This window comes from Camellia sinensis, chromosome 6 (assembly GCF_055761805.1).
Source record: "Camellia sinensis isolate YWXY chromosome 6, ASM5576180v1, whole genome shotgun sequence".
Taxonomy (NCBI): domain Eukaryota; kingdom Viridiplantae; phylum Streptophyta; class Magnoliopsida; order Ericales; family Theaceae; genus Camellia; species Camellia sinensis.
Window position 1 is genome coordinate 92,898,134 of NC_138966.1, and position 72,089 is coordinate 92,970,222.

Below are 72,089 nucleotides of genomic sequence, written 5' to 3' on the forward strand. Positions count from 1 at the left end.
ACACTATTTACATAGCCTGTACATCAGTTTATTCGTTAGTATCAGGTTAGGGGCATTGCCAGGTCAATAAGAACTAATGTTACATCAAACAAGCACTCTGACAATTCTCAGTCTCAATCCTTAAATTCTAGGGCCACCATTTTGTTACTGGTAACATGCTTGCCAGCAGGTCAGGTTAATTCGGATCCCCATTCAAAAAGAGGGGTGAGGAGGGAAAATGGCAGTGAAGTTGGTTGGTCAGCTATCTATGTGTCAAAATCAAAACGCTTTGCAGAGATTGTTAGCCTTCATGTTAGATGAACACTGCTCACGTATAGGGCTCGTTGGAACGCAAATCCTGCTCCTCTTTGGTTCAGAAATCCTCACATTTGAAATCGCTACCGCAAGTGCATCAACCAAACCACAGTCATCGTGCTCTTCTGTCTTGCAATCGAAACTTCCGGGCAATGACGCTGGACTTGCACCCTTGCTGATAGAACCATAGAGTGTCCTACTTTCATTGTTGTCCAGTCTGGTTGTGGCTAATAGCTGGGAAGGTGGTGCTGAGTGAGATTTTGATTTTGATTTGATAGATAGTGTCCTTAATGTGCGCTCAGTGTAGAACAAGATCCATGGATGGCCTGAAAGAACGTGAATTGAGTGAGAAAGATCTAGTAAATTTACAAACAAATTCAAGATTTAGCTACTCAGAATTTGTAACAGCTCATGATCAGCATATTATTAAAAAATGGTATGCTAAAAAAGCTAACTGGTGAATGGCATAGGCGGAGCTATGGCTTCAAGAAATTTGATTTTTTTTTTTAAAAGCAATTGTAGAATTTTATCCATTTTTTTTTTTTTAAACAATAAATTGTATCCAAATTTTGGGGTTTTACAAATTGAACCTAGTGGAAATAGAGAGGAAAATTTGTTCTTCCTATTCAACTTCATTATAAATACATTCTAAAATTTATCTATAGTGTTCAAAATTATTCATAACACGATTCTCAATGCATATTAGAATATAAATTATGGAGTATATTTTTATAAAAGCGTGAAGTGATAACAACTGCAAAAGTTATTGTCATTGATTCCCATTGCTTCTTTCAGTAGAAATGTAGATCTTTGCTTGATTATGAAGCAATAGTAACATGGGATAAAAGCAGATTGTGTACCTTATTCTCCGTTCAGTTCTTGGGAATTTGTGTGACGAAATTGTTTCCAAGAAAAATGTAGTAAAGTGGAGTAAAGAAAAAGAGAACTTCTTTTCCCATGTTCATTTGTCAGGAAAAGGAAAGTGTATTGTTGAGTTTCTTGCATTTTTTGCAAAACATGTTTTGAGAAAAACATATCCTAGAGGGAAAATTAAAAATATGAGTCCCACAACTTTCTCACTAAATGAACATGGAAAAACTAAAAAGGGAAAGTTGATTTTCCTATACTTTCTTTTCCTAATACTGAATGGAGTCTTAGAAACCGAAGTCAAGAATTAAAAAAACCCTTGAGAAATTTGACCAGCATAGAAAGCTTACTTAGCACTTCCTCCGCTGTTATCCTTGTTGCAACATCCCTTGTAAGAATGCGTTCAATCAGATTCCGTGCAGGTTTAGATACAGACTCCCATATCCCACTGTGGAAATCTAGCTTCACATTCTTGATTGCCTCAAAAACCGCTTCTAATGAGTCTCCTTGAAAGGGAAGAACACCAGTCAAGAGAGCATATAGCAGGATACCGGCACTCCAAATATCGACTTTCTCTGAATAATTGCCTAACAGAACTTCTGGGGCAACATAAGCGGGGCTCCCAGCTAAACCAGTCAATCTCTGACCTACAATGAAGTAATTGCATTGTTTCATAAGCAAGAATGAAAAGCAATAACAAAAGGCAAGCTATAAAGATAAGAAAATAAAATCCAAGTCCATTAGAGTGGATTTATCATAATTCCAACAAAAACAGGCGATTTCTGTCCTTTAAATGCAAAACATCAGTTGTTCAAAATGTCTTACAGTTTTAACAATCACATAGTATCGAGTATAAACAAAGACTAGAAAACTCAAAAGGAGACTTACAATGTGGGTGTTTGGGAAGTAGTTTTTATGCAGGTTTTTTTAGTTGTAGGATATTATTGGATAAAATTTTTTTGGTATTTGGGAAGATAGTTGGGTTTTTTTGTAGTTGGATGTGATATTTGTGAGAGAAAAAATGAAATGATTATGGGGTTGGATGTGATATTTTGTTTGGGTTTGTTTTTTTTGATTTTGCAAAAAGTTTGTCTTTTAGTGTAAAAAATAAAAAAAAACCCATCCCACAAACTTCCCAAACACCACCAATATTGCAAAATATGACAATGATAAACAGAGCACATTAAATAAAGCCCATACAGGAACAAATTTTTTTTTTCTTATATAAAAGGTAAACCCAACCATGACACATACAATAAATTGTTAAATAAATTATAGCCTATACACATACACAGCATAACAAATAATCAAACAAAACTGACAATTCAGAATAACGTTCAAATTTTAATATTTCACACAATAGTTGCACCACAAAGACATCAAACTTTTAAATGCAAAATTCCATTAATCACAAACACTCAATTTTACAACATTAGGCATAAGAAAAGACCCTTGCAGTTTCCAGAAAAGGGGGAGGGGGGTCACTCTTTAATTAGCAGTTAGCGTCACAATGTCCCTTTAAAAAAAACTTAGGTTTGTGCATTCTGCAGCTTGGACATGTTTTTGACTCACCAAAAGACAATGATGGCTGCCACAGCGATGAAAAGGCAGCCAGGCTATCCTCTGTGGCTAACACTTTCTGGCTTTTAAAGCTTAGCAAAATTTAGTTTCCTAGTGAAACTATTCTGGTTTACACGGCTTTGAATTTTGGAAGCCTCATGCAAGCAGGACCAACTAATTTCAATTCTGTCATTATTAAATCCTTTCTGTGCAGAAGGTGAAGGTTTAGGAATAGTGATGGTGGCTGATGCGTGGTTCTGACTTCTGAGGCTTCTGTGGAGGCATAGCAGAATCTGGAGTCATCTTTTGCAGATTACTTTAGCTTAACTGTAACTTTGTAATGCTGAAATCCTCCAAATAACAGAATCTAGAGTTATCTTATGCATTTTCCCAATGGTGAAGAAGTTATGAAACAAAAGAAGTTAGGAAATTTGAAGCACTTCATGGTGGTCAAAAAGGTTCCAAGTATTCCGGAAGAGTGAAACAAAGGATTAGGAAAAAGGGATGAATAGTTTTATTTGTCCCTAAAAATCACTAACAACGTATTTGTGCCAGTGTTATGTGTAAGCAAACAACACAGTCATGTGTAAGCAAACAAGAAAGTCCTTTTTCTGCTTCCAGCCTTCCATCTTAATTACCAATATTAACCTAACAACCTCTAATTGAACTAGAAGACCACAGAAAAAATTATTAAGTTAGGGAATGGACAGAAAAACTATGCTAACAATGGGTACAGTATTCATAGAGTCTGGAAAACAGGTAACAAACTTGTTGAATGGTTGTTTTTCCAGGTAACCTACGATATGATTGATCCATTTGAGCATTAACCAAGTAGAGGTTCAGCAATGTACATAACTCCATTAAGCAACCATTCAACAATTCTAAATAAGAGTAGCAAAGTTAATCAGGCCATTGGACGTCTAGGTCTCAATTATTTGTACAAGCAGGTAACTTACTTTCGCACCTTTTCAAAGCATAACATAATGGTATGTAATTGCAGACACAGAAAGGCAATAATACAGCTATAGGACCATAATGAAATTCAATTGAAGATCTTGTGACCTTGCTATTCTCACTTTGGTTGGTAAGAAGAGGTCAGCATATACCTAGGAGCTGTAGCCAAACCTAGACCAAACATCACAACTACACACTCACCATTGTTAAAACATGAAACCCTTGGACCATATACAAGGTTTTCTACACCACAATTTCGACTGGTAGCTTATTATCCACAAATAAACTTCCAATTACAGGCTCCAACAACTGCTAACACATTTTCCTAATTGGAATTTCTAAAAAATCACCTTGATGCAGTACGTAGCTAAAATTAAAACACGATAGCATGACAATAACCCCCTAAAAATATCAAACTAACTGTATACAAAATGAGTAAAGAAACCAAACCAAACATTAAGTCCCATCAAAATGAGTAAAGAAACAAAAAAACGCCATGTTCACCTCCACTATTGGTGCTGAAAACCGCAGCAGTTTTGAGATTACAAGGACAAGAAAAATAACACAACATTATAGAAGGGCGGTGTCAGATGTTTACCATTTGCAACCCTCATGGCTAAACCAAAATCTGCAAGCTTTATCTTCCCTGAAGTTGTGAGAAGAATATTCTCAGGCTTTATATCCCTGTGTACAACTCCCATCTCATGACAATACTTAATCACCAGCATTAATTCCTTGAATATATTAGCAGCCTGATGTTCAGAATATTGAACCTCCTTGATCATCTGATCAATCAACCGTCCGCCCGAACACAACTCCATCACAAGATGAAAACATTCTGAATCCTCATACACTGCCTCCAATGTTACAACACCCGGATGGCCAGACAAATGCTGCATAATCTCCACCTCACGGTGAACTGTCTCCTCCCCCTTACACAGAGTCTTACAAGCGAATTCCACTCCGGTAGCCCTACTCTGACACAGCCAAACTGACCCAAACTTCCCTTTTCCAATTGTAGCACCTACAATATAATCATCCTCAATCTTATTCTTCCTGCCCGTTTGAGTGGCCACATCAATACACCCAATCTTCCTCTTCAAGCCCCTTCCTGGTAAAACCAATGATGAGGTTCCACAAGGTGGAGCTGTGGCAGCAATACCCACAAGCCTATTTGTACATGACCCAACATGCTCATTACCCACCACATCTTCCTTGCACCTCTTCCTCAATCTTGCATAATCTTCCAAAGAATAATGGGACTTTAAATTCGATAACTGTGATCGCGAATCACTGGTTGATTCTAAAATTCCCTGGTCTTGATTTGGGTATAAAATATCACTCCCTTTCCTCTTCTTCCTCATAATCACATCACACTCCAAACAACTGATCAAATCTATCCAAACCCAACCCAAAAACCCAAATTCAAAGAAAATCAAAAGGTTCACCCCATTCAATCCTGTACTCCAATTTTAAATGTATCCTATCCTACTATCACCTGAAATCAAGCGAAAAGATTCATTCACATCCACTATACAATTAGTCTATATATCAAGAATTGGACAAATAAATAGCATATCATCAATGTTCAAAAAGATGAAGCCATCGAACAAATATGAGAAGACTAGAGAGCAAAAGAAAGAACCTTTGTTGTGCAGATTGCGGAGACGATGAACCGAGAAGTCAAAATGTGAAAAATCCCAAAATCGAAGATTGACGAATCGCAGCAGGGGAGAGAGAGAGAGAGATGAAACCAGAAACCCTAGAAATCTCAGAAGGATAATTTGGGGAATTGATTTGTTGATCGAATTGAATAGTGTTTGTATGGTTTTGATCAAGAAAATATATATTTTTTTTAAATATATATTTATTTATTCAGAGTTTGTGTTTGATGTAGACAGGTTTGCGGTTTAGTGTGAAATGGTGGTTTGGTTTTTAACTTTAAGAAGAGAACCGACACGTCGTGTTAATTGCAAATTCGAAAAATCATACTTTTACATGACTTGGGATTCTACCCCGACCAAGACCATAAAAGTAGTTGAATTTGGTCCACTATTAAATTATTTAATAGAGCTATCTTAGAAATTTTAAATATATTATTAAAATTTTCACATGGTTGTAGAATCTATACATATGAATTTGTGTGAGTCTCGCTCATCTGAGAAATTTGATAAAATATTTAGAATACATATTATTTCTGTATTTAATATGTTTATTTTTTTTAATTTAATGAATTTTAAAATTAATTTATTTATATTTTAAATTAATTTATATTTGATATGCATTCGAGTACCATTAGCAGAAGTTAATTTTTCTTGACATTTTTCATAATATGTAGTAGGAAGTAAACCTTCTTGTATACAGTTTAAATCAGCACCAGTATCAATCAAAGCGATTAATTCTAACTCAAAATCGTTGACAATTATTTTAATTTTAGAATACCATTATTGAATGGAAAGATATTAATTTACCTGAACAATGGATTACTGTCAACGAAAATTACAAATATAATCAACAACAATCCTCTTTACAAGATATTCACGATATTCAACAATACAATGATGGTTCTGTCCATATAAAATTTAATAGAAGTCAATCCTCTAGGCATAGTACTTCTAGTATCCCTACTGAACTTACAACTGAAGATGAAATATTTAACACTCATTTATTTCGAAAAAATAGTCAAATCCATCTTGGTCAAACTACTCAAACTTCCCAAAATAAATTAAAAGGAATAGATAACTCTACCACTTCCCAGATTAGTAAACCTGTTTATACTACTCCCACACATTTACCCGAAGAAGATATTGCTTCAAATACTTCTCCAACTCAAACTGATTTCGAAGAATTTATACAACCAGTGAATCCCCAACTAATGACAATCAAAAAAGATTTTACTCCTGATTTAGATAAATTACTTATTGATTTTAGATCCAAAGAAAATAGCCCTAAACGGCATGCTTATCGTATGATTCTGCTCAACAATCCCGCATAACTCGAAAATGGTATGATTTTATGCTTCAATATGGTTTTGAATTATCTTTCTTTGATTATATGGATCAATATTACAAAAAGATTAACACAATCACAAAACATAAATGGAAAACTTCTCCTAATACTTCTGTTAGCTCTAATCATCCTCCGTTAGAAAATATAATTATCGATCACCAAGGTTCTGAAGTTCCAGCCTCTCCCTTTAAATTACCTGGTATTGATCCTGAAATTAAAAAAGTTATTGAACAAAATAATTATACTAATCAATGCCTCAAAACCATTGGCAAACAATTAGATAAATTAGAATCTAATTTAGATGGCCACTCGGCAAAAACTATTAAACCCTTAGATCAACCATTGCTTAATCTTCCTAGTCATCGTTCCAAACGAACTAGCTTAGTTACGAATGATCAATCTACTGTCCAAGCCATTGAACACTTATTTACTAAATTAACTCCCAATGATACTTCTACCTCCAAAGATAAAGCTGTTACTGTTTTAAATCAACAACCTATTAATAATACTGTTTTCGATCAAACTGAAACTGACACTACTGATAATGACATCAATGAATTAGCCCCACAATTTCAATCTTCCAAACTGCAAAAAATCCATTATCCCAAAGTTAATCCTCAAACTACCAAAAACTGGTATTCACGACCTACTCCACCTGATCTCCAATTCGAAGAAACCAATCTTAATAATCAATTTTCTGTTTTTGCCAAAAAATTATACGAATGGAATATTGATGATACCTCCAAAACTCAACTATATGAAATTTTTTAGTTAAATCAATCTCCATCTACTACTAGTTCCTCTTCCTCTGATCATTCCGATACTTCATCTGATTACCATTCACCTAGTGATGATTCTGATACCAATATTAATATAGGATGTAATGATGTTTGTTGTAAACCAGTTAAACAAATTACTGTTCTTACCAAAAACACTCAAGAAGAATCTGCTCTTATTGACCTGATTAGTAAATTAGATGATCCAAAATTAAAACAAAAATATACTGATAAGCTAAAATCCTTATTAATCCATTCCGATACCAAACCAAAGTTTGATAAACCTATAATCAGTCTATCCAAAACTTTAGAAAGATTTAAAAATAAACAAAAAGAAATTACATTACAAGATTTACAACAAGAAATCAATCAGATTAAACAAACAATCAAAGAGTTACAACAAAAAGATACAAAATTAGAAGACGGAATTGTTACTTTAAAACTTAATAAAAGTTTAGATAATTTCCATAATAATAGTCACGAATCTCCCAATGAATCTGAATCTGATTCTAATCCCACTAATCCTGATAATTTAATATTTGACAACCGATCACAATCTAACAATCCTGAAGAAAAAAGATTAAGCCTCATTAATAAACTTTACATTCAAAAATGGTATTCTAAAATTAAAATAATTGTTAACGATTTTGAATTAGAATTAATCGCTTTGATTGATACTGGTGCTGATTTAAACTGTATACAAGAAGGTTTACTTCCTACTACATATTATGAAAAATGTCAAGAAAAATTAACTTCTGCTAATGGTACTCGAATGCATATCAAATATAAATTACCTAAAGTCCATGTCTGCCAAGATAATGTATGTTTTAAAACCTCTTTTGTTTTAGTCACAAATATGACTGATAAAATTATTTTAGGTTCCCCATTTATATATTTATTATATCCATTTACTACGTCTCGTACGGGAATAACTACACATGTTTTAGGTCAACCTGTTACGTTTAAATTTTTATCTCCTCCTGAACTATTACAATTAAATCAATTAAAAGATTGTTCTATTTCTCATCAAATTAGCCGCCTGGCTAGGCATTTAAAATTTCTTAAAGAAGAAATAAATCATAAATGTATTGATCAACAATTAACTGATCCAGTTCTTATTTCTCAAATCAATGATTTCCAATTAAAACTTGAATCAACTGTTTGTTCTACTTTGCCTACTGCATTTTGGCATAGGAAAAAACATGTAGTTACATTACCTTATATTAAGAATTTTGATGAACGTCAAATTCCTACCAAATCTCGACCCATTCAAATGAATCATGAATTACTTGAAATGTGTAAAAAAGAAATTAATGAATTATTACAAAATCGCATAATTAGTCCCAGTAAATCACCTTGGTCTTGCTCTGCGTTTTATGTTAATAAAAATGCTGAATTAGAACGAGGTGTCCCTCGATTAGTCATCAATTACAAACCGTTAAATGATGTTTTAGAATGGATTAGATATCCTATTCTTAATAAAAAAGATTTAATTAAACGACTTGGTCAAGCTGTTATTTTCAGTAAATTCGATTTGAAAAGTGGTTTTTGGCAAATTCAAATTCATCCGAAAGATAGATATAAAACTGCATTTAATACACCCTTTGGCCAATATGAATGGAATGTCATGCCATTTGGATTAAAAAATGCTCCTAGTGAATTTCAACATATCATGAATGACATATTCAACCCATTTAGTCATTTTTCAATTGTCTACATTGATGACATATTAATTTTTTCAAAATCAATTAGTGAACATTGGAAACATTTAACTGCATTCTTTTACACAATTAAAAGTCATGGTCTGTTTCTGCTCCTAAAATTAAATTATTTCAAACTAAAGTTAGATTCTTAGGATATGATATTCATCATAATACTATTTTACCCATTAGTAGATCCATTGAGTTTGCACCCAAATTCCCTGATGAAATTCTAGATAAAACCCAATTACAAAGGTTCTTAGGCTCCCTCAATTACATTGCTGAATTTTACAAAGACCTTAGAAAGACTTGTCAACCTCTCTTTGATCGGTTAAAGGACAACCCTCCTCCTTGGACCTCTGTTCATACTTCTATTGTTTAACAAGTCAAACAATATGTTAAGTCTCTTCCTTGTCTTGGTATTCCCATTGAAAATTCCTTCAAAATCATTCAAACTGATGCTTCCGATATTGGTTATAGTGGTATTCTTCTTCAGCAAGTTACTCCTCAATCCTCTGAACAAATTGTTCGATATCATTCTGGTGTCTGGAATAAAACACAATTAAATTATAGTACTATTAAAAAAGAAATTTTATTTATTGTTTTATGTATTCAAAAATTTCAAGATGATATTTTAAATCAAAAATTTTTACTTCGAGTTGATTGCAAATCTGCTAAATATGTTCTTGAAAAAGATGTTCAAAATCTTGCTAGTAAACAAATTTTTGCGCGTTGGCAAGCTATTTTAAGTATTTTTGATTTTGATATTACTTACATACCTGGTTGTCAAAATTCCCTCCCTGATTTTCTTATCCGGGAATTTTTACAGGGGGGTCAGGGATGACTGCACCATTTACTTCTTACCACAAATCCCGCATTACCTATTTCAACACCCAAATTAAACAACTTGCCTACCGTATTCACCGCCTCAAATTATCCAGACCCACTACTAAAAGGGCCCAATTTATCATTTATCATCAGATTCAAGCCCGTCGCAATTTACTTGCTCACAACTACAACTGTTTACATCGCCATCAAGATTATTTAGATCTTCTTTCTAGTTGCTAACCATTGTTTCTTTCTCAACAGATGTCTCGCCCAAGGCCTCCTTCCAAGGCTTTGGTCCCATCCTCCAGTAAACCTAATCAACTTCTTGTTCCACCTCCTTTGGAGTCGCTCTCCCAATCACATCCTCTTGATATAGTTAACCGTTACCAAGCTCTTGGTAACCTTTATCGCCCTGATTACTCTTCTGCATTGGCTTCTGATCCTTTTGCTTCTAGTCAATCCGTTTCAGTCACTCTATTCCCAGCTAACCCAGTCCGGTCCTCCAAAACTGAATACACCAAATCACATATTACTAACTTATTCTATAAAGAACCCAGTCACCCAAAGAGCCAACTCATTAATGACATTGCTAAATCCTATTTTGGTCCTGGATGCCATTTCTCCCATTCACATCCAGAGAAAACACTTTCCTACTACAAAGATATTCTGCTCCACCATCAATCAATTTTGATTAAGCCAATCCAAGATCGCACCTATGCTTACAAGATTCTGTACCATTCCATTTACATTCACAACATTGTTTCCTTAGCTGAATGGGGTCCTCCTTACCAGCTTCGTGTTTTACCTGGTACTTCTATCCAGTATAATTACCATGATTACATTGATGCTTGGTTCAAGATTTTCTTGTACCAAAATGAGACTTTTAGTCATTTTTGGTTCATCTCATTTGATCAAAAATTCAAATCTGAAATTCCTACTTGGTTTCTGAGATGGTGAACTCACTATGGCGCCATTTCAGATATCCTCCCTGATGATCTCAGTTACATAATTCATTATTTTGCCTCTGTTTACCCATTCTCTACTCACCAACGGCAATTCCCATTATTACTTATATTTATTGCTAAATACAAAATTCCATGGATATTCAAATGGCACTATGGGATTGATGATAATATCATCATTTGCCAACACACAGTCAAATGGTGGGTCAAATTCAATGTACCCAGAATTCTTGAAATTGTTCAAGAAGAATTCCCACCAGATCAGCATGCTCCAACTCCTGCTCTTGCTAAAGCCCAGCAGAACCCAACTGCTGCAGTTACCCAAGGAAGCCAGCCCAGTCTTCCTACAGTCAACCTTGGAAGCCCCTCATCTAGTGGTTCCAAGCCCACATCCAAACTAGCTCAATCAACACAATCAAAGGCTAAGTCCAAAGCTTCTGCAGCTCCGGCCCAGCCCATAGACCAGTCCAGGTCCAAATCAAAATCCAAAGCTAAGAATAAGCCCATTTCTCCTCCTGCTCAGCCCAAGGCTAAATCGAAGGTCAAACCCAAGTTATCCAGAGACGAACTGCTCCAGTTAGCTCGCCAAATTACAGATCAAGCTGAAGCCCAATCTGCTTCCAGTTCAGCCCAATCAGAAGAAAGTTCAGCCAGTGCACACTCCTCTGAAGAATCAACTAATCAGTACTCAGGACCCGAGTTTCAAGATGCTCAGGATCCGTTTGCCTAATCAACATAGGATTCCATATAGATACAAATTAGCTTCAATCACTACTCTTTTGAGAAAAGCTGCCAATTTGTATTTATATTGATTCCATTATTCACATGTTCCACCGAAAGTGATGAATAGTAAAAGTTACTGTTCACTTTTACTATTCACCGTCACTATTCACCTAGTCAACTTTTGTTTAAAGCTGCTCAAGTATTCAATCAATCAACCGAAAGCAACCGACAGCATCTGCTTTACCCCATGCGCTGCCAGCTGCTTTCATCAGTCCATTATTGTTTTTCTTTTCTTCATTTTGTATATAATGTAATGAAGTTGTATTCATTCGGCAGACTTAGAAAATTCTGAACATTCTAAGAGCTCTGAGTGAAAACCAACACCCTTATCCTGTAACCAGTTCAGATCCTTACAGTTGCTACTACTATAATTGTAAGTTAAATTAATGTTTTAATTAAATTAATGTTTTAATTTAAGAGTTGTAATTTTAAAAGTGTTTTAATTTTAAGTAATATCAAAATCAAAAATACTTAAAATAGCTTGCCAATGAGCAAAAATTTGTTTGCTAGCAAGATTTTGAACATCTTTTTCAAGAACATATTTAACAGATTTGTAATCAACTCGAAGTAAAAATTTTTGATTTAAAATATCATCTTGAAATTTTTGAATACATAAAACAGTAGATAGTTAAGATTACTGAGTTGATCATGGATGCGAGAATATATATTTGTAGGTGTACCAATAAAATGTCGAACGATTGTATAAATTAATTGATTAATGCCATCAGGGTGGCAACATCCGAGAGTTTCATCAAAAATAGGTAGACCATTTTCATCAGTTTGATTAGCATAAATGATTGAGTCACGTTGTTCTTCAGTAAGGTATTTTTCCCACCAAGATTTGAGCATACCAGTAAAACCAGAGGTAAGTAAGGAAACAATTTTCACTTAGAGCTCTTAAACTAGAGGTAAGTAATGGTACTCGAAAAATTTTCACTCAGAGCTCTTAAACTATTTGAATATATATATATATATATTAAATTATTTGAATAGTTTAATAAATAAAGGAAGATGTACAAATTTTAGGAAACCACTTAGGAACCCAAAATTTGAATTTAAGAATTAAATTAAATTCCCACAATTACAAACTTTAGGAAACCACTTAGGAACCTAAAATTTGAATTTAGAATTTAAATTAAATTCCCACAATATTTTTATTTGAAAAAATTCAAATGAATTTTATCTAAAAAATTAATGTTAGACCCGAAAACGACGCCAACTTCCCATTCACTCATAAACGGTTTTGACGTTCCGTTTTCACCGTGTGGCTTGCCATGCGGCAAGGAACACTTCACCTCTTCGGACCCACTCCAAAAGACGTTTGGGACCCACTCAAAATTAGGCTAAAAAATATGCCTATATTAAACCATTTTTCCAACAATCTCCCACATGAATGGAATTTGACGGAGAGAAAATGCAACAACATGATCTAATTACAGAGAGTACAGAAATAGGAAATATTCTGCAAAGGATAGGTAGCTTTTGGCTTTGAACCTTCCCTTATGAGACACTATCGGATTTACTAGCTAACCAGTGAACATGATGTCTTGAACTGTTCAGCCGTTTGTGTAAACCAAGACAATAGAACTCACACAGTATATTCCCAGACACAGTTTAGTTCTCACTATTGTGTTCATTTTGGCCCTGAACAACCTGGTCTTTCATGAGTGTTCTAGAGGATTGTAGCCCTTCACAAATCTCACAGAACCGGCCCAGTTCACACTCACATAGGTGATGCTTATGAAGGGTATCCTGCCATACTCCACTAGGTTTACCTAAATATAAGAATCATGAAAATTTTACTTAACCTTAAATGCTGCAGTCATCACTATTTCATCATAGAAATGGGTAGGAGTTTAACTCCCCAGTGATCCTTCTGTGTCATTCACAACTCGGTTGTCCCTTTGAACCTAGATCTTAGGATCTCCAGTCAAGTAGGTTGGATTGCCGTTGTGGTAACTCTTATGTAATAGGCTTAAATCTCATTCCCTTCGATAAATTCTCAACTAACTCTCTTGTTAACCCTTTGGTTAGTGGATCCGCTATGTTGTCTTTAGACTTAACATATTCTATGGAAATAATTTCATTAGAGAGTTGTTGTCTTACGGTGTTATGTTGACGACGAATGTGTCGTGACTTATCGTTATACATATGACTCTATGCTCTACCTATAGCTGATTGACTATCACAATGTATGCATATAGCAGGCACCGGTTTTGGCCATATTGGAATATCTTCAACAAAGTGGCGAAGCCATTCTGCCTCTTCCCATGCTTTGTCTAAAGCTATGAATTTTGATTCCATAGTAGACCTAGCAATGCAAGTCTGTTTGGAAGATTTCCAAGATACAGCCGCCCCACCAAGAGTAAAGACATACCCACTGGTGGACTTTGAGTCTCTTGTATCCGATATCCAATTTGCATCACAGTATCCTTCAAGTACTGCTGGATATCTAGTATAATTCAGCCCAATATTACGAGTAAATCGGAGATACCTTAGAACCCTTATTACACAAGTGTGAATGTTAACGTCATGCATTCATCCAAAACACAACCAACATAAATGTCAGATTGGTACCTTAAAAAAGTAAAAATAAAACACAAATCAAGCACTAATGCATTATTATGTTTGCCAACGCAACGTAATCTTATTGCAACCCAATGTTTGCCAACACAACACAATCTTATTTCAAAAATGAATACAAGAATCCAATGTAAAATACAATGTTGAAATGAAAAAAGGTACATCCTATATCGGCTCCGTGCATGATTTTCGATTATGACTCCCCAACTTATCACATCTCCCGCACCTTATTTGCTTCAGTTTCTCACCCCTTGATGGGATCCTATTCTTCGTCGGCCTTCCGGGTGGTCTTTTCACGGTTGGCGGGTATATAGTGAAGTCCGTGGGATCAAAAGGCGGCTTCTCCACCGATGGTATAGGGAATATGGCTCCCGAATAGGCTGCACGATATGTCTCTACATGAAAGTAATGTTCTACACAATCATTGAGATTGTAGCGGCTCTTCTGAATGGCAATAACAGCATGGTCACATGGGAATCCGTTGATTTGCCATTTGAAGCAAGAAGATGTACGCCTCGCAACATCAACTATAACAGATGGTATCGAATGAACTTCAAACACATCCTCGTTGGCTTTGCTAACTTGCCAAGACTTGCTGTCATTGAACGAATCCATAAGCCTTGTTTCGAATGCCGGACAAATAATCTCATTCCATTTGTTTGCTTGGTCACGCCGTGCAGACATTTGCCGCATCAACTGAGTACGAATTGTGTCCACCATTTGAGTGATAGGAAGATTACGTGCTTCTTTAATCCAGTTATTAAATGACTCCGCCGCATTGGATGTCATCTCCCCATAACGCATGCCCCTGCACAATATATCACAAACATTGTACAATACGGAATTTAACAGGCCTGACCATTCACGTTGACAGATGTGAACGTTCACAATACTGACATTACTATACACTGATGTGAACATTCACATCAGGGTATAATAATGTGAATGTTCACATCTGCTACCAGGTTATAAGAATGTGAATGTTCACATTATATGCTTATTACGTTGTCAACTTAACTGATAGACAGATGTGAATGTTAACAACAACAACAAAATACGACACGTGTCAACATTCAAATCTGTAATACATTGCATGACTATTTGACAAATTAACAGATGTGAACATTCACATCAGTCATCATTAGCAGATGTGAACATTCGCATCATTTACATTGAACATGAAACACAATTCGAAGATTGTCACCATTCTAAACTGAAAATTCACATCACTACCATTCTAAACTTCACAAATGGAACACCTTAGGAAACTATTATTACCTGAAGTATGAATTTGCCCAGTGCTCAGGTGCCAAGTCCTTGAAAAAATTATGAGCTCGTTGTTTACCCTCCTCTTTTAATTTTGCAAGCTTTTAATGGAACCCTACCACAGTTAGCTCGTAGGCACAGTCACCCAAACTACTTACTAGGTGATCCCTGAATCCATTATCAATTCCTTTCATCCGGTCTCTTAAATTGCTCTTCAAGTGTTGTAAGCAATAACCGTGATGAGCCGATGGGAACACCTTTGGCATAGCTTCTAACAGACCAAGATTACGATCCGAAATAAAAGTAATATGGCGCTTCCCATCAACAACCTTCCCAAGTTCATGCAAGAACCACGACCAATTAGCCGTGGTCTCTGAATCAACAATTGCAAATGCAACAGGAAACAGACCTACAACACAACACCAATACACAACTGTTCACAATATTCCAAAGTGAATAGAAAAACAGTATAAACGAAACAGGTCATGTGAATGTTCATATCTACATTGCCCTATTTACCATTGCTATTTTTGGATTCAAGTTCGTAAACATCAACGATGTGAACATTCAGATTAACGACCATTAATAATTCATTGTTAATTGTTGAGTCACTGACAATGTTAACATTCATAGTACTGTTCATTAATAGATCAACTAACATTAGTATACACTGATGTGAACATTCACATCAGTCTGTAATAATGTGAATGTTCACATTTCTGTCATTAGCATACAAAGATGTGAACATTCGCATCAGTGCATACTAATGTCAATGTTCACATTACTTATAATTTAGCAATCACTTTTTTGTCCAGACTATGCTGCTCAGAGTGAATATTGACATGAATAGACAGCTAAAAAAAACTACTAACCATTGTTTCCGTCTTTCGCCGTTGCCGCAAGTAGCTGACCTTTGTACTTTCCTTTGAGGAATGTTCCATCCAGGAATAATAAAGGCCGACAAGTATTGAACCCAGAAATACATGCAGCAAATGACACAAAGAAGCGACAAAACTGTTGACTACTCGCATCATAGTCAATATTGACATAACTCCCCGGATTGTACCGCATCACGGCATCCGAATACCACCGCAACTGGTCAAACGATAACGAGTGATCTCCATGAATACCAGCCTTTGCTTTCTCCACACCCAACCATACGACATGGTAACTCACATCTAGCCCATAATCCCTCTTCAAAATAGTCACCACTTCACACGGCCGAGTCAACGGCTTGTCCCTCACAATTTCAGATATGGTACTCGACACCAAATCCGAACTAACTCGCGGATTCTTCGATGTTCGGACATCCGTACCACAAGTATGCACATCACTAAACCTCTTGATGTAGAAAAAATCATTTGCTCGTTGTGCTCTACAATGTATAGCCCACAAGCAGCCCCTCTCCTCCCGCATCGCACACACAGCAGTAACTCTTGTTGTCTCGTTCTTCACGTATGTGAACTTAAACCCACATTGGATGGCATACTTACATAAAACGTCACGAAATTCTTGTGCACCTCCAACAAACCGTTGTCCTACATGCGTAATACCATTTGCCTAAGGGGCTGACAACAACACCTTCTCTTTATGATGGCAAAATCTCCGTAGTGCATCAATTTCATCCTCAACCCCCACATGTAGCAATCCCAAACTACTTGACTGACCAATATCACCTTTCAACTCAACCACAACTTCTACATGTTGTACCCCCATTGATTCAGCAAGCAGTACCATGTTCTGAAATTCTTCCTCATTGTCCAAATCACACTTATTAATCCCAGGTAGTTTACAGAACAATGAAATAGAACCAGCAGACAATTCATCCCATTTCTCACACAAACACTCCACCAAACGAGAATAACACATTGCGCGAGCAACATTTATTACAGTTGTACTACAACCATATGTACACACCAATAGCATAAAGGTATCTATCTCCTGTAAAAACACAAAAACACAACAATGAACAGTAATGAAAATCGATATGAAAATTCACATTGTGCAAAAAATAGATGACTACGTGTACAGTTCAAGTGCTAAATCCATAATTCACAATATGAAGATGTGAACATTCACATTATTATTAACAAGATGTCAACATTAAGCAAACATCAAAGTAAAATGAGAACATCAACAATCTTCACATAATATAAACAAGATGTTAACATTTACATTGACACATACACTTTGACTTATATCACACACAGAGAGCCTCATTAAGCAAACATCAATTTAAAATGAGAACATCCACATTATTCATATATTCCACATTAACAAAATGTGAACATTCACATTGATATATATATATATACTGATAATCAAATCATCCACAGAGAGCCTCATTATGCATACATCAAAGTAAAATGAGAACTACACATTTAATCAAAATCGACATGAAAATTCACATTGTGCAAAAAATAGATGACTACGTGTACAGTTCAAGTGCTAAATCCGTAATTCACAATACGAAGATGTGAACATTCACATTGATATTAACAAGATGTTAACATTAAGCAAGCATCAAAGTAAAATGAGAACATTAACAATCTTCACATAATATTAACAATCTTCACAGAGCCTCATTAAGCAAACATCAATTTAAAATGAGAACATCCATATTCTTCACATATTCCACATTCACAAAATGTGAACATTCACATTGATATATATACTGATAATCAAATCATCCACAAAGAGCCTCATTATGCATGCATCCAAGTCAAATGAGAACTACACATTCTTCACATAATACGAATGAACTCCCCTCCACAGAACCACGTAAAATGCATATAATTGAAAAAACAGAGCATTTAATCCATATAAATCCAAAAACAGAGCATCTGATCCATTATATGAATGAAACCATAAACTGAACATGCATTCATAACCAAATTGATACTAACCTTGATCATGCAATCCTACAATCGTCCAGAAAGTTGAAAAAAACTGATTTGAACTAGTTATAGTCTGGAAAATGTAACAACCGAACACCCTCCTCTTCGTCGTCTTCACTCGCAAACCACAGAACTAGACTACAACAGCAAGGATGAAACCCTAGCACAACCAATCCTTGGAACGAGCATGCAAAACATAAACGTATCTCTCGGAATTGGATTGATGATGAAAAGCGTAAAATAGAAACTGCCAAACTGCATGAGCAAAGAAACAGGCACCTATTACGTATTAACACTGTACATATATATATATATATATATACAGGGGCAAAATAGTCCAAGAAATCATATTAAATTAGAAAAATGGATCTTATGGAATAAAAAGAAAAGTTTATGGGACTAATCAGGTTATAATATTCTTTAGTGGACCTAATGGGTTATAACAACTCTAGAATGGATTTATCAATAAAAATCCCATTAATATATTAATTAGTGTATTAATTGATGTTGTAATATAATTTAAGAGATTTTTGATATTTGTAATGTAATTAATGAACAGGAGTTAATAATAATATTATAACTAATCTTAATACACTAATTAGTCTAATTAGTGCATGTAACCACCGGTTTGAGATTAGGTCAAAGGATTGTTTTGTTTTGATTGGAAATATATATTTAATGAAATTATTTGGTTATAAATAATAAATTATTGTTTTGAAAGATAATTTTTTCAATTTGTACCCATCACCATCGGATTGCCCATTTGACGATCATCTAAAAATTGTTGCTGTCAAAAATTTCATTAGAGTGGCTAGCAGTGACTGGTGACTGGTGGTGGTAATAATATAGACAAATATATTAATTAAGTAGACAAGTCGATAACATATGAATAGATATGTAAAAGTAATGTGATATTTTAAATTTCCATTATTCTTGTGATCTCAAAATATTAGGACTTGAGATTATTATTCTAAAAATTTTAAAATTAAATTGAGGGGCTTATGACTCAAATGCACTAAAAAAGCAACAATTTCAAATACATGAATAAAATTTTTAAAAAAAAAAAAAAAACATAAATAAATTGTATTAGAATGTCGGGAGAAACTAGGTTGAAGTTGAGAAAATGTTTTGATACCATTTTAAATATACAAAATAAAATATTTTTAATATCTTATATTTATGAATTATATAAATAATTTAACAATAATCTAAAAGTAAAAATCAACTGAAATCAACCTCATCACCCATCTTTCAACTCCAAATAAGAAAATTAACGATTTAGCAATCTGAAGCAGTGAATTCGAGCGTTTGCTCATCGTTCCACTCCGATCCGATCCATTCTCATTCCTCATCAGTCAATCGGAGCTTCCATACCATACATTTCTCCTTTTCCTTTTTTGAACAAGATTGGAGCTTCCTTCCGTATATATACTAAAAACCGTCCATTTTCATATCCTAATAACAATCATCTCTCACCACAGTGAATGGCAAGACCTCCACAATCTCTCACAACCCTCTTCCTCCGCCACCAAAACCCTCGCTCCATCCAAAACCCTAACCCCCAAATCCGAAACCTTGGCCTCAGCAATGGTGGCGAAGAATTTTTTCAGACCCATCAACAACCGAAGACACAGAGCTTAACCCAGATCGCCAAAGAGGTTTCGAGGGTCATTTGGACTCGACCCAGATGGGAACAAACTCTACTCTCAGATTTTCCCTCAATCAATCACTTCGATCCCAACTTTTTTATTGAGCTTTGGAAGCAGCAAAACAATGTGCTTCTTTCTCTCCGTTTCTATCTTTGGCTAAGCTCTCAACGTAGCTTTGTACCGGATAAATTGGCGTGTGATGTGATTTTTGATGGTCTTGTGGAAGCTAAAGCTGCCAATGCTGCGAAATCGTTTTTGACTTCTATAGATTTTACTCCTCAACCTACTTCTTTAGAGGCTTATGTTAGATGTCTGTGTGAAAATGGGTCAATTGAGGAAGCACTGAAGGTGTTTGATGAATTGTAAAAGCTTGGTATTTGCCCATTGTTAGAAACGTGGAATTCAGCTTTGTTGGGTTCGGTTAGAGCTAGGCGAACCAATGTTGTTTGGAAGTTGTATGAAGAGATGATGGGTAGTGGTGTTGTAGGGGATGTGGATACAGTTGAGTATTTGATTCAAGCTTTTTGTATTGATAACAATGTTTTGAAAGGTTTTGGGCTTCTTAGGCAAGTTTTGGAAGATGGGTTTGTTCCCAGCAATGTTGTTTTTAATAAATTGATATCTGGATTTTGCAAGGATAGATACTATTCGAGAGTGTCTGCTCTCCTTCATGCTATGATTGCAAAGAACCGACGCCCTGATATCTTTACATATCAGGAAATTATCAGAGAGCTATGCAAGAGAAGAATGCGGCATGAAGGATTTCGGATTTTCAATGATTTAAAGGATAGAGGGTATGCTCTGGATAGGGTCATGTATACAATGATGATACATGGTCTTTGCAAAATGAAATGGATTGGGGAGGCTCGGAAGTTTTGGTTTGAGATGGTTCACAAAGGAATAGTTCCAAATGAATACGCGTACAATGCATTCATTTATGGGTTATGTAGGATTGGTAATCTCAAAGAGGCGAAGGAGTTGTACAATGAAATGTGTTGTAAAGGTTATAAAGAGACCACAGTGAGTTGCAACATTATGATCAGAGGGCTGTGTTTGCATGGAAGAACAGAGGAAGCTCATGTGTTGTTTCAAGAAATGGCTGAGAAAGGAATTGCTCGTGATATTATCACGTACAATTCTTTGATTCAGGGTTTCTGCAAGGAAGGGAAAATAGATGAAAGTATAAATCTTTTGGCTGAACTTTTAGAGAAGGGTATGCAACCTTCAGCTGCTACTTCTACTGCCCTCATAGAAAAACTTTGTGAGATGGGTGATGTGGATGAAGCAAAAAGTTGTGGGAGGATATGCAGAATAGGGGCGTGGAACCAGCAGTATGTACTCGTGATTTCATCATAACTGGATTGAGCAATAAAGGGTATGTAGCCGAGGGGATGGAATGGTTGGCTGCAATGTTGAGACGTAACCTCAAACCGCAAAAGCAAACTTTTGAGAGACTAATTCAATGTCTATCACAAGGAGATAAGCTGGATGAGGCTATACTTGTGTTGGATTATATGTTTAGCATAGGTTACACGCTCCGTGAATGTATTTGCCATTCTCTGGTTGATGAACTTTGTGAACAGAGTTCCGACCATGTTGAGACATGTCTAGGTGGTATTCTGCAGAAAGATACGGCAGCATTTGAGGTCTTCTAGGCACATTTTTATTTATTTTATTTTATTATCATCAATTTACAGGACTATGTTGTGGTTGTTATACATTTTTGTCAAAAAAATTTAGAGCTGTGGAAACAACTGGAGTAAATTCATGAACAAATCTACGTCAACTCATTCACCACTGGTTCAATTGCTTGTAATTAGTATAGACAGTCTTTAACTTTGGTTTATTCCAGCATGTAATTGTTTAACAATTTGAAGAAACAAAATGCTCAATCTAATGCACAAGAAGCCTTTGAATTAATTATATGGGTACATTAGCAAGTACAAAATGAATTAACCAGTAACTAACTAAAAACTGTAGAGGCTAAGACCCATTCTTCATTTTTAGTCAGTTCATCCTCCTTTCAGCTGTTGATGATTGAATCAGAAATTAATTTTTTCTCTCGTCTATCTTCTTTTGTAAATTTGCAAGAATCGATAAATATAGATTAAAAAATGTGAATTTCTAATCAGCATACAAATTAAAAATAATTTTACTTCCAACTAAAGTTTTCTCATTTTCGAAAGTTGAGCAAAACAAGGCGAAATATCTGGTTTCGAGTCTGCACTATGCAACTTTTCCTTCCCTATTCCCCTCCAACCAATTTACTAAAAAACACAAAAAAACTGTACACGGAAAAGGATTGGCATGCCCATGTGGTAAGTTGGTAAACACCATTTAACAGAAAAGACAGGTTTTTTAATCCATTCCTCCAAAGCCATTGCAATGAGGATCTTTAACCATACCATGGGAAAAAGACTTGCTCTTCCACTAAATATAAATAAAACTTTAAACTACACACACAAACCAGTGGAGAAAAAATACACACATTTACAGTTTCAATTTGTTTTAGCTAGTGCTCATCAAATCTCCATGAACTTTTATATGATCAGATACCAGATGTAGAAGAAAGGGAAAAACAAACATCTATGTCAGCACGATCGCTATCTAGTATGTTATTGCTGCCTTTGGTGACACTCGAGGAAACCGTGCCAACTCTTTTGAGATACTGAACCCTTTTTCGAAATCAACTTTTGTACTGTGCTGAATGAATATTGTTTCTAGCATTGGTGACTAGGCTAACAGAAGCTTGATGAAAAGTTCAGGCTCCAAACCAATGACATAGCTTATCTTCACAGATTGAAGTTTGTCCAGCATTCAATCCATGCAGTTTGGCGCTTTCAGACAATTTAGAACCAGTTCTTCATCGTTCCTCTCCATTATTATGCAAGTCTGTGAAGATAATACCATTATGCAAAACCAATTAGTCTGAAATTTTTAAAGATAACATACCAAGTTTGTAGATTCAACATTCTTACCCAAATCTGAAGTTTCATCATGTTGGGGCAGCTTCTAATCAGACAAAGCACGCATGAAATATGATCCAAGTCATTAAACCGAAAATTATGTAATGCAAGTACCTTCAAAAGGTTAGCTGTGGTCGGAAGCCTATGGGGAATTCCACCTGCAGCCAAAATCTTTGATGCAAATGGCAACAAATTGTATAAGGACATTTTCAAGCTACATGTTTTGAAATAAATAAACCAGGCAAAATTATAAAACCAATGTCTCACCTTAATAAATAAGCCATCGAAATTTAGCTCTGCAATTCTAGGTAAGTCACTAAGAAACGTAACCACATTGGGTGTTTTAACACTCTTGGGACTTCCCATTGTTAAACCAAATATGATAGCGATGTAACTCAGATTTTGGGTGTCCGTAAAACATATTGATTGTATCTCACTATTGTGCTGTACAAGTAGCCTTTTGAGCTTTGGAGCTTGGATATTGAGATTGCCAATACCAGTGCAATGTTTGATGGTCAATCTCTGAAGCAGTGGGGGCATGGAAAAAAGCGTCCCCAGAATGTTGTGCACAAATGCGATTTTTTTAAGATGAAGGCTAATGAGATTATGAAAGCCACTTAATTCGTATGGTGCTTTGAATATACCATTGACAAGCTCTAGACGAGTCAACTTAGGACAAGAGTAGATACAGGAATGCAACTTATAGGGTTCATTATCTGAATTATTAATAAGAGTTAAGTCCTTGATACCATTCCTCGAAAGGAAAAGAATCCAACAATCAATATCTGCGCTACAATCAAATCGTATTCTTGGAATGCAGAAAAGAAACATCGGTATGGGGCCATCATGAAGCAAGAGGATTTTCTCAACAACACTCACAAGTTCATGTTTGACTATGCTGTCTTTGAAAAACTGATTACCAAGCTTGAGTTGCGAAATTGTAGTCCAAATACTCCTCCACTTGGTTGACAAGATGCTTGTTCTTGCTGCATCTCTTTGTTGGAACAATCTTCTGTGTAAATAAAATAAATCGAAATAATTCAAACAAAATAAAATAAAACTTACAAAATTTATTTTGTTGAACCGAATCAATAATTAGAGACCAAGTCGAGTGTGTGACACTCTATCCTTAAGACAGATTCGCCCCGCTATGGTGCTTACGGTTGAGTGGCGTCTATCTCCCAGGATACAATGATCTTAACCAATTTGTAGTAGCACTCCAAAACAAATTGTTTGGAAAACCAAAACCTGTGATCTAACTCTCTGAATATTTATTCTAAAACTAGAATGAAGACATAATGCAAAAGGAAAATCTGGACAGCAAGAGAAAAGATTTTCAGACTGATTTTTCGGATGTCTCTCAGTGTAAAGACTGCTGGAATAGAATCTCAATTTATAGGCAACATAGTCCTCGAACAGGTACAACAATTTGAATGAACAGATGCACTTTTAAAAGAACAGGTGCAATAGTTGAATTCAAACAATTCTGGCCATTGTACAAGAACACTACTATTCAAACATTTGAAAAGTGTCCGTTGGTGGACAAACAAAGGAACTTTCAGGAACTTTATTATTAATAACTATTTGGAATATATATATATATATATTAAAGTATTTGAATATATATATATATATATTAAATTATTTGAATAGTTTAATAAATAAAGGAAGAGGTACAAATTTTAGGAAACCACTTAGGAACCCAAAATTTGAATTTAGAATTAAATTAAATTCCCACAATTACAAACTTTAGGAAACCACTTAGGAACCTAAAATTTGAGTTTAGAATTTAAATTAAATTCCCACAATATTTTTATTTGAAAAAATTCAAATGAATTTTATCTAAAACATTAATGTTAGACCCGAAAACGACGTCAACTTCCCATTCACTCATAAACGGTTTTGACGTTCCGTCTTCACCGTGTGGCTTGCCACGCGGCAAGGAACACTTCACCTCTTCGGACCCATCCCAAAAGACGTTTGGGACCCACTCAAAATTAGGCTAAAAAATATGCCTATATTAAACCATTTTTCCAACAATCCCCCACATGAATGGAATTTGACGGAGAGAAAATGCAACAACATGATCTAATTACAGAGAGTACAGAAATAGGAAATATTCTGCAAAGGATAGGTAGCTTTTGGCTTTGAACCTTCCCTTATGAGACACTATCGGATTTACTAGCTAACCAGTGAACATGATGTCTTGAACTGTTCAGCCGTTTGTGTAAACCAAGACAATAGAACTCACACAGTATATTCCCAGACACAGTTTAGTTCTCACTATTATGTTCATTTTGGCCCTGAACAACCTGGTCTTTCATGAGTGTTCTAGAGAATTGTAGCCCTTCACAAATCTCACAGAACCGGCCCAGTTCACACTCACATAGGTGATGCTTATGAAAAGTATCCTGCCATACTCCACTAGGTTTACCTAAATATAAGAATCATGAAAATTTTACTTAACCTTAAATGCTACAGTCATTACTATTTCATCATAGAAATGGGTAGGAGTTTAACTCCCTAGTGATCCTTCTAAGTCATTCACAACTCGGTTGTCCCTTTGAACCTAGATCTTAGGATCTCCAGTCAAGTAGGTTGGATTGCCGTTGTGGTAACTCTTATGTAATAGGCTTAAGTCTCATTCCCCTCGATAAATTCTCAACTAACTCTCTTGTTAACCCTTTGGTTAGTGGATCCGCTATGTTGTCTTTAGACTTAACATATTCTATGGAAATAATTTCATTAGAGAGTAGTTGTCTTACGGTGTTATGTCGACGACGAATATGTCGTGACTTATCGTTATACATATGACTCTATGCTCTACCTATAGCTGATTGACTATCACAATGTATGCATATAGCAGGCACCGGTTTTGACCATATTGGAATATCTTCAAGAAAGTGGCGAAGCCATTCTGCCTCTTCCCATGCTTTGTCTAAAGCTATGAATTCTGATTCCATAGTAGACCTAGCAATGCAAGTCTGTTTGGAAGATTTCCAAGATACAGCCGCCCCACCAAGAGTAAAGACATACCCACTGGTGGACTTTGAGTCTCTTGTATCCGATATCCAATTTGCATCACAGTATCCTTCAAGTACTGCTGGATATCTAGTATAATTCAGCCCAATATTACGAGTAAATCGAAGATACCTTAGAACCCTTACAATAGCTTTTCAGTGTTCTACTCCCGGATTACTCGTATATCTACTTAATTTACTTACTGCATAAACTATATCCGGGCGAGTGCAGTTCATCAAGTACATTAAGCTTCCAATAATTTGGGCATACTCTAATTGAGAAATACTTTCCTGTACATTCTTAGAAAGATACAAATTAACATCTACAGGTATTCTAGCAAGATGATCATCATCTTTGTTGAATTTGTCAAGTATTTTCTCAATGTAATGAGATTGTGACAAAGCATATCCTTCTGATGTTTTGGTAATTTTCATACCAAGAATTACATCAGCAATGCCCATGTCCTTCATGTCAAAATGTTTATTCAACATTTTCTTGGTAGTTTTAATCATATCATTATTACTACCTATGATGAGCATATCATCTACATAAAGACATACAATGACATAACTTTTGTTTGTGTTTTTAATATAAATACATTTGTCACACTCATTAATTTTAAATCCATTTGACATCATTGCCTTGTCAAATTTCTCATGCCATTGCTTTGGTGCTTGTTTTAAACCATATAATGCTTTAACCAATTTACACACTTTCTTTTCTTTCCCTGGAACAGAAAACCCTTCTAGTTGATCCATGTAAATTTCTTCCTCTAACTCACCAATTAAGAAAGTGATTTTAACATCCATTTGATGAATTTCTAAATTGTATAGAGATGCAATGGCAATTAGCATTCTAATGGATGCTATTCTAGTAACCGGTGAGTATGTGTCAAAGAAATCAAGACCTTCTTTTTGTCTAAAACCTTTGACCATAAGTCTTGCCTTGTATTTGTCAATTGATCTATCTACTTTCATTTTCCTTTTGAAAATGCACTTGTACCCAAGAAGTTTACAACCTGGTGGCAAGTCCACTAATTCCCAAGTGTGATTTTTCAAGATGGATTCAATTTCACTGTTGACAGCTTCTTTCGATAAATGAGCTTCAGGACTAGACATAGCCTCTTTAAAAGTTAAAGGCTCATTTTTCTAACAAATATGTTAGAAAATCTGAACCAAAACATTTTGAGATTCTAGCACGTTTACTACGCCTAAGTTCCTCTACCTCATTTTGATCTAACTCTTGTTTTTGACCATGTTCTTGATCCTGACTAGTAATAGCATTATGAGATCTTTTATTGTTACTAGTCTTTTGTTCAGTCTTATTTGGAAATACATGTTCAAAGAAATATGCATTCCGAGATTCAATAATAGTATTTACATGCATTTCGGAATGTTCTGATTTATGAATCAAAAACCGATATGCACTACTATTCTTGGCATAACCAATGAAAATGCAATCAATGGTCTCAGGACCAATCTTAGTCTTTTTAGGACTAGGAATAGCCACTTTAGCAAAACACCCCCACACTTTTAAGTATTTGTAGGATAGTACTCTACCATGCCACATTTCATAAGGTTTTTGATTCACTTTCTTTCGAGGTACTTTATTTAAAATATAATTAGCAGAAAGTATTGCTTCCCCCCACAAGTTCTGAGGTAATCCAGAACTTATTAACAAGGCATTCATCATTTCTTTTAAAGTCCTATTTTTCCTTTCAGCAAATTCCATTTTGCTGAGGTGAGTAAGGTGCGGTGGTTTGATGAATTATTCCATGTTCTTTACAAAACTCACCAAAAGGTGATTCAGATTCACCATCTCTACCACTTCTAAGTTTCTTGATTTTCTTACCAAGTTGATTTTCAATTTTATTCTTATATTGAATGAAAGTTTCCAAAGCTTCATCCTTGGTTCGAATTAAATAAACATAACTATATCTAGTATAGTCATCTATAAAAGTGGTAAAATATTTTTTCCCACCTCTAGTTTGAATTGATTTAAAATCACAAATGTCACTATGAATTAATTCAAGTGGTTCCGTACTTCTTTCAATTGAATGAAAAGGAGTTTTAGATAATTTTGACTCAACACAAATTTCACATTTATGATTTGAATCAATGTTAAATTTAGGTAAACATTCCATATTAATTAATCTACGCAAAGATCCATAATTAACATGTCCTAGTCTACCATGCCATAAATTTGAAGACTCAAGCAAGTAAGAAGAAAATGTAGTATTATTAATAACTGAGGGTACAACTGTCATTACATTTAACTTGAAAAGGCCATCAGACATGTAACATTTTTCTACATACATTCCATTCTTAGTAAGTACAAATTTATCACTCTCAAATACTAGCCTAAACCCATTCTTACTCAACAAAGATCCGGAAGCAAGATTCTTGCGAATGTCTGGTACATGCAGCACATTGTTGAGAGTGAGTTCTTTTCCTGATGTCATCTTGAGTACAATCTTTCCTTTTCCTTCAACTTTGGAAGTTGAGGAGTTGTCCATAAAAAGTTGTTCACCATTGTCCACTATAGAATAAGATGTGAACATCTTTTTATCGGCACAAATATGGCGAGTAGCACCAGTGTCCACCTACCATTCTTTGGGATTTCCGACAAGATTTGCCTCGGAAACAACTGCAGAAAGATTGATGTCATCTACACCATTGGAAATTTTGTCCACTTCGGTCATATGGGCTTGAGCAGGCTTCTTGCTTGTTCTTCTTTTGCTTTTGCCTTTGCTACGACAATCTTTCGCCCGATGTCCCTCTTTGTCATAGATGTAACATTTGCCATTAAACTTGTACTTTTTATTTTCCCCCCGTTTAGAGCCTTGTGATGAACTTTCTCCAAAAGACTTTCGTTTCTTGGTTTTTGAAGCATGTTCCACCACATTTGTCTTAGACTCCATAGGATGCTTACCAGCCCGCTTTTCAAAATTGCGGTTGTCCTCCTCAATCCTCAAATACACAATTAATTCTTTCATAGAAATTTCTTTGCGCTTGTGTTTGAGGTAGTTCTTGAATTCCTTCCAGCCTTTTGGTAATTTTTTAATTAAGGCTGCAACTTGGAAGGATTCACTGAGAGCCATGCCTTCTGCGTGAATGTCATGCAGAATGAGTTGAAAATCTTGAGCTTGGCTGATCATAGTTTTTGAATAAAACCATTACAAAATCCAGGAATCTGCCTACCACAAATTTCTTTGAGCCGGCATCTTCCGTTTTGTATTTTTTCTCCAAAGACTCCCAAAGTTCCTTTATTGTCTTGATAGGACTGTAGACGTTGTATAATGTGTTGTCAAGTCCGTTCAAGATGTAGTTCTGGCAAAGGAAATCGGCATGTTTCCAAGCATCAACCGCAGCAACCACTTGCCGGTCGGTTTCATCCTCTTTCAGGATAGGAGCATCTTCACGGAGGAAACAAGCCAGGTTCAGAGTTGTAAGATAGAACAACATTTTCTGTTACCATCTTTTAAAGTCAGTTTCTGAGAACTTCTCTGGCTTCTCTCCATGATTTATTGGTACTGTCACCACAGGAGAGGGGGTTGGTGCAATTGCAGCCACTACAGTAGTACTTGTTTGGGCATTAGTTTCAGTAGCCATCAATTCTAATTTATAAAACAAAGTTATAATTAGAATTTACACTACACAGAAAATTAAACCAAATTAACAGAATTAAATTCTGTAAAAAAATAAAAGAAACAAGAATGTAACATTTATTTTCCAATTAATTTGGAAATAAAATAAAATTTTATTCAATCAAATTAATTCCACACAGGAAATTAAATTCTGTAAAATAAAAGAAATAAGAATATAACTTTTATTTTTCAATTAATTTGAAAATAAAATAAAATTTTATTCAACCAAATTAATTCCACACAGGAAATTAAATTCTGTAAAATAAAAAAAATAAGAAAATAACTTTTATTTTTCAATTAATTTGGAAATAAAATAAATTTTTATTCAACCAAATTAATTCCACACAGAAAATTAATTTCTGTAACACTTCAATAATTAAAATACTAAAACAGAATTTTAAGTAATGAAAACTCAGAAAATAATTTCTAAAACCCAATATTAATTTCTGAAAAAATTCCACAAAAATATATTCTGAATTGTTAATGACACCAGTATCATACTACTAGTTGTCAAAGAAAATAGACAGTATATTACTACTATCTGTCAAATAGCATACAATCACTATTTGTTTTTCTAACAAGAATATTATTTTGTAAATCCACAGAAAATAATTTTCTTTAAAGAAGAAAGAGAAAAGGAAACAAACGAAAGTCTGTCTTAAGATTGTTGGAACAATTTTCTGTGTAAATAAAATAAATTGAAATAATTCAAACAAAATAAAATAAAACTTACAGAATTTATTTTGTTGAACCGAATCAATAATTAGAGACCAAGTCGAGTGTGTGACACTCTGTCCTTAAGACAGATTCGCCCCGCTATGGTGCTTACGGTTGAGTGGCGTCTATCTCCCAAGATACAATGATCTTAACCAATTTGTAGTAACACTCCAAAACAGATTGTTCGGCGAACCAAAACTTGTGATCTAACTCTCTGAATATTTATTCTAAAACTAGAATGAAGAAATAATGCAAAAGGAAAATCTGGACAGCAAGAGAAAAGATTTTCAGACTGATTTTTCGGATGTCTCTCCGTGTAAAGACTGCTGGAATAGAATCTCAATTTATAGGCAACATAGTCCCTGAACAGGTACAACAATTTGAATGAACATATGCACTTTTGAAAGAACAGGTGCAATAGTTGAATTCAAACAATTCTGACCGTTGTACATGAACACTACTATTCAAACATTTGAAAAGTGTCCGTTGGAGGACAAACAAAGGAACTGTTAGGAATTTTATTATTAATAACTATTTGGAATATATATATATATATATATATTAAACTATTTGAATAGTTTAATAAATAAAGGAAGAGGTACAAACTTTAGGAAATCACTAAGGAACCAAAAATTTGAATTTAGAATTAAATTAAATTCCCACAATTACAAATTTTAAGAAATCACTTAGGAACCTAAAATTTGAATTTAAAATTTAAATTAAATTCCCACAATATTTTTTATTTGAAAAAATTCAAATGAATTTTATCTAAAAAATTAATATTAGACCAGAAAATAACGTCAATTTCCCATTCACTCATAAATGGTTTTGACGTTCCGTCTTCACCATGTGACTTGCCACGCGACAAGAAACACTTCACCTCTTTGGATCCACCCCAAAAGACGTTTGGGACCCACTCAAAATTGGGTTAAAAAATATGCCTATATTAAACGATTTTTCCAACACTCTTACGGACATCCGCTCAAGGATAGCTTCTGTGATATTTCTTGGCAGCTCACTAATTTGATCCTTACTATAAATCCGACGATCAGTCATTGTTATCCTAAAACAGCAAAATGGAGGAAGAACTAGTTTAATTGCAGTAAAGCTTTAATGAACAAAATGCATATAATCTCAAGTAATCATCATTTTAATAATAAAGGCATTGTTGTCAACCTATTTGATTAATGCTCTAATAAATTGAGTTAAAGCAATCATTGTAAGCTATTTTTACTCATTATTTCAATGCACATCTTCCCTAAATTTTAGTAATGTGTAGGTTATCTTATAAATGTTTATGCAGAATAAAGCTTGTGCCCATCAACCATTAAGTTAAATGGTTTTTTTTTTTAACATTGATTTTTTTACTAAAATAACCCGGTTTCAATCAATTTAAGCAGTTTTTGTTTGAGGTCTCAAATTTTGACAAGCTTACCAAACAGAAACATGAAATTAAATCTTGGCCTCTACATGAAATTAAAACACGGGTACGGGTATGTCGATTTGGTAAATTTAAAAAAAATAACGTACACGTTGTAAAAAAATATTTATTTTTAACTTAGAGTAATGTAAAATTAGTTAAATGATTTAATTTGTTACAATCTAACTTACCATCCACATTTAATATCAAAAATAAAGATATAAATCAAAATTAAATGTCATTATATTAAATAAGTTACAACCTATAATTTTATTTTAAAATCATGCTAGCTATGCATAATAACAATAAGAAAAGTGCAATGAAACGAATTTTACCTCTATATTAGAACAAAATACTAGATAGTTTGACTGATGTACGGTTTAGATATATACTACATATATCAATTAAGAAGAAAAATTTATGTACATATTTTGGGCATGTTTAGATGGATTAGAGCATGAGATTGAAATTATTAATCCGTGGACCCGTGGACCCAATTATCCTATGTTTGTTTTAAAAATAATATATTCAACAAACTTTACATTATAAACAATTCAAATCATAAAAATAAATAAATAAATAAAAACTCGAGATACACCCGACATGACCTCACAACATAGGTGTTGTGCCACAAGGCACAATGCCAACCTCGACTCAGAAAATAGCATGGTCGATTCTTGCAAATAACACATAAATCAATTTAAGAAAAATCAATTAGAGTATCCCCATTCATTCTATTCTACTAATTTATTTATATTTATTTATCTATATTATATATATATATATATATGTATAATCAAATGTAATTGCTATGTCAAAAGGCTTCAAAACTTCATTCTTAAATTCTCATAATTTAAAAAAAAAAATTAAAAATTATGTAACACATCCCTTCATCTCCCTTCTCACTCTCTCTTTCTGTATAAAATAAAAAATAAAAATAAAATAATAAAAAAATCATCTATATCCATCATTCACAATTCACACAACAAACCTACAAATATCACATATCACATCTCTGACTCTATCATGTTATTTTAAAAATAAAATAAAATAAAATAAAATAAAACATATCTCACAACTCTCATTTTCAATAAATTAAAATATATATATATATATATATATAAATTATAAATATCCAATATCTATCACGTTATTATATAAAATAAATAAATAAATCAGCATCTCCCACAATTCCCATTCCCACAATCCACTCATGTATATCCATCACCACAATTCACTCAATCAAATAAGTTTATTCTTAATTTCCTATAATTTTTAAAATTTAAAACATTATATGGCATTTTCTTTTGTTTATCTTCCAACCCACTCCCCTCATCATTTCATCTAGTTTTAATTTTTTTCATCTTTATCTAATTTTTATCTTTAGATTTTAATTTGATTCTTCTATTCTTAATTTTATTTAATTTTTGCTTTTTTCCAGTGTATTTATTTAATTTCTATCTTTATTCATCTTCATTATTAAAAATATAACAGTGACACTTTAGACAACTAAAATATTTTATCCTTTGTTTTTAAATTTTTGCTTCAAAAACCTTAATTTCTTGTAATATATATCAAATTATAATTTAAAATTATAACATAATTATATAAGTTACGACATAATGTGAAACAGAATATAATTGAATTGTAAATTATAAATTCCAGCATATTGTGTCATAACCGAGGGAATATGCAGTGAACTACAGATTTTTGCCAAGATTTTTAATCGAATCAGTTAATAAATAAACGTTACAGTGCTTCACAGATATCACTTGAGTTACTTTCCTTTTTTAAATTCAAGAGAATAATAGCATAGAAAATTCTAAAGAACACCACTTTTTTTTAAATTTTTTTTTATTATTTTTAAAACCAAGGAATGATTAAAGGAATTTTCTATCATCTTTAGAATTTATCTGAGAATGGGTTAGTTTAGCTTAGCTTTTCACATTTATATTCTTTCTCTTCACTTTGCAGAACAAGTGGCAACCATGTTAGTTGTCTCTCACTTTGCTACCAAAAACCTTACTACTAGTTCTTTTGGTTGGGCCTCACAGAAGCTTTAGGAGGAGACAGATATAGTACTATTGCCATGTGAAGAGTGTGAATTTCACATATACATTACATACTACTAATTAAAACCCCTTTTGAAAATTGGTTTTGTTGAAGAAGTTGAAACTGGTTTTTGAATCTGTAAAATTCAATGGAAGAGGGTATTCCGTTTTGTGCTTTGTAGCTCTCTTTGGCTTCTGGGCTTCAGCAAATGCTTTGCTTTCCCCAAAGGTGTCAACTTTGAAGGTAAGTGAGATTTTTTATTTATTTATTTATTATTTTTATTTTTTTTTTGCAGTGTCATCTTTAAGTGGTGAAATGAAGTTTTTAAGTATTTGAATTGTAAATTTTTTTTTTTAATGAATTTGCAGTGCAAGCTTTGATGGGTATAAGAGATTCATTAGATGATCCACATGGTGTCTTAGAGAATTGGGATGTTAATGCTGTTGATCCATGTAGTTGGACAATTGTAACTTGTTCAGCTGATAAGCTAGTCATTGGCTTGTAAGTTCCAAAACATAAAACATATTATCAACTCTTTTCAATCTCTTAATAATCTTGAAAATGTCCTACTCCACAAATACAAGAAAATTGAGAATTACCCATGAAAATGTATTCAATTAATGAAAGTTTTTTCTTTTTTCTTTTTTAGCTGCAGAGGAACTCCAAGCCAGAACTTATCGGGTAGTCTTTCACCTAGCATCGGGAACTTGACAAATCTCCAGATTGTGTGAGTACAAAACAAAGAAAAAAAAGAAAACAAAATGAGTTCAATGTTTTGAAATTTCAATTGAAATGATTTGATTATAAGGTATTTTACAGGTTGTTGCAGAATAACAACATATCAGGGCCAATTCCCACTGAACTTGGGAGGCTTCCAAAACTACAAACACTCGATCTTTCTAGCAATTTCTTCATCGGTGAATTCCATCTTCTCTAGCCCATCTGAAAAGCCTTCAATACCTTTAAGCATAAAAAACAAAACAAAACAAAACAAAACAAAATATTTACATACATGGATAAAATTATGTTTTAGTGAATTTCTTTTTCTGAAAATCTTATTGAATTGTGATCAGGAGGCTAAACAATAACAGTCTTTCTGGATCAATTCCTTTCTCATTGGCTAATATGACCCAACTTGCATTTCTGTAAGTCTCCTTAGATCCTTTCTCCATTGAATTGAAACCCATAAAAAGAGAGAAAGAAAGAAACGAAGAGGTTTGGATTCGAGAAAGGTCTAAGTGGGCTTTGTATAATATGTTCCAGGGACTTGTCGTACAATAATTTGAATGGTCCTGTACCAAGGTTTCTTGCTAAAACATTCAAGTAAGTTCTTTGATTCTTACCCTCCTACATTTTTTTAACCTACCAATCAGGAAAATGAAACACGAAGATAGTCTGTTTTTTTTATAAAAAAACTATTTTCTTTCATGTGCATAGCCTTATGGGAAACCCAATGATATGCGCAACCGGGACAGAGAAAGACTGCAATGGAACAACAGCAATGCTGCTTTCATACCCCTTGAATAATGCACAAAGTAAGAAATTATAAATTCAAAACTGCCCCCTTGTCAATAGTTTCTTTCGATTAGTTAGCACCTTCAATATTACACGGTTTTAATTTTTAATATTTTTTTTTTTAAATTTTGCATTTACCTTAGTCTGATCTGTTGGTCTCTTTGCTCCACAAGGCTCTCAACCTTCGGGGAGGCCTAAAGGTCACAAATTTGCCTTAGCATTTGGATCAAGCCTTGGCTGCATCTGCCTTTCTTCTCTGGTGGAGGCAAAAACACAACCAGCAAATATTCTTTGATGCAAACGGTTAGTAAAAAAGGATTGATCAGGTTTGAGAAAAATCCTAGATTATAAAAGTTTGCTACATTAATAAAAACAAACTGTTTTTGAAAATTTTCAGAACAACTTCATGAACAAGTATGCCTTGGAAACTTGAAGAGGTTCCAATTCAGAGAACTTCAGAGTGCAACAAAAAATTTCAGCAGCAAGAGCATAATTGGGAAGGGTGGTTTCGGAAATGTGTACAAAGGGTATCTCCAAGACGGGACAGTTGTAGCTGTGAAAAGGCTCAAAGATGGAAATTCCGTTGGAGGGGAGATTCAATTTCAGACTGAAGCCGAGATGATCAGCCTAGCAGTGCACCGTAATCTCCTTAGGCTTTATGGGTTTTGTATGACATCAAGCGAAAGGCTTCTGGTGTACCCCTACATGTCCAATGGGAGCGTTGCTTCGTGTCTCAAAGGTGAAAAAAAAAATTCATCATTGCTATTCTAATCATACATAGGTTGCTAAAAAACAATTAACCATCTGAATGTTGCAAATTGCTTCACAATGACAACATTATACTTTTGCAAAGGATTCTACCCGTTGCTTGATAAGAAATGTACTTTAAGGCGGTCTGCATGGTTCATTTGTTGTATGTGGGCTTTACCAATGACACATGCTTTGGGGAAACATGTAGACGAGCCGAGTCAATCTTAGTACTAGGTTGTTCAAATTTGGTTTGAAAACTTAATGAGTTTCAAAATGTGTTAACGTTTAACTTGTTTACATAATGAGTCAATCTCAAATGAGTTTTTAACGAGCTGAATAGAAGTTGAGTTTGAGTAGTTTCATTTTTATAGTGCATATAAGTTTATCGAGCCAAGTGGTAGATTGTGCAAGCTTGGTTTAAAAACTAAACGAGATTTAAAATGTGTTCAAGCTTTTAATGATCAGAATGCAAATTGAGCTAGAGTAGCTTGGTTTGTTTAAAAGCCCTAAACATATACTCCATTGCCTTTTCTTGTTTCAACCATTCTTGACTTTTCCCTCTATCTTCGCTTGAGCAAACAAACAGTTTTTAGTACTGGAACGTTGGATTCATACTTATCTGTCTTGCATTGCAGCTAAACCAACCTTGGATTGGGGTACTAGGAAAAGAATTGCATTGGGTGCTGCTAGGGGTCTACTATACCTGCACGAGCAGTGCAATCCCAAGATTATTCACAGAGATGTGAAGGCTGCAAATATATTGCTCAACCTAAGATACGATTAAAATTTATATCTAATATACACCAAAATATAAAATTGCTTAATTGTGGATTTTCATTCAGAGTATCATAGATGAATCACATGATTCATTGCAAATCTTCCCAATGTTGTGCTGTATTCTAAGCAGCAAATAGGAAATTGCAGCAAAGGAAGAGTTTCATTGTTAACAAAGGGACCAAAAATAAATAAATAAATAAAAGACAAAATAAACTAAACGATTTTTTGTAGGACTTTGCATGGATTGTAAATATTATTGTTAATATTATTTCATCATTTGCAACAACTTGGCCAAGAAGAATACAAATGGAAGCCCAATGATCTGTCAAAAGAAGGAAAACAAACACAAAACAAAGAGACTTCATGAAAGAAAAACAGTTTTTACATATCAATCTTTTATGAAGATGATATCAGCTTGTGCAGAAGCCCTTCGAAACCTCACCAACTCAATCAACATATTCAATCTTCCATCTGTAACATATACACTAGGTGTAATGCTCATTGTCTCGAGCATTGGTGAGTTTCTAAGTAAAAATTTGATGAATTCCATCTCATGTGGCACACCAGACATATCTGTCATCTTCACAGTTTCAAGCAGACTGAATGTGCAATCAGACGGGCATTCTTTCTCCCAAAAATCCAAATCAGGAGCTTCTGTTGCAGTTGATGTATTTGAAGAACCCTATATCAATCAATACAAGGAAATGAACAAGTGAATGGCCATTGTAATCTGAAATATAAAATATTTAATGAGTTTAAGATTACTCACCGAGATTTGAAGTTCTTGTAAACAGGGGGAGTTCACAATCAAACGAAGAACCACCAGTATCTCTTTCATGTCCTTAAAACTCACTTGATACAATTCAATAACTTTTAAATGGTTATATACAACTGGAAGTTTTCCTAGGTCGTTACCTATACTCAAATACTTAACAAAAACAATAACAAAAAAAAGCACTTTGGCCACGAGTAACCACTAGACTATGTTTTCCATAGAACCTAAATAAATAAAAAAGAAATTTAGTAAAGTCTTACCTTGGTGAGGTAAATATGTCCAATAAGTCTCTCCAGGAATGGTACACCACCAAGAAACTTATCAAAGTTGCAACTTGAACTTTGTTCAAAATGCTCGGCAATATCATCAGTCATATACATAGCAACAGATATAGCAAGCAAAAGTGGGGTATTTTTGAGACATATGTCTTTAAATTCGCCTTCCAGACACAAGTGTTTGAGATTCGGAGCACAGATAGTAAGAGCTAAACTATCAAAGTACGATAACGTTAGACTCTCAAGAAGAGGGCAACTTGATATGAGACTTTCAACAACATCGGGGGCAATTAAAACTTGTTGAAGATTGAGGTATTTCAAACATAAGAATCCTTTAGAAGTCGCGTCAGAGGAGGGTCCAATTCACATCGAATTAGCTCCAAACGAGCCAATTTTCGACAGGAGAAAAGACAAGAAGGAGCCCTAAACCACTTGCCTTCTCCTAATTCAAGAACCAATTCTTTAATATCATTGCTTGATAGAAAAAGCAGCCATTGATCTATATCGAGTGAGCTTTGCAAGTATGTGCTAGACAAACTGAACTTGTGAATTGGTCCATCGTGAAGAAAAAGAAACCGAGTAATGAACTTTGCAAGGCTGTCCTCGACAGCTCCTTTGTCATTACAAAGCGTTGCACACTTGTCATCAAATACAAGTTGAGTAAGGTTAGCCCATTTATACCTCCATTTACTCGATAAACTGCATGTTCTTACTGCATCCCTTATCGGAAGCTTTGTTAGGATGGTTTCTATAATACTTTGAGGCAGATCACTAATCAAATCTTGCCCTATAACATTATCCATGTGCAGTTTTCTGCTATGTTACACGGACGTTTTCAGCTATGTTAGACGGACTCGGGTGCGGGTGCATATTTAGGAGTCAGACGTTTTAAAATTAAAAGTTAAAGATACGTGGATATGTATTTAAATTTGGATACGGGTACAGAGATACGTTAAATAGTTTTTTTTTTATAAATATATATTTATTATATGAAGAGGAGTTATATTATATATATATATTTTTTATAAATATTTTTATTTTAATAAACATTAATTATTTAATTTATTTATTATATTTTTTAAATAATGGGTTCTAATTAATTTTTTTATTTTATTTTACATACATGTGTTTATTTTTTTGATTAATATATATAAGTATATATTATCTTATAAATATATTATATGTTATATAATAATTATTATTTAATATATGTTATATAATAATTATTATATGATATATGATAATAGATAGATACCAATACAGAGTCAGGAAGAGAAGACGATAAAACGACAGAGAGAGAGAGAGGGAGAGGGAGAAAAGGCGAAGCGATCGTGAGGGAGAGAGAGAAGGTGAGAGAGAGAGACCGGATGGAGCTTCGATCGACTGATAGAGCTTCGATCGACTGATGGAGCTTCGATCTTCGACTGGACCAACCGGATAGAGCTTCGACTGGAGGTCTTTGATCTTCGACTGGATGGAGCTTCGACCAGGTTCTCTCTTGCTCTCTCCTCTTTCATTTCTTTTGTTGTCTGTGAAGAGCCGTGTCCGAGAGAGAACAGGCGAATCCGACACAAATCCCACACCCGCACTCGTGTCGTGTCGTGTCGACACGGGTACTTCACCCCAAAGTGGCGAGTCCATGTAACACAGGTTTTCAGTTGAATTACCTACAGGCAGAGAAAAAAACAATGCATCAACAGTCAGGGGCGGAGGTAGGATTTCTTAATTGGGGGGGCCAAATTAATATTATAAATGTGGACTTAAATAATAAATAAATAAATAAATATCCACTAGCTATAACCATTTATGAAGCAACAAAGATTAAAATTCTTTATATATTAACACCATGATATAACAAAAAGTGTGTTACAAAATGACTATATCTTGTCTCTTTTACTGTAAAACTAACAAAAAGGCACATAATTTCCTATCAAAGTTGTGCTCGACGATGCTTTAGAGAATAGAAATCATCTATAATCATTTCTGAGCTAAAATTTTCTGCGATTTCTTTCTCAATGTAAACAACCAAACAATCTGTAAGAAATTCATCTTCCATTTTGTTGCGAAGGCTAGTTTTTACAATATTCATTGCTGAAAATGCCCTTTCTGTAGTAGCGGTTGAAACAGGAAGTGTCAATATGAGAACAATCAATCTATGAACCAAATGGTAAGTTTTTGACTTTCCCGTTTCAACTAACCCCCAGCATAGTTCAGAAATTGTGGAGAGGTTTTGTAAATCCGGATGATGAGGCACATCAAGCTCAAAGTGTTGCAACTGAAATTTCAAATGAATTCTTTCTTGCTCTGTGAAATCTTGAGGATAGAATTTCTCAACAAGAGTGCAAATATCATCAATTTTTAATGAATTATATGCACTCTTAGGATCCAAACTTGAGCTAAGATTAAGGAGCTCCATTGCTTGCTCACTAAACCGATGATTTAGTTCCTGTAACTGAGAGTCGATTGCAACAGTAAAGATATTTATTCGATAGTGATGCTCGATTGTTATATGTGATTTTGTTGATTACAAGGTGGACCTCGACTCGCACTGTATCGAGCACTCATGTCAGGTATTTCAATCTCATATCGTTCACAAAATAATTTTACTTCCCCAACGAGACTGTCTCAACCATCTTCTCTCAACTTTTGAATAAGTGCTTTTGTAGTTGCAACTAAATGCATAGCATTTGAGATGTCTTGGGTTTTTTGCTGCAAAGCTTGACAAAGAATATCAGTTCTACCCATAATTTCCCTCATTAAATGCATAATAAAAACAAACTCAAAGGATGAAATCATATCATACGCTGCATCGGCATCCCCACGTTGAGAATAAGTGGATCCATCCTTGATTACGTCTTTAAGAACTATACAAGTTGCCCCAAACATCTTTATTAAACTATATATTGATTTAAAATGTGAGCTCCATCTAGTATCTCCAGCTTGTTGCAAAGTGCCAATTTGATTTGCCCCTCTTCCAATCTCAAGTTCATCAATGGAAATCAAGTGTACAAGTTCAGTAGCTTGAGCTTCATGTAGTTCATCATTACGCTTGCAAGATGCACCAACAATATTAACAATGAAAGTTAACTTAGAAAAGAACTTATGAACTGGGATTACCTCTCTTGATGCCGCAACTAGTGCTAATTGTAGTCGATGAGCCCAACAATGTACATAATATGCATAGGGGCATTCATTTAGAAATAAAGCCTGTAATCCATTCCACTCGCCACGCATATTACTAGCATCATCATATCCTTGTCCACGAATGTTTTGAACATCAAGACTATTTCTACAAAGGACATTAGCTATTTCCAACTTAAGAGTCAAGGAAGTAGTATCTTTAACATGTATAAGATCGAAGAAACGCTCCCTTACAAAACCATCTTGGTCAACAAATCTCAAAACAATAACCATTTGCTCCTTTTTGGACTCATCTCGAGCTTCATCTACAATTATGCAAAACTTCGAATCCCCAAGTTCTTCACGAATCTTATTTCGCACCATACTTGATAAAATATGTAAGATTTCTTTTTGGATGGTTGGCGAAATATATTTGGCATTTTTAGGGGCATTGAAGACAGCATCAGCAACTTTTTCATTGTATGTGGCTAAAAACTTTATCAACTCAAGAAAGTTACCTCGATTTTTTGAATTGGGACGTTCATTATGGCCTCTAAAAGCACAACCTTGAGAAGTTAGCCAACAAACACTGTCTATTGACGCCTTTAGTCGCAAACGATTATTCATAATCTGTTCAGAAGATTGCCTATCCATAACCTTATCAATATGTTGGGATTGTTTCATCAAAATATCACAACATTTCACGGCATTATTATGAGTTGAACACGGATCCTTACGCATATGGCATAGAAAGGCACAATTAATTCCATCATTCACTTTCTTCCAATTTCAAAATCCATCAATAGTGAATGCATTAGCTCCAAGCCGACCAGTTGGTTTTTTACTAAAAAGATAGCATGGTAGGCAATATGCAGCATCTTTTGAAGGAGAGTACTCTAACCAATGAAATATATTGAACCAAGATGATTGAAATCGACGAGGATGATTTATAGACCCAGACGAAGGATATTTTGAAAGAAGAAACTAATATGGTCCTGCCTTGATATAAGCCCTTCGAGTTTCATCTTGTTGATTAGTTGGATAATCCCATATTTGAGGACGTATCCCAGGACCATGCTCTAAGGAAGAAGTGTCTACATCTTGACATTCAACTCATGGATTTTTTAAAGGATGTTGATCAGGAATTGAAGTCTCAATATTAGAGTTCAAGTTAGGCATATCAGATGTTGAATTATCAACACTCTTTCTTTTAAAGAATGTATCAATTGTTTTTAGCTTCCCCATGACATGAACACATTTAAGCTTCTGATAACCTGAAAATTTTATTTATACATTATTTTTTTTATGAATCTAAACTTTTGATAGCTTCAAATTTTATTTATATTACAAGCACATATCATCTTTAACAATATACAAAACATTAAATAAATTCAAACATAAAATATACAATTTATATAAACAGATTAAAATTAACAAACATAAAAACAGGGAGACTTACCTTCTATTGAGAAAAAAAGGAGAAATACTGATGATAGTGATAAGTGAGAACATGTCCAAAAGCTGGGAGTCATCTTCTCTACTAATCATAAGGAAAAAACCAAAATAAAAATGAATATCTCATTCTCTATTTATTAACTAAATATTTTAATTTTAAAATAAATTAATAAAAACAAAATGAGTTCATGAGTTATTGAATGTTACCTTTCTTTGTCAATTGCTTTCTAAAAGGTGGGTTTTGCCGTTAAGAGTTATTGGTTCTCCTAGTTCATAACAGAAAAAAAAAAAGAAGAGAAAACCATTTCAAATGAGAGCTTTATTTTTAATTTTTTTTTTGAACTGTTCTAATCTGAGATGTTTGCTTGTTTGTTAAAGCTCCAAACTTCCTCTACAAGCTTGACATCCCATCCCACCACGTGACTCACTTGTGAGTTGTAACTTGTATCACATGACTTTTATTTATTTTTTAGTTTTTTTTATTCACAGATATTTGTTTGTATCATTGGATGAGGTGGAGCCCAATCTTTGAAATGGGAGGGAAAGAAGACCAAAGGTGAATACAAACAAGGGGGGCCACTGTTAAGAGATTACATAAAAAATATATATTTAACATATATATATATATGTATGATTTTTGTTGACTTTGCAGGGGCCGGGACCCCCCCGACCCCCCCTTCCCTCCGCCACTGAATATGCTTCCAGCCCCACTCTCTCTCTATCCGAAGAGGTGGCAATCTACAGCAGAAGAAGAAGAAGAAGATCAACAAAAATCATACATATATATATGTTAAATATATATTTTTTATGTAATCTCTTAACAGTGGCCCCCCTTTTTTGTATTCACCTCTGGTCTTCTTTCCCTCCCATTTCAAAGATTGGACCCCACCTCATCCAATGATACAAACAAATATCTGTGAATAAAAAAAACTAAAAAACAAATAAAAGTCATGTGATACAAGTTACAACTCACAAGTGAGTCACGTGGTGGGATGGGATGTCAAGCTTGTAGAGGAAGTTTGGAGCTTTAACAAACAAGCAAACATCTCAGATTAGAACAGTTCAAAAAAAAAAATTAAAAATAAAGCTCTCATTTGAAATGGTTTTCTCTTCTTCTTTTTTTTTTCCTGTTATGAACTAGGAGAACCAATAACTCTTAACGGCAAAACCCACCTTTTAGAAAGCAATTGACAAAGAAAGGTAACATTCAATAACTCATGAACTCATTTTGTTTTTATTAATTTATTTTAAAATTAAAATATTTAGTTAATAAATAGAGAATGAGATATTCATTTTTATTTTGGTTTTTTCCTTATGATTAGTAGAGAAGATGACTCCCAGCTTTTGGACATGTTCTCACTTATCATTATCATCAGTATTTCTCCTTTTTTTCTCAATAGAAGGTAAGTCTCCCTGTTTTTATGTTTGTTAATTTTAGTCTGTTTATATAAATTGTATATTTTATGTTTGAATTTATTTAATGTTTTGTATATTGTTAAAGATGATATGTGCTTGTAATATAAATAAACTTTGAAGTTATCAAAAGTTTAGATTCATAAAAAAAATAATGTATAAATAAAATTTTCAGGTTATTAGAAGCTTAAATGTGTTCATGTCATGGGGAAGCTAAAAACAATTGATACATTCTTTAAAAGAAAGAGTGTTGATAATTCAACATCTGATGTGCCTAACTTGAACTCTAATATTGAGACTTCAATTCCTGATCAACATCCTTCAAAAAATCCACGAGTTGAATGTCAAGATGTAGACACTTCTTCCTTAGAGCGTGATCCTGGGATACGTCCTCAAATATGGGATTATCCAACTAATCAACAAGATGAAACTCGAAGGGCTTATATCAAGGCAGGACCATATCAGTTTCTTCTTTCAAAATATCCTCCGTCTGGGTCTATAAATCATCCTCGTCGATTTCAATAATCTTGGTTCAATATATTTCATTGGTTAGAGTACTCTCATTCAAAAGATGCTGCATATTGCCTACCATGCTATCTTTTTAGCAAAAATCCAACTGGTCGGCTTGGAGCTAATGCATTCACTATTGATGGATTTCAAAATTGGAAGAAAGTGAATGATGGAATTAATTGTGCCTTTCTATGCCATATGCGTAAGGATCCGTGTTCAACTCATAATAATGCCGTGAAATGTTGTGATATTTTGATGAAGAAATCCCAACATATTGATAAGGTTTTGGATAGGCAATCTTCTGAACAGATTATGAATAATCGTTTGCGACTAAAGGCGTCAATAGACAGTGTTCGTTGGCTAACTTCTCAAGGTTGTGCTTTTAGAGGCCATGACGAACGTCCCAATTCAAAAAATCGAGGTAACTTTCTTGAGTTGATAAAGTTTTTAGCCACATACAATGAAAAAGTTGTTGATGTTGTCTTCAATGCCCCTAAAAATGCCAAATATACTTCGCCAACCATCCAAAAAGAAATCTTACATATTTTATCAAGTATGGTGCGAAATAAGATTCGTGAAGAACTTGAGGATTCGAAGTTTTGCATAATTGTAGATGAAGCTCGAGATGAGTCCAAAAAGGAGCAAATGGTTATTGTTTTGAGATTTGTTGACCAAGATGGTTTTGTAAGGGAGCGTTTCTTCGATCTTGTACATGTTAAAGATACTACTTCCTTGACTCTTAAGTTGGAAATAGCTAATGTCCTTTGTAGAAATAGTCTTGATGTTCAAAACATTCGTGGACAAGGATATGATGGTGCTAGTAATATGCGTGGCGAGTGGAATGGATTACAGGCTTTATTTCTAAATGAATGCCCCTATGCATATTATGTACATTGTTGGGCTCATCGACTACAATTAGCACTAGTTGCGGCATCAAGAGAGGTAATCCCAGTTCATAAGTTCTTTTCTAAGTTAACTTTCATTGCTAATATTGTTGGTGCATCTTGCAAGTGTAATGATGAACTACATGAAGCTCAAGCTACTGAAATTGCACACTTGATTTCCATTGATGAACTTGAGACTGGCAGAGGGGCAAATCAAATTGGCACTTTGCAACGAGCTGGAGATACTAGATGGAGCTCACATTTTAAATCAATATGTAGTTTAATAAAGATGTTTGGGGCAACTTGTACAGTTCTTAAAAACGTAGTCAAGGATGGATCCACTTATTCTCAACGTGGGGATGCCGATGCAGCGTATGATATGATTTCATCCTTTGAGTTTGTTTTTATTATGCATTTAATGAGGGAAATTATGGGTAGAACTGATATTCTTTGTCAAGCTTTGCAGCAAAAAACCCAAGACATCTCAAATGCTATGCATTTAGTTGCAACTACAAAAGCACTTATTCAAAAGTTGAGAGAAGATGGTTGGGACAGTCTCGTTGGGGAAGTAAAATTATTTTGTGAACGATATGAGATTGAAATACCTGACATGAGTGCTCGATACAGTGCGAGTCGAGGTCCACCTCGTAATCAACAAAATCACATATAACAATCGAGCATCACTATCGAATAGATATCTTTACTGTTGCAATCGACTCTCAGTTACAGGAACTAAATCATCGGTTTAGTGAGCAAGCAATGGAGCTCCTTAATCTTAGCTCAAGTTTGGATCCTAAGAGTGCATATAATTCATTAAAAATTGATGATATTTGCACTCTTGTTGAGAAATTCTATCCTCAAGATTTCACAGAGCAAGAAAGAATTCATTTGAAATTTCAGTTGCAACACTTTGAGCTTGATGTGCCTCATTATCCGGATTTACAAAATCTCTCCACAATTTCTAAACTATGTTGGGGGTTAGTTGAAACGGGAAAGTCAAAAACATACCATTTGGTTCATAGATTGATTCTTCTCATATTGACACTTCCTGTTTCAACCGCTACTACAGAAAGGGCATTTTCAGCAATGAATATTGTAAAAACTAGCCTTCGCAACAAAATGGAAGATGAATTTCTTACAGATTGTTTGGTTGTTTATATTGAGAAAGAAATCGCAGAAAATTTTAGCTCAGAAATGATTATAGATGATTTCTATTCTCTAAAGCATCGTCGAGCACAACTTTGATAGGAAATTATGTGCCTTTTTGTTAGTTTTACAGTAAAGGAGACAAGATATAGTCATTTTGTAACACACTTTTTGTTATATCATGGTGTTAATATATAAAGAATTTTAATCTTTGTTGCTTCATAAATGGTTATAGCTAGTGTATATTTATTTATTTATTTATTATTTAAGTCCACATTTATAATATTAATTTGGCCCCCCCAATTAAGAAATCCTACCTCCGCCCCTAAGCATATTGATAGATAGAGCTACTAAATATGGTAAATTACGCAAATCACCCATGTGGTATATTAAAAATACAGATAACACCCTTATATTTTTTAAAATTACACTAACATCCATTGTTTTAACGCTCGGTTTAGTTAGGATGAAAATGGTGGAAAGTGAATGAAATGAAAAAAAATTAAGGTTCCATTTGGTAGAGCTTTCTAACTTTAATTTCCCCTTTGATTTGAGTGTGGTGTTCGTTTACAATTTTCAAAAATTGATTTCACTCCCACTTTTGCAAACGCGTCTACTCGGTGTAACACACGCCCGCGGAGGGACCCCGCTACTACAGTTCGGACTCGCGATTTTTGTTGTCGCGGTTCTTAATCTGAACCAAAGAGTCCAAATCTGGCAAATCGTTTTGAGAGAAAAAGATTTTGAAAGAAGTGCCAAACGTGGACTGCTTTGCCAGATACAGAGTCGCCACCTAAATATTTTTAAAATGGGAAAATTTAGGAAACCCTGACTCGGTGCCGAAGGCCACATGTCCGTCATCACCGGAGTTGTCTCGGCTCGGGAGCTTGGGTACGATCGGGGAAGGTCAGCTATGAGCACCCCCTCTCGCCCGGTCAAAAGACCGGCCTCTACTAACCGTGATATTCTGTTTTGAAAATGTTTATGTGTTCTTACCCCATTTATTAGCCTAGAATTACTATGTTATGCGCACAGCAAACAAGTATAGACTAGATTGCCTAACTTGGGAATAAACATTGCATATCCGTTTGCTTTGGAAATACTTTAGATTTTGCTACTCGTAAGTAGGCTAAAACACGGATTTCAATGAGTTTTTCTAACTCAAACAATCCAACCTCCATCCACAGGCATCCAAACAGTTTAACACATAAGCATTTAGCCGCATGGCAAGCATATTGTCATGTTAACATTCACACACATGCGAGATGCTAAAGCATAAATACTTACATCGTACTCCGTGCCAAAACAGTAAACTAGTTAGCAAAACGTGCGTGTCCTAGTTCATATTAAATTGCCTAATGCAACACATACAAGATGCAATTTAGATAGGCTCGGTTAACCTAAGCATGGCATATGTAATGCGATCAATTATCACATATTCGATTTGTAAATTGAAGTACAAATGCAGTTAGCGTGATGTACCGAGCCTAATGCATGCAGTACAAATGCATGAATGCACGCATGCATAACATAAGGTATGCTAAATTAAACATGCCCTAATCTACCATCGTAAGCAGGTAAATAAAAGGGAAGAAAGACGTGAGGTTGGAAGACATACACACACTCACGCACACTTATTACAGATTTGCCCTCGCTCGGAGGGCCCAAATAAATATTATAGTCCCAAATAATAAATAAATAAAATTATTACAGAATTTCTAATTAATTAAAAGAAAGGATGCAAAAGAAAGAAGAGGGTGGCCACAGCCTCTGCCTCGGGATGCGCAGATGATGCATGCTCGGAACTTGGCTCGCCCGAAAAACCCGTACCGTACCCCTGCCACCTCTGTTTGTACTGCCTTGTCTCTCTGAAAATTGCCAAAGTCCTGGAGCAAGTTCCTTACACACTGCAGAGCACCACCGGCCAGACAGAATTCCCACCGGCACTCTACAATTTCCACCGGCTGTTATTGGACTCATCGGCACTTCAGTGATTGCCGGTCGGCACTAAATTCTGCCGGTCGGCAGAAACTTCCTGCAGAAGACAGTTTTGACAGCAAACAGAGAACAGGCAGTGCATGGCATGGGGTTTTCAGGCACATGTGAGCATGATCATGCTTCCTATCATGCTTTGAACTCAAGGAAGCATGATCTTCAATCCTCGAGCCATCAATGGTGCATGATAGCCCAAGGGATCAAATTTGCCACTTAATGTAAAGATGCATGCAACATACAAATGAGATCCGAAGCCTTATCATGTCGAAGTCAAAGGCTCCGGTGACCGAGAATCAAGGTACATTACATCACTTGAAGTATGAATGTCCCTTGATCCCCACACTTGGTTTGACACCCCAAACCAAGTAATGCAATACATGTTATGCAAACATGGCTCAAATGCAACATGACACCAATCATGCAAGACATAGCAAATGTTATGCAACTGCCATGACAAATATGCAATGCTAAGCATGCAAGGTGCAAAATGTGATGCAAACATGGACCAATTTTACAATGGGATTAATATACTACAAGGCTTAATGAAGTAACCATGCAACAAACATGAAACAAGCATGCAATGGGGCCTAGAACCATAAAGGGGCAGACCTTAAACCACCCCAAAACAGCGGCCAAAAGTGCCTAAAAGGGTGGACAAAAAAAAAACTGTGCCAACAAGCAATCCAATGGTCCCAAGGCTAAGGCATAAAAAGAAGGCATTTCACCCCCACCAACATGACTACTCATGGCATGACTAAGACAAGTAAAGACAGACCTTTTACATGCAAAATGGGACTCCAAAGCCTCCTAACATGGCAGCTAAAATGACTCCAAAGGAGTGTATGCACCAAGGCTCAAATGTAGGCATAAAAGGGCACACCCTCAAGACACAAAAGAGATCATAAATGCAAGCATGCAAACATGATTTAGGGACTGAAATAGGATCCTAAATGATGCCAAATCATAAGGATGGTCAAACTACACATGCCAGAGGTCAAGATGTTCAAAGCTTACAAGCCAAAACACAAAAAGATGACATCAAACAAGACAAGCATGATTGAAATGGATGTCCAACAGACCTTAAACGTGGTAAAACAATGCCAAAATCTTCATGGAACTAAGCCAACACATGCAAGAATCATGGCCTAATCATGAGATGCATTTCTAAGCTAAAGGGAGCAATGCAAAGCAAGTACTACAAGCATACAAGGAGGCACAAATCCAGCCAAAAACAGAGGTTACATATGACCTAAAACATCCAAAAATCTTCTGAAATAAGGCTCAAGATCATCAAACATACATGCTAACTTTTTAGGCCAAAATGTAAGGAAACAAGACAATGAAGGGAGAGGGGTGTCCCTCCCCTATGCAAGACTTCAAACCACTTTTTTTAATATTGAAAATCAACTGGTTTTTAGTGATGAAAAGACCAACACACTCAAGCAAACAAGGCCTCTCAAAAGAGGCACAAAAGAGGTCAAATAAAGCCTAATGAGGTGAGTTAGCACTCAAACCACAAAATAACCTTAATGAAAGTTCTAAAGCATGAGAATACAAGCCTTTTTCATGTTATACACAAAAGCTAAATCAACAAGAAAGATAGGTAAAAGACTATTGCAAGTTTGGGGAATATAAAGCAAGATGCTCACCCTTGAAGAACCTTTGAAGAACAAATGGTCCAGCCCTCTTCTTTTGATCAAAATCAGTCCAAAAACTCAAGAATCAACCCCCCAAGTCCCTCAATCTCGGAGCTAGGTGTAATAGTGTGTGTAATGGTGCAAAAGTAAGGTAAAAACACACTTTTGGGCCAAAAATCACACACAAAGGAGGAGAGAGAGGGAGATATAGAGATAGGATATATCTATATCTCTAAGCTCTGGTTTTTGCTTATAACTTTCTAACCTAGATCAAAGAGGAAGGCCCTTCCTCTTATAAGACTCCCTCTTGCAAAGCTTATACAACAAGTTTGCTTAGAGGGAGATCCCTCCATACACGTGTATGGAGGGAGGCAGAGTTGGTGCCAGCTATCACAGCTGGCACAAAATATCTCCATAAAGTAGATGAACAGTGGTCGGCTGCCCAAAAAAGTTATTTCGACAAAAAAGAGTGCCGACCGGCAACAAACTATGCCGACCGGCAATAAAATGTGCCGATCGGCAAAAAAATAGTGCCGGTGGCAGAAAAAGACCAGCCGGTGGCCTCTGGCCACTGCCGGTGGTGTGTGGGGATGCCTCACAAGGCATTCCCTACCCTTCCAAGGCAAAGCACAAGTGTTCGGTATGAAACCAGACACTAAACGGTCGAGTTCGGAGATCTTGAGGCAGGACGCGCGAGCCGGGACTTCCGGGAACTCCAAACGAACACAAACATGAATAATCACCGAGTGTTCAAACGGTGACGTCCAAGTCTTGAGGACGGTCAAAAATGGGGTTTCTACACTCGGTCATCCTCCCGGACGTCCGGCCGGTTGACCGGAACAGTGTTCGGTTTTTTTTTAGGCACCTGTTATTTTTATATTTTAAATAAAAAACATTTTCAGATTTTTTTAAATTTTTTTTATGAACTTTGAATAGAATTTTGGATTGTGTGTTTGGTTATGCATTGTAAGTTTTTTAATCAAATATCATATGTCACATCACTCAATCCAAACTCAATTCAAAACTCTTTTCAAATCTCTTTTCAAAACTCATAACCAAACAAATTTTTCACACTCAAATCACAATTCCAAAACTCACAAATTCAAAATACAACTCTATTCTCAAATCATAATTCTAAAACTTTACCAAACGCCATCAAAATTTTTCTAAATTTATTTACTATGAAAGTGGTGGAAATTATAAGAAAATTAATTTTCTTGTACAACTCATAATAGTATGGTAACTAAGCTTCCAATTTTTTGCGAAAAACACATGAAAATGCAACAAAGTTTAAATTTGTTGTAAAAGTAGTTACTTATAATTAGAATTCCTATTTTCTTACAAAATTTTCATCATAATCAAATTCATACGAGAAAAAATATTTTATTTTCCTTTTCTTTTCTTTCACTTTACTTTTTACCATTTTCACTTTCCATAATTTATTTCTTTCTAATCAAACGAATACGGGTTTAGATTCTCTCCAATTAGTTATCTCAATTTGAGAGAGCGTTTGGATTTAGTGGGGCCCAGTTCGGGGCTGATCTCGATAATCCGAACAGTATATTTTTTAAGACTTGTTAAGTAAAATGTTAATATAAAAAATTAAAATAATCAGATATTGGTAGTTATATGTTTAAAGGGAAAGATTTCCCTTCAGTCCACTATGTGAACTGGAGTGTACTGTTGGACCCGTGGAACCCACCATAGGTCCCGTTTCGATAATCTGAACCGTTCAATGTGTACAGCTTGTTAATTACTTCATGCCTGCAAAAAATCATGTTGATTAGATATCGGTAGCCCCTTGATCGGAATACATTCTTGTTAATAATTTATTTTTAACATCATATTTACCATTAATTGGATATGAACTTTAGAGTCATGGCGGCGACGGTAGGAGTTATGTCCAAAGCAGTAAGTGGAATAGGTTGCGAAGCCTTAGGAGAAAAGATTGGCGGAGCGTGAGGCAGTGCTTTTATGGACGATTTCGGAGCCATCAGAAGAGTCTCCAACTAGATCTATCAAACCTCACCACTGTCTCTGTCCCTGCCGTTACAATAGAGATGGAGGCGGTGGTATATGTTGTGATGAGAGTAAGAGATAGATGCGAGGAAAAGAGAGAGAGAGAGAGAGAGAGAGAGAGAGAGAGCGAGAGGGTTTTGAGAAATTTGTTTTCAACAGATAAGTGTTTGCTTATTTTATATATAGGGGTATTTTGGCCATTTTGTAGTGTCTTGTCCTTATAGCCATAATAAATTAACAGGAGCTTCTATTTGCATACACCACTTCCTTTCTATACACATTCTTCTTAATTGATACACCAAAATATATATATAAATATATATATATTTACTCATTACATATACTATTATTCCAATTATATCCCTATATCTAAAGCATACACACACAGCTTTCCAACATACTCAATCTACCCACATTCCCTTACCTTTTTCATTCTCCAAACCCTAGCCCTAAACCAACCACCATTGCAGCGGCGATCCACCATCGCGATACACCCACCGTTCATTAAACCAAGGTCGAAAATCACACATCAATTTGATCATCAACATCCGAACAAAACACATTGGTTCGACACTGTACTTCTGAATTAATGTGTTTGGTTCGAAGGGGCAAAAAAGTGGAGGCGGCGGCGGCGATTCACTTGGCGGCCGCAAAAAGAGAAAGAGTTACAGATGGTAGGGAGCGGGCTTCGACGGGAGAAAAGAGAGACTAGGGAGTGTGAGCAACGAGCAATGAGGTGGGGAGGGGGCTTCGATTCAAGAAGATGGAGGCTAGTGGAGGAGGTGATGAAGGGGGTGGGAGAGGCGATGGAGGGGGTGATTAGGGTTAGGGTTTTGGTTGAAGAAGAAAGGGATATTTTGATAATTTTATTTTAGGACAAAAATGTAATAAAACAAATATCATTAAGTGTGTGGGGAGAAGGAAAATGGTGTGTGCAAATAGAAGCTCCCTAAATTAACACTTGGACCTTTGACCCAAAAAAATTAAAATTAGATTTATTGCCCGAGCATCCAATTTGATATTAATATTTATGTAATTAAATGTCATTTAAATTAATATTTTATTTTAAAATAATAAGACTCAGTCATATCATTTTGTATATAAATACCATTTCTTATCACGGGGTAAAAAACAAGAGCATTGGCTTCACTAGGAGTTGATCTAAAAACATAGAGGTTATAATCTTTAAGGCCTACCAACTCAATTTAGGTGTGTTTTAAGATTTACTTATTTTTTAGTTTATTAACTTTTTACGAAAAAATATGCAAAAAATTTAGAGGTGATGTGATAATTTGTAACAAATAAACAAATAAAATGCTTATTTAGGTGGTCCAAAACCAACCCTAAATAGAAATTAGTTTTAAATTTCTTTTCCCCACAAATCCCTCATTTTTTTTCTTTTCCCTCCTATAAATTCATTCACAAATTCAAGATACAATTCAAACACACGGAAAAACATAAATAAGGAATTTAATTTACCAAGATGAGTAAAGCTATATCTTCTAATGTTGTCCCTTCGATTCCACCTCTAATAACATGCTCCTATGTGAAGTAGTCTCACACTCTTTTTCCTCTCATCTTTAGTTCTCCAATTTCACATTATTAGAGGTGAAGTTGAAAAAACAAAATTAAGAAGATAACCATTATTCTACAATATAATAAGAATAAAAGTACAAATCATGGAGTTTCAAGTACATTGCATTCGTCCTCAGTTGCCACAAACAAAACCCAAGTGATAGCCATCCTTACAAAAAGCTTCCCGCATTGGAAACGTTTTGAGCAAAGAAATGAGTAGTGCTACATACTCATAAATTGAATTCTTAAATTTATCCATAGTGATGTGATAAGAGAGATAAATTTCACACAATTACAATACAATAAGAATAAAAGTTCAAATCATAGAGTTTCAAGTACATTGCATTCATCCTCAGTTGCCACAAACAAAACCCAAGTGATAGCCATCCTTACAAAAAGCTTCCAGCATTGGAAACGTTTTGAGAAAAGAAATGAGTAGTGCCATATACTCATAAATTGAATTCTTAAATTTATCATAGTGATGTGACAAGAGAGATAAATTTCACACAATTAAACATGTAACAAATCAAAAATTGACAGATATCATTGTCCATAGTTCAAGGTGGTTCACCTTCCAGTCCTTTGACTTCGGGGACCCAAAAAAATTTCTAGACGAGCAAAGATGTTTAGAAAAGATGATTAAAAGTTGACTTTTTGATTTTTTTTATTCTTTGACTTTTTGTTATAAGAGGAAGTGGGTTAAAAGTTGAGAATGTAGTCCCACTTCTCAAAATGAGCCAGCTTTAACCTCACCTGACTCTCATCTTCACGACTCATTCCATCACTACTGGCAAAAACAAAATTGTTGAGTACTGGAGCATGAATATTCAAATATCGAAAGCCCGTGCAATCTACAAGCTCCGCCGCACAAGCGATGGGGTACTGAGTGTAATATCACCAACTGTGTCGGAACCAAATGCTATTTTATCAAGATGAAGGAATCGGAGACTCTGAAAGCTTCCAAATGATTTGTGGAATGCACAATTACAGAGCTTTAATCGTGTCAATTCATAACACTCAGAGAAAAGGAGAAACTTATATGTAATAATATTCCAATTATCCATGGAAAGTTCCTTGATACCATTGCTCCACAGGAATGGTATCCAGATATTTATATATCGGTCCCAGTTAAATTCCATGTCCGGAATGTGGAGAATAAACTTTCGAATGGGACCTTTAGGATGATTATTGAGAATTTCGGCAACATTCTGCATCCATGCAATTGCATCTGGTTCAATCCATCGGCCGCGCTCTTCAAAGAGGCGTTTGTCAAGTATGAGTTGTGGATGTTCAGACCAATTACTTGTACTTGACAAGATGCCTGTTCTTGCTGTGTCTTCAAAAGAAAAGTACTCTAGCATTTGGAGTTTCAACTCTATTGGCAAGGCACTGAACCATGGATGCAATTCTTCAAAAGGAATGTACTCTAGAATTTGAAGTTTCAACTCTATTGGCAAGGCACTGAACCTTGAATGCAATTCTTCAGAAGAAAAGTACTCTAGAGTTTCAACTCTATTGGCAAGGTATTGAACCTTGACAGATCAGGTGGAGAATCACGGAAAGACTGTTGCTTCAATCGTTTATGTGCCTGTTCAACAAAGAGGGACCCTAAGTGCAGTCAATGGACAACAAACTTCATACAGATCTAGCTAGTGTTTGATAACTTAATTCAAAACTTAAAACTTAACATATCAAGTGAAAATTAAATAAATTTGTTTGACAACCACCATCAGTGTCACTTACAAAATTGACTGTTGAAATGTATGCTAAAAATTAAAAAAAAAATAAAATTAAGTAGTTGGAAACTTAATGATTAAATTAATTCTTGGAGCATCTCCAATCCTCTACCTTGTAGATATTTTGGAGAGTCTCACCCCATAAAACCAACTCCATCAGCTTCCCTAAAAAGGGCCCCTATTGTAGGCAGTTGAACTGTTCCAGTTGCTCCTCAATTGTGGGGAGCTACTGCTATTGTAGAACCCCCAAAAATATAAAATTGTTTTTTATTCAACTGCTCTTGGCCTCTTCACCAAACGACTCTAATAACAAACAAACAAACAATCCTGGATTTTCCAACAGCTCTTTATCTTTTTGCTATTTCGTTTTCATGATATGTATTCTCTCATATATACAGACAGGGATGGAACGAGGGGCTGGCTGCTGGTAGTGGCCACCCTCCAAGATTACATAGGCTCACCCCTTCAAGATTTTTTTGAGAAATTTAGTACTTGCCCCCTCATTTTTTAATCTATATTTATTTTATTTTATTATCATCAATTTACAAGACTATGTATGTGTATCGGCAAAAGAATCCACTGAACTTGATTATCCTTGGACCCTATACCCTGTGTCTGAGTCTCATTGTTGGTGTAAGCTGTGCCAATACAGACGGCTAATAGTTTCTTGTAAACTGCTTAAAATCTTAATGGGTGAAATGTTGACTGCATGATGATTGCATAAAACTATTGTGTGATATCCTTTTGCATTGGGATTTTTTATAGGAAAAATTGTGCTTGAAGCCCTAATATTGACGTCAGATGTGGTAGCCTCCCTGACTAGGTACACTTCTGGTTTCTAAGTGTATCAATTTTTTTACTAAATTTGAGTAAAAGCTCCCTTTGATATCAAGTGCTCTAATGAAAGGTTTTGTAATTTTATCAAACCACTGGTCGATCGGCCAGTGTAATTTTTTCACAAATTTTTACCTTAAAGGTGGTCGTTCGGGGAGACATCCGAAAGATATCCAGTGGTGAAAATCCAACATTAATGAACAGTGATTTGATGAAAGGCATATTGATTCCCAATTTGATGAAAGAAAAGTGAAATTCTGAATTTGATATGTATTTGATGAAACCGTTGGAACAAGAAAAGAAAGTATTCTTCATTAAATTTAAATTTGATAATAGTTTTGAATAACCATTGGAGATGGTCTAAGAAGGACAAAGACTTCAGCTATCTCGATCCAATCTTGTTCACCTCTCTATTTACTCTCTTTTTGGCTGGTTTTATCCAGGTTAAATTGATATTCTTTTGAAGTTATATTGCCACGCAGATTTTCAATATTCACAGTAAATTATATGAAAACATGTCTATGCTTATTGGTTTTGTACTTGACGTGGTTGATTTTATGCTGTTGTGCAGATGTTCTTCCCACTTGGTTCCACCTCTGTTGCAGTTTATGGTGGAATCAGCACTGTAATTTTCTCAGGATATATTATTTGACACAGATAACCTGGTCAAGCACTTCACTTACGATGAGTAGACGTTCTCAACCGGTTCCTTTCCATTTTGAGGGTTCTTAGACAGAGTGACGGTTAGTTGTATAGTGCACTCTCTGCCAATGAACAATCTTCTGTGTAAATAAAATAAATTGAAACTAATTCAAACAAAATAAATAAATAACATACCGAATTTATTTATCGAACCGAATTAAAATCAAAAGACCAAGTCGAGTTTGTGACACTCTGTCCTTAAGACAGATTCGCCCCGCTACGGTGCTTACGGTTGAGTGGCGTCTATCTCCCAGTATACAATGATCTTAACCAATTTGTAGTAGCACTCCAAAACAAATTGTTCGGCGAACCAAACCTGTGTTCTAACTCTCTGAATATTTATTCCTAAAATTATATATGAAGAATAATGCACTAAAAAGAAATGGACAGCAAAAGGACAAAATTTCAGACTCAATTTTTTCCGGATCGCCTGGACTGCTGCAAATTGATTGTATATATAGGCAAAACAAAAGACCTGAACAGGTATGGACAATTTGAATGAACAGATGCACTTTGAAAGAACAGGTGCAATAGTTAATTTCAAACTATTCTGACCGTTGGTACAAGGACCCTTAAATTCAAACAAATTTGAAAAGTTGTCCACGGAGGACCAAGTCAAAGAACTGTAGGTAATTCATTATTTAAACTATTTCAAATATATATATATATATTAAACTAATTGAATATATATATATATATATATTAAACTATAGAAATAGTTAAAGAAATAAATGAAGAGGTACAAATTTTAGGAACCTAAAATTTGAATTTAGAATTAAATTAAATTTTCACAATTACAAATTTTAGGAAACCACTTAGGAACCCAAAATTTGAATTTAGAATTAAATTAAATTCCCACAATAATTTTTATTGAAAAAATTCAAATGAATTTTATCTAAATAAAAATTAATGTTAAACCTGAAAACGACGTAAATTTTCCATTCACTCATAAATGGTTTTGACGTTCCGTCTTCACCGTGTGAGATGCCACGCGGCAAGGAACACGTCACCTCTACGGACCCACCCCAAAAGATGTTTGGGGCCCACTCAAATTTGGGCTAAAAAATATAACTATATTAAACCATTTTTCCAACAATCCCCCACATGAATGGAATTTGACGGAGAGAAAGTGCAACAACATGATCTATTACAGAGAGTACAAAAATTAGAAATATTTTACAAAGGATAGGTAGCTTTTGGCTTTGAACCTTCCCTTGTGAGACACTATCGGATTTACTAGCTAACTAGTGAACATGATGTTTTGAACTGTTCAGCCATTTGTGTAAACCAAGACAATAGAACTCACACAGTATATTCCCAAACACAGTTTAGTTCTCACTATTGTGTTCATTTTGGCCCTGAACAACCTGGTCTTTCATGAGTGCTCTAGAGAATTGTAGCCTTTCACAAATCTCATAGAATCGGCCTAGTTCACACTCACATAGATGATTCTTATGAAGAGTATCCTGCTATACTCCACTAGGTTTACCTAGATATAAGAATCATTAAAAGTTTACTTAACCTAAAACGCTGCAGACATCACTATTTCATCAAAGAAATGGGTAGGTGTTTAGACTCCCCAGTGATCCTTCTGAGTTATTCACAACTCGGTTGTCCCTTCGAACCTAGATCTTGGGATCTCCAGTCAACGAGGTTGAGTTGCCGTTGTGGTTACTCTTATTTAATAGGCTTTAGTCCCATTCCCCTCGATGAATTCTCAACTAACTCTCTTGCTAACCCTTTGGTTAGTGGATCCGCTATGTTGTCTTTAGACTTCACATAATCAATGGAAATAATTCCATTAGAGAGTAGTTGTCTTACGGTATTATGTCGACGACGAATATGTCGAGACTTACCGTTATACATATGACTCTGTGCTCTACCTATAGCTAATTGACTATCGCAATGTATGCATATAGCAGGCACCGGTTTTGGCCATATTGGAATATCTTCAAGGAAGTGGCGAAATCATTCTGCCTCTTCCCCTGCTTTGTCTAAGGCTATGAATTCTGATTCCATAGTAGACCTAGCAATACAAGTCTGTTTAGAAGATTTCCAAGATACAGCTGCCCTACCAGGAGTAAAGACATACCCACTGGTGGACTTTGAGTCTTTAGTATCTGATATCCAATTTGCATCACAGTATCCTTCAAGTACTGCTAGATATCTTGTATAATTAAGTCCGATGTTACAAGTAAAACGGAGATATCTCAGAACCCTTATAATTGCTTTCCAGTGTTCTACTCCTAGATTACTCATAAATCTACTTAATTTACTTACTGCATAAGCTATATCTGGGCGAAAGTGCAGTTCATCAAGTACATTAAGCTTCCAATAATTTGGACATACTCTAATTGAAAAATACTTTCCTGTACATTCTTAGAAAGATACAAATTAACATCTACAGGTGTTCTAGCAAGATGATCATCATCTTTGTTGAATTTGTCAAGTATTTTCTCAATGTAATGAGATTGTGACAAAGTATATCCTTCTGATGTTTTGGTAATTTTCATACCAAGAATTGCATCAGCAATGCCCATGTCTTTCATGTCAAAATGTTTATTCAACATTTTCTTGGTAGTTTTAATCATATCATTATTACTACCTATGATGAACATATCATCCACATAAAGACATACAATGACATAACCTTTGTCTGTGTTTTTAATATAAACACATTTGTCACACTCATTAATTTTAAATCCATTTGACATCATTGCTTTGTCAAATTTCTCATGCCATTGCTTTGGTGCTTGTTTTAAACCATATAATGATTTAACCAATTTACACACTTTCTTTTCTTTCCCTGGAATAGAAAACCCTTCTGGTTGTTCGATGTAAATTTCTTCCTCTAACTCACCATTTAAGAAAGTGGTTTTAACATCCATTTGATAAATTTCTAGATTGTATAGAGATGCAATGGCAATTAGCATTCTAATGGATGTTATTCTAGTAATCGGTGAGTATGTGTCAAAGTAATCAAGACCTTCTTTTTGCCTAAAACCTTTGACCACAAGTCTTGCCTTGTATTTGGCAATTGATCCATCCGCTTTCATTTTCCTTTTGAAAATCCACTTGTACCCAAGAGGTTTACAACCTGGTGGCAAGTCCATTAATTCCCAAGCGTGATTTTGCAAGATGGATTCAACTTCACTGTTGACAGCTTCTTTTCATAAAGGAGCTTAAGGACTGAACATAGCCTCTTTAAAAGTTAAAGGCTCATTTTCTAACAAATATGTTAGAAAATCTGGACCAAAAGATTTTGAGGTTCTAGCACGTTTACTACGCCTAAGTTCCTCTTCCCCATTTTGATCTAACTCTTGTTCTTGATCATGTTCTTGATCCTGACTAGTAATAGCACCATGAGATCTCTTATTGTTACTAGTCTCTTGTCTAGTCTTATTTGGAAATACATGTTTAAAGAAAGATGCATTCTGAGATTCAATAATAGTATTTACATGCATTTCAGAATGTTCTGATTTATGAATCAAAAACCGATATGCACTGCTATTCTTGGCATAACCAATGAAAATGCAATCAATGGTCTTAGGACCTATCTTAGTCTTTTTAGGATTAGGAATAGCCACTTTAGCCAAACACCCCCACACTTTTAAGTATTTGTAGGATGGTACTCTTCCATGCCACAATTCATAAGGTGTTTGATTCACTTTCTTTCGGGGTACTTTATTTAAAATATAATTAGCAGAAAGTATTGCTTCCCCCCACAAGTTCTGAAGTAATCCAGAACTGATTAACATGGCATTCATCATTTCTTTTAAAGTCTTATTTTTCCTTTCAGCAATTCCATTTTGCTGAGGTGAGTAAGGAGCGGTGGTTTGATGAATTATTCCATGTTCTTTACAAAACTCACCAAAAGGTGATTCATATTCACCACCTCTATCACTTTTAAGTTTCTTGATTTTCTTATCAAGTTGATTTTCAACTTCATTCTTATATTGAATGAAAGTTTCCAAAGCTTCATCCTTGGTTCGAATTAAATATACATAACTATATCTAGTATAGTCATCTATAAAAGTGATAAAATACTTTTTCCCACCTCTAGTTTGAATTGATTTAAAATCACAAATGTCACTATGAATTAATTCAAGTGATTTCGTACTTCTTTCAATTGAATGAAAAGGAGTTTTAGATAATTTTGCCTCAACGCAAATTTCACATTTATGATTTGAATCAATGTCAAATTTAGGTAAACATTCCATATTAATTAATCTACGCAAAGATCTATAATTAACATGTCCTAGTCTACCATGCCATAAATTTGAAGACTCAAGCAAGTAAGAAGAAGATGTATTATTATTAATAACTGAGGGTACAACGGGCATTACATTTAACTTGAAAAGGCCATCAGACATGTAACATTTTCCTACATACATCCCGTTTTTGGTAAGTACAAACTTGTCACTTTCAAAAACTAGCCTAAACCCATTCTTACTCAACAAAGATCCGGAAACTAAATTCTTGCGAATGTCCGGTACATGCAGCATATTGTTGAGAGTGAGTTCCTTTCCAGATGTCATCTTGAGTATAATCTTTCCTTGTCCTTCAACTTTGAAAGTTGAGGAGTTGCCCATAAAAAGTTATTCACCATTGTCCACTGTAGAATAGAATGTGAACATCTTTTTGTCAGCACAGATATGGCGAGTAGCACCACTGTCCACCACCATTCTTTAGGATTTCCAACAAGATTTGCCTCGGAAACAACTGCAGAAAGATTGATATCATCTACACCATTGGAAATTATATCCATTTCGGTTATATCGGCTTTAGTAACCTTCTTACTTGTTCTTCCTTTGCCTTTGCAAAAATCAATTCTTAAGAACTTCTCTGGCTGTTTACCATGATTCACTGGCACAGTCCCAACAAAAGGAGAGGTTGGCGTAATGGCAATCACCATACCAGTACTGGTTTGAACATAAGTTTGACCAGTTTTAGTAGCCATAAATTCTAAATTATAAAATAAAATTAGAATTAGAATTTTATACTACACAGAAAACTAAAACCAAAAACCACAGAATTTTAAATTCTGTAAAAATAAAAGAAACAAGAATTTTAACTTTTATTTCCAATTATTTGAAAATAAAATAAAATTTTATTTAAACAAATTAAACCAAAACTACATAAATAAATTCTGTTAAAATGAAAGAAACAAAACAAAATGTAACTTTTATTTTCAATTAATTTGGAAATAAAATAAAATAAAATTTTATTTAACCAAATTAATTCCACACAGAAAACTAATCTAAATTCACAGAATTAAATTCTGTAAAAATAAAAGAAACAAGAATGTAACTTTTATTTTCCAATTAATTTAGAAATAAAATAAAATTTTATTTAACCAAATTAATTTCACACAGAAAATTAAATTTCTGTAACACTTCAATAATTAAAATACTGAAACAGAATTTTAATTAATGAAAACTCAAAAAATAATTTCTAAAAACCAAAATTAACTTTCTGACAAAATTCCACAAAAACATATTCTGAATTGTTAATGACACCAGTATCGTACTACTAGTTGTCAAAGAAAATAGACAGTATATTACTACTATCTGTCAAATAGCATATAATCACTATTTGTTTTTCCAACCAGAATATTATTTTGTAAATCTACAGAAAATAATTTTTTTAAAAGAAGAAAGAGAAAAGGAAACAAACGAAAAAATTCTGTAAACAGAATAAATTCGAATTTGTCTTAAGATTGTTGGAACAATCTTCTGTGTAAATAAAATAAATTGAAACTAATTCAAACAAAATAAATAAATAACATACCGAATTTATTTATCGAACCGAATTAAAATCAAAAGACCAAGTCGAATGTGTGACACTCTGTCCTTAAGACAGATTCGCCCCGCTACGGTGCTTACGGTTGAGTGGCGTCTATTTCCCAGGATACAATGATCTTAACCAATTTGTAGTAGCACTCCAAAACAAATTGTTCGGCGAACCAAACCTGTGTTCTAACTCTCTGAATATTTATTTCTAAAATTATATATGAAGAATAATGCACTAAAAAGAAATGGACAGCAAAAGGACAAAATTTCAGACTCAATTTTTTCCGGATCGCCTGGACTGCTGCAAATTGATTGTATATATAGGCAAAACAAAAGACCCGAACAGGTATGGACAATTTGAATGAACAGATGCACTATGAAAGAACAGGTGCAATAGTTAATTTCAAACTATTTTGACCGTTGGTACAAGGACCCTTAAATTCAAACAAATTTGAAAAGTTGTCCACGGAGGACCAAGTCAAAGAACTGTAAGTAATTCATTATTTAAACTATTTCAAATATATATATATATATATATTAAACTAATTGAATATATATATATATATATTAAACTATAGAAATAGTTAAATAGATAAATGAAGAGGTACAAATTTTAGGAAACTTCTTAAGAACCTAAAATTTGAATTTAGAATTAAATTAAATTTTCATAATTACAAATTTTAGGAAACCGCTTAGGAACCCAAAATTTGAATTTAGAATTAAATTAAATTCCCACAATAATTTTTATTGAAAAAATTCAAATGAATTTTATCTAAATAAAAATTAATGTTAAACCTGAAAACGACGTCACTTACCCATTCACTCATAAATGGTTTTGACGTTCCGTCTTCACCGTGTGAGATGTCACGCGACAAGAAACATGTCACCTCTACGGACCCATCCTAAAAGACGTTTGGGGCCCACTCAAATTTTGACTAAAAAATATGCCTATATTAAACCATTTTTCCAACAGGTATTGCATGAAACAAACAGTCTGATGTTTGTTTACTTACCTTATCCTAACTGACTGCAAAGCCTGATGTGGGTATAGTATATGATTAACAACAATGCTAGAGGGCCACAATTTTTGTGGCCACAATGGCTCAAAACTGTCAAAACGACGTCGTTTTGGCATGTTTTGCACCCAAAACGACGTCGTTTTAACAGTTTTGAGCCATTATGACCACAAAAATTGTGACCCTCAAACATTTTCCTATGATTAATACAAAGATGCTATTTTTGGCATCGTTAATGTCTATATTGCTGCTGAGTAGGCTGTTGCAAACTATGGGCCTCACATAAACTTGAATCAAGTGTAGTCAATAGCTTTATTCAAAAATAAAATCTCTTTTTGGCTAAAAAATTTTGGTTGTGTTTCTTGTTTTTTTGGTGTTTGAATTTTCTTTCATTTATCATTGAGCTCTGTTACAGAGCCCGAAAGATTTCGAGCCAAATTTGGCTCGAATTTGAGAAGAAAGAGGAAGAAGAAGAAGAAGAAGAAGAAGAGGAGAAGCAGAACTGGAGGGGGCTCTAAAAATGGGGCTGGTGGCGGAGGCGGAGGGAGGCGGAGGCGGAGGTGGGCGGAGGCGGATGCAGAGGCGGAGGTGGGCAGAGGCAGAGGCGACGATCGGCCGACGAGCGACGAGCTGCGACGATCGGCCGACGAGCGACGATCGGCCGACGAGCGACGACCTGCGACGACGAGCTCCCGCCTCTCCCCTCTGTTTCTCTCTCGCCTCTGCTTCTCCTGTGTTCAAAGAAACGAAGAAGAAGAAGAAAAGAAGAAAAGAAGGGAAAAAAAAAAAAAAAAAAAATTTTGAAGTCCAAAACGACGTCGTTTTGGACTTCGAGCCGGATTCGAGCCTCATATTTCGGGCCCTCAAACATTTTTCTTTATCATTATGTATCTTGAATTCCATTACATGCTAAGCTTTGGTACTACTTAAGCAGCTCAAGAATTGCAACTGTTGGGCATCCAGCTGAGTTTCAATCTTTGGATGGGGTGAAAATAGAAATGAAATAAAAGTTTTTTTTTTATCCCTCTTTACTAGTTGATTTTTATTTTCTCATAATTCAATATCCAAACATGACCATGACCATGGGTTGTGACCATAAAGGGAGTATATTCATTATTTAATCATAACTTGGATGCTCATCGAAATTGGATATGACCAGCAAGTTTCTAAAATCTTAATAATTTAGTCAAATTAGTCTTTTGATTAGTTCACTCTCCAAAAGGCTCATGTTATATAACAAAGATTAACACCTTATTTGAGAAGTGGCTATTTTTATTTTTATTTTTTGACTATTTGACGATTTTATTAGGCTATTTTTAGTTTTTAATGTTTGAAAAGTTGAGTTGAATTTTTTTATTAATTATTATATTGAAAAAATACTTTTGAAATGACATTTGAAACTAAAATGACAAATTTGCCCCTAACATAAGACATTCACGTTTTCCCAAAATTTGTCTAAGGGGCAAAATTGTTATTTACTGCCTATGGTGACAGGCTATCAACTTATTGACAGTGGCTTAGACTACTTTTGAAGACTTAGAATAATGTTTGAGATTATTTGATTTTTTTATGTTTGAGGCTATTTTAGCCTCAAATTTGGATTCTCAAACGATGCCTAAATATTCATAAACACCAAGAGACCAATCCTAAAGACATTTTAATTACAAATAATTAGCCTATCACCCGTGCTATACACGGGATAATTATAAATATTTATATTTGTTTTAATTTTTTTTAATATATAAATTATGTCTTTTAAGATTTTTTTATAAAAATAATTTAATAATCTTATCACTAACCATAGTATACAGAAGAAATTAAAAAGGCTACTGCAGTAACTATGCACAGGCTGTATCTATAATTATTTGTATGAGGAGATTTTAAATGCCAATGAGAGATTTTGACCAAATCAATAAATGTAGGCATGTAGATTGGACAAAGTTAATAAATGCTGATCAAGGGATTTTGACCAAATTAATAAATGCTGAGGTTTTTTTTTTTAAATCAAAAATTTAGAAAATTAAGATTGAGAGATTGGAGCTCCCATAAGGCTTGGGGTTTAGAAACCCCATTTTCCTTAATATATTTACAATTATCTATATATGTTTTTTAAATGTATTCTTTTTTTCTTTTTTTATATTATATTAAAATTTAATATTTTGACAATAATCATATGTGTTGGACTTTTCAAGAATTAAATGTCTTCTTTTTTATTATGTTATATTAAAGTTTAATATTTTGATAATAATCATATGTGTTGGATTTTTCAAGAAATTTTTTTTATGCTTGTTCTTAATGCATTAAAGTGTTATTATAAGGGATAATAATCATATGCGTTTGGACTTTTCAAGGAATTCATATGTATTGGATTTCAAAGAATTTTTTTTATACTTGTTCTTAATACATTAAAGTGTTATTATGAAGGTAAGACTTGGGGTTTGGAGAAATTAATAAATGCTAAGATTTTTTTTTTTTAAATCAAAAAATCAAAAAATTTAGAATGGAAGATTGGAGCTCCCACAAGACTTGGGGTTAAAAACCTCCTTTTACTTAATACATACTATAGATGAGTACCAAAACCAATTGAGAAATTAAAATGGGTTCCAAAGCAGTTCCCACCTAGGTTTGTAAGTTGAGTTAAGTTGAATATGAAGTTGTTTCAAACATATCACACACCAAGTTTAATAAGGAGACTAATATGTAAACTTTAACAATTTTTAAAATATGTTCAAATTTAACTTATTTGCATAACCAGCATATCTTAAACAAACTTTTAATAAGTCGTGTACAAATCAAGCACAAATAAGTTGAACATAGATGCATAATTGGTTTGACTTGTAAAAAAAAACACATACCCACCATTTGTGAAGTAAACGCACAAAACAATCCATTCTATATGAATTAACAATTTTAAGAGACTCCTAACATATAAAATTCTAGATCACTAACACAATTAATCACTTGATAAAAAAAATATTGTATTCACACCTCAACCTTAAAAATAAAAAATAAAAAACCCACCGTCATGGCATAAAAATTAACAATTTGCAAAATATCCCAATTGGAGAGAGTAGTAGTGAGTTATATAGAACAAAACTCAGAATATTTATCATCGTGGATCAACAAGCTCGTCAAAATCCTCAATATCCCAACTGAGATCTTCCTCCTCTTCATAGCATCTTCCAGAATCAATGCTATCAATATCTTCAATCTTATCCCACCCAAAATCGTCTTCTTCCTCAGGTACTAATGATGGTTGGCTTGAGACATCGGAAAAGTCACTATCTTTACACGATCGGCCATTTTCTATCTTTCTTTCCGAACCCAATTCATCAGATCTTGCCTCCGACATGCTGCCAATTGATTCAGACCCATCATCCAAATGCACTCTCTCATCAACCCCATTGTCACTCTTGGATTCAGAAACAACCCCCTTATCTTCTTCTTGTTTCAGACTCTTTTCTTCACTTTCAATGTTAGACCTCTCGACAACAATCTTTTCTGAAGAATATTTCTCTCCCGCCTTTTGTTTTGAATTATTCATCAACTTAGACCCATCAATCTCTTCATAATCATCGTCTTCAACACCCGAACCAAATTCATCCTCTTCTTCCTCCTGTACTGAAATTGCCCTCTTATTAGCAAGCCTAGCTCTTGCCTCCTCTGCTTTCTTAACCTTACAAACCCAATAAAAATACCGGCACCAAAAGGTCTCCCGATCAACCCTACTGGGAACAACCTCATTATAAATCTCTTCAATCATCCCATTCTCTTCGATCAAATCATCAATCTCCCATTCCTTCTCATCCAAATTAAACCCTAAATCCCACTTATAGTACTCCTCTAAATTCTCCGGTTCCTCGCAATACGTATTCAAAGCACACTGAATTTTGCGAATTTGCACATTAAACCTATTATACGGTCTCGAATTCTTCAGATTCTCAAATTGTTCAGAATCAACAGCAAGAAGAACAGAGTCCTTCTTACTGTGACATATGATCTCAGAGACTCTGTTCCCAAAATTAAGGGCGAATTCCTGAATCAGGGCGGTCTCGTTCCTCAGTCCGGAGGCAAATTCCTTGAGATCACGACAGTAGATCTCGATCAGAGACTTGGATTTGGAAGCAAGGGTTTTGATGAGGCGGTCACCAAAGGACCACACATTGGTGATTGATGAAATTGAGGGCTCGTTTGATTGGGAATTGGGTAGTGGGGAGGAAGGAGAAGTGTGTGGGTCGTCTGAGGAGAGAGAATTGAAGAAATTCATGGGGGGAGAGAGAGAGAGAGTAGGGTTTGAATTTGAAGCAATGAGAAATTAACTAGGGTTTGAAGACAAGTGAGAAGAAGAAGAAGAAAGAAAGTGTTTTTGAATTTTGTATGTTTGTGTGAGTGGGATGTATATATAGCCGTTGATATTCAGCTCACGTAGGACTTGAAAGCGTTGACGTGTGGGACTTTGTCAGAGAGCTAGTTAAGGTTGTTTTAGGTTTGGATTCGAACAAGTTTTATGTTTCACTTATGTACTTTTTAGGTTCACTTTAAATGAATTTTAATAGATTTAGGTTTGAGTAATTTAGGGCTGTTTTGAAAAGTTGGTAAAAAATTGACTTTTGGTTTTTTATCAAGTTATTTGGCTTTTTTGAAAGTGACTTGAGAAGTTGGTAAAAAGCTGACTTTTTACTTTTTAGTTTAATATTTATTTATGATGTCAAATCAAATTAAAATGATCAAAATACTCTTACCCAACATAAGAGATTTATTTTTTTATTTTTTTTTCATAGGCTTTAAGAATAATGTTTTAGAGCACTAAATTGAGAGCTCTATAGCATCACTAATGATGTGGCACAGTGGCCCCCACCAAAGTGATGTGATGTTTTGGCTTGAGTTTGTTTGTTTGTTTTTTTTTTTTTTAAGCTCATTAGAGCTATTAGTGGTCCAAAAATTAGTGGGATGAATCACTACTCTTTTACTATGTTCGAAAAATGACACTAAATAAATTTTTCTTAGCAGTACATAAAATTTTAGAATTAATTACTCAAAAATTTTATTTACAAATATTATAATAATTCAGATTCTATTTAAGATTAAGATTTTTTGAATTAATAAATCTTATTTAGTAAAATTGATAATATTATCAATTTTTTTTAATTTTTAAAATTAAAAATATTATCAATTTTGTATAGTAATGTTCTAAATAATTGTTTGACTAACTGATAAAAAAACAGAGCATGAGATCAAATGTTTTTGTCTTTTTACTTGTTGGTTTGATTTAACTATCTAATAAAACCAATAACATTATCAGTTTTTTCATTTTTACAGTTATTTATTTATTATTATTTTTTTTTAATTTTGCATATCAATATTCCATCATCATACCTTTTTATAGGAGAAATTGTTAGTTTTGCCCAAAAAATAATTCAGTTTATTAGTTTTTTTTTTTTTCACATTATTTTTTTTTCAATTTAAAAGTTGATATTTTAAAATTTTGAAATTCAAAATAAATGTCAAATCATCATGTTCTTTTATATATAATCATAAATTATGAATAATTATTGTTTGAATGACAAATACAACTATTAAAATTTAATAAAATTTAAAAGTCTAAAAAATCTTAATTAAAGTTTAATAAAATTTAATAAATTTAATCTATAAAAATAATTAATTTAATTTGATAAATATAATTGTTTTTATTTTCTTATGTTTGACATCAAATTATAATCTTTTTATTTTATTGGGTTTGACATCAAGAAAATGGACGATGAATATGCTTTTAAAAATAGTTTTTTTTTTTAGACAAATGTAATAAAATAAAATAGTTACAATTATCAAATCAATTTAATTTTTTTATAAATGATATACACACAATTTTTCAAAATTAACAATTCTGATTATCAAAACAAAACCTATAAAACCTAACATACCCGAACTAAACTGAAGGCAAGCCCAATCATTTTCTTATGCAATAAGTTATTAAATTCAACTTAAAAATTTAACAATTTTTATAATATATTTAAATTTAACTTATTTGCATAATAAATTAATTAATTCTTGGCAAGTTAATTACAGGTCAAACTCAAGTTAACTTGACTCATTTTATTCATACAAAAAAACCTTATGGTGATACATTGAGAGGAAAATATAATTTTCTGTTTAGCAAAAAAATTATATTTTATACGCACGTTTTCAAAATGAACAAGAACACCCATTTTTATTGAAAATTGTTTTCAAAACAAGTCAAAACATATTTTTTTATATGTATAATTTTTGATAATTTTGAAAGCTACAGTATTTTTTTAACAAGCAGAACAGATATTAAACTCATTTTCGGTTCTGATTTTCCATATTTTTTACAACAAAAACATTAATAAACAAGACCAAAATATTACACTCACCATTTCCATTACTGACTATTAATTTCAACAATTGAAACACACTTGCTAATGGCCTCTATTTAAACTGGCTTTTTTGGATTTTTAAAAATTAATAATAAGCGCCTAGGTTTTCAACCACTGACAAATAATAGATATTGCTTTCTTTTTTTTTTCCTTTTTCCTCTGAAATGGGGCTTTGGAATTGTCATTATTACAAGGCTACACAACACAACTCCGAAACAATTATGGGAAGGTTCCTCTATCATGCAAGGTTAGGTTGCCGAGACAATCTTTCAATTTCCTTGATTATCAGTTCCTTTTCCTCTTCGAATTGATCATCATCAGCTCCTGAAAAGTATACTGAATTAGCAGAGACAGGCACGATCCAACACAAACAATGATCGTAACAGATATTAACAAGAACCAATCATGTATGCAGACCGTCATTATCAATTAGACCACGTTGCTCTTACATTGGAGATGATTTAAGTATGCATTTACCTTTTCCAGGAGAGAGACTGTGAAGCAAGCCCAGCAATCTTTCATGATTTTTAGCGAGGATAACTTTTATTTCTCGAGGCTTGTTAGGGTTGGCCACAAAAACCTATAGGTAGAATAAAACAAAGCAAATTAAAATGCATATAGACATGCACGGCCCTTTTAGTAACCATGTAATCCACGAAAAGTTATTTATGCAGTATGATGCGGTTTATTAATTAAGTAGCCAATGGAAAGGATTTGTGAAACTAACAAAGAATTGTATGTGATAAAAGGGAAACCCCCAATCCACGGTAAAGTGCAACACAAGGGCTCCTAGGAACTTGTACTTTTCATTTTCAGAGGTATGGTTCAATTTTGATGGTCAAGTTTTAGAATAAATAAATAAACAAAATAAAAGCCAGCATGTATGGCCCACTTCCTTCCTCGTCTTCTCCTCCTTTTTTATTTTTTCGTGAAGCTGAGGGGGTTTGTAATGGTATAATATAATCCTTGACAGCATGGAATGCAGTACCTTAAAAATATGGAAAGCAGAGATCTGGATATTTTTGCTTGAATCCTGCTCAACAGCAAATTTCAAAACAAAAGCAAACAGGTAAGACAATGGAGGATGTACAATTACAAAGAATTTGAGTGCATGCATTCATATATATCTTTGACAAAATGGTAGGTTAGGCAGATAGATGAAGGCTTTCTGTGGACAGAGACAATATTAATTATCAGGTGACTATTATCGTTACTATGTAAACTATGCTACACTGGATCCATTTTACTGCAAAAGGTTTAATTTTTGTCAACATTGTATCATAATTATGAGCATTAAGATACATTATGATGCAATCATTGATTGGTTGACAATGGTAAGTTAGGCAGAATAATAGGGAAAATATTCGAGCACGCAAGGATCCAACCAAGCTGGGCCAAGAAGGAAGGGACTTCAACAAATTAGTGGCAAAACCTATAGATGAATCGATTACGCGACAATTTTTTTATGTTACAACAAAGTTCCTTTATAGTGATAGGCTATGAAATTGTAAACCACAAAGCACAAAATAACAGAACAAAGTGACCTAGATTAAAGGGAAAAAAAGGAACTAAGCAAAAGGCAGCAAAATATGTTAAACAAATGAGAATCTGAATTACTAAGTTTAACTTAACTGAAGATTTAAGTGTACAGACATCACCAAAAACCGTTGCTTAGTATATCCAGAACTACCTATAGATCATGCAAACAGAAAATAGTAAAAGCATTGATGGAAAATACAATATTCAATACCTTCAGCAAAGTCATCATGACTTTCATGAATCGAACCTCAACAATGTAGCGCTTCATTATATGCGAAT

General features: G+C 34.3%; 4 protein-coding genes and 5 pseudogenes across 6 annotated transcripts in view; 3 read left to right on the top strand and 6 right to left on the bottom strand.

Moving 5' to 3' along the window:
* Window positions 1-5,590, bottom strand: part of LOC114289192 (serine/threonine-protein kinase PEPKR2) — a 5,646-nt gene extending 56 nt beyond the window's left edge. Inside the window, exons 1-4 of the mRNA XM_028232859.2 lie at window positions 5,321-5,590; window positions 4,274-5,173; window positions 1,512-1,808; window positions 1-620 (exon numbers count right to left, since the gene is read on the bottom strand). The exon at window positions 1-620 is cut by the window's left edge and continues 56 nt beyond it. Of these exons, the coding sequence (XP_028088660.2) occupies window positions 259-620; window positions 1,512-1,808; window positions 4,274-5,039 (1,425 nt within the window). The 5' untranslated portion in view covers window positions 5,040-5,173; window positions 5,321-5,590 and the 3' untranslated portion in view covers window positions 1-258. The remainder of the gene's footprint in view (window positions 621-1,511; window positions 1,809-4,273; window positions 5,174-5,320) is intronic.
* An 8,891-nt stretch (window positions 5,591-14,481) lies between these two features.
* LOC145793419 (uncharacterized) lies at window positions 14,482-16,653 on the bottom strand. The gene is made up of 6 exons (XM_082876244.1): window positions 16,455-16,653; window positions 16,102-16,236; window positions 15,818-15,991; window positions 15,176-15,224; window positions 14,829-15,124; window positions 14,482-14,711 (listed from the first exon to the last, which is right to left on the bottom strand). Exons 1-6 carry the CDS (start codon window positions 16,651-16,653, stop codon window positions 14,482-14,484), a joined length of 1,083 nt encoding a protein of 360 aa, XP_082732370.1.
* A 3,310-nt stretch (window positions 16,654-19,963) lies between these two features.
* On the top strand, window positions 19,964-21,783 carry LOC114289215 (uncharacterized; annotated as a pseudogene).
* An 8,999-nt stretch (window positions 21,784-30,782) lies between these two features.
* LOC114289212 (protein CLAVATA3 INSENSITIVE RECEPTOR KINASE 5-like) lies at window positions 30,783-38,689 on the top strand (annotated as a pseudogene). Its single transcript, XR_014333858.1, has 11 exons — window positions 30,783-30,848; window positions 34,065-34,193; window positions 34,319-34,451; window positions 34,606-34,677; window positions 34,770-34,912; window positions 35,024-35,095; window positions 35,214-35,273; window positions 35,388-35,485; window positions 35,639-35,768; window positions 35,863-36,204; window positions 36,851-38,689. The product of XR_014333858.1 is annotated as a protein CLAVATA3 INSENSITIVE RECEPTOR KINASE 5-like (transcript).
* Window positions 37,235-38,850, bottom strand: LOC114289211 (F-box/FBD/LRR-repeat protein At1g13570-like; annotated as a pseudogene). The gene is made up of 3 exons (XR_014332656.1): window positions 38,028-38,850; window positions 37,762-37,920; window positions 37,235-37,674 (listed from the first exon to the last, which is right to left on the bottom strand). The product of XR_014332656.1 is annotated as an F-box/FBD/LRR-repeat protein At1g13570-like (transcript).
* A 1,122-nt stretch (window positions 38,851-39,972) lies between these two features.
* On the bottom strand, window positions 39,973-42,694 carry LOC114289210 (uncharacterized; annotated as a pseudogene).
* A 1,540-nt stretch (window positions 42,695-44,234) lies between these two features.
* Window positions 44,235-46,669, top strand: LOC114272287 (uncharacterized; annotated as a pseudogene).
* Window positions 46,670-66,737: 20,068 nt separating this feature from the next.
* Window positions 66,738-70,254, bottom strand: LOC114289224 (uncharacterized). Its single transcript, XM_028232894.2, has one exon. The coding sequence runs from the start codon at window positions 68,141-68,143 to the stop codon at window positions 66,986-66,988; it is 1,158 nt and encodes a 385-aa protein (XP_028088695.2). The 5' UTR covers window positions 68,144-70,254; the 3' UTR covers window positions 66,738-66,985.
* Window positions 70,255-70,258: 4 nt separating this feature from the next.
* The window catches only part of LOC114289190 (uncharacterized), a 12,923-nt gene continuing 11,092 nt past the window's right edge, over window positions 70,259-72,089 (bottom strand). Inside the window, exons 8-11 of the mRNA XM_082874219.1 lie at window positions 72,022-72,089; window positions 71,260-71,304; window positions 70,749-70,851; window positions 70,259-70,595 (exon numbers count right to left, since the gene is read on the bottom strand). The exon at window positions 72,022-72,089 is cut by the window's right edge and continues 31 nt beyond it. Coding sequence (XP_082730345.1) covers window positions 70,510-70,595; window positions 70,749-70,851; window positions 71,260-71,304; window positions 72,022-72,089 — 302 coding nt within the window. The 3' untranslated portion in view covers window positions 70,259-70,509. The remainder of the gene's footprint in view (window positions 70,596-70,748; window positions 70,852-71,259; window positions 71,305-72,021) is intronic.

Excerpts from the sequence above, each read along its gene's own strand:
- LOC145793419 (XM_082876244.1), bottom strand. The coding sequence starts at position 16,653 with ATGCGGTACAATCCGGGGAGTTATGTCAATATTGACTATGATGCGAGT. Across the intron at positions 15,992-16,101 it reads TGAATCCAAAAATAGCAATG|GTCTGTTTCCTGTTGCATTT; the intron begins GTAAATAGGGCA and ends GTTGTGTTGTAG. Across the intron at positions 14,712-14,828 it reads TATAGTTGATGTTGCGAGGC|AGACATATCGTGCAGCCTAT; the intron begins GTACATCTTCTT and ends ACTTTCATGTAG.
- LOC114289224 (XM_028232894.2), bottom strand. The coding sequence starts at position 68,143 with ATGAATTTCTTCAATTCTCTCTCCTCAGACGACCCACACACTTCTCCT.